General features: G+C 37.4%; 5 protein-coding genes across 7 annotated transcripts in view; all 5 read left to right on the forward strand.

Annotated features, from left to right (window-relative positions):
- The first annotated feature begins 8,665 nt into the window (after positions 1 to 8,665).
- On the forward strand, positions 8,666 to 10,171 carry LOC112164402. The gene has a single exon (XM_024300600.1). It carries the CDS (start codon positions 8,666 to 8,668, stop codon positions 10,169 to 10,171), a length of 1,506 nt encoding a protein of 501 aa, XP_024156368.1.
- Positions 10,172 to 26,253: 16,082 nt separating this feature from the next.
- LOC112194836 (glucosamine inositolphosphorylceramide transferase 1) lies at positions 26,254 to 32,244 on the forward strand. Of its 2 annotated transcripts, XM_040509832.1 has the most exons (5): positions 26,255 to 26,537; positions 26,623 to 26,863; positions 27,359 to 27,481; positions 30,036 to 30,203; positions 30,319 to 32,244. In XM_040509832.1, exons 2-5 carry the CDS (start codon positions 26,642 to 26,644, stop codon positions 31,999 to 32,001), a joined length of 2,196 nt encoding a protein of 731 aa, XP_040365766.1. In that variant the 5' UTR covers positions 26,255 to 26,537; positions 26,623 to 26,641; the 3' UTR covers positions 32,002 to 32,244. The 2 variants fall into 2 exon arrangements, with proteins under 2 accessions (XP_024190847.1, XP_040365766.1); XM_024335079.2 differs by having other exon boundaries at positions 26,254 to 26,863.
- A 17,215-nt stretch (positions 32,245 to 49,459) lies between these two features.
- Positions 49,460 to 53,598, forward strand: LOC112175968 (DEAD-box ATP-dependent RNA helicase 32). The gene is made up of 8 exons (XM_024313713.2): positions 49,460 to 49,973; positions 50,130 to 50,405; positions 50,663 to 50,986; positions 51,607 to 51,798; positions 51,890 to 52,045; positions 52,183 to 52,595; positions 52,809 to 52,972; positions 53,176 to 53,598. The coding sequence occupies exons 1-8, from the start codon at positions 49,599 to 49,601 to the stop codon at positions 53,412 to 53,414; spliced, it is 2,139 nt and encodes a 712-aa protein (XP_024169481.1). The 5' UTR covers positions 49,460 to 49,598; the 3' UTR covers positions 53,415 to 53,598.
- Positions 53,599 to 62,604: 9,006 nt separating this feature from the next.
- On the forward strand, positions 62,605 to 64,908 carry LOC112175998 (pentatricopeptide repeat-containing protein At1g08070, chloroplastic). The gene has a single exon (XM_024313797.2). The coding sequence runs from the start codon at positions 62,680 to 62,682 to the stop codon at positions 64,507 to 64,509; it is 1,830 nt and encodes a 609-aa protein (XP_024169565.1). The 5' UTR covers positions 62,605 to 62,679; the 3' UTR covers positions 64,510 to 64,908.
- A 6,803-nt stretch (positions 64,909 to 71,711) lies between these two features.
- Positions 71,712 to 72,089, forward strand: part of LOC112189498 (transcription factor bHLH91) — a 2,590-nt gene continuing 2,212 nt past the window's right edge. Inside the window, exons 1-2 of one of the 2 annotated variants that reach the window (XM_040507371.1) lie at positions 71,712 to 71,818; positions 71,927 to 72,089. The exon at positions 71,927 to 72,089 is cut by the window's right edge and continues 724 nt beyond it. In XM_040507371.1, the coding sequence (XP_040363305.1) occupies positions 71,977 to 72,089 (113 nt within the window). In that variant the 5' untranslated portion in view covers positions 71,712 to 71,818; positions 71,927 to 71,976. Of the gene's footprint in view, positions 71,819 to 71,921 lie in introns of both variants that reach the window. The other variant, XM_040507359.1, reaches the window with a different exon arrangement.

The raw sequence follows: 72,089 nt of genomic DNA on the forward strand, positions 1-72,089 counted from the left end.
CTGAGTTCATAGCAATATATGAGGGTGTATGTGAAGGCTTATGGTTGAAAAATTTTCTGGTGCAAACAAACATAGTGGACAGCATTGTTTCAAGGCCATTGAAAATTTACTGTGACAATTCAGCAGCTGTTTATTTTACCAGAAATAATAAGAGGTCAACTAACTCCAAGCATATTGATCTTAAATATTACAGTGTTAGGGAGAGAGTTAAGCATGGAGAGATTGAAGTGTTGAAGATTAACACTTTATCTCAACTAGCTGACCCCTTCACCAAGGCTTTGACAGTTGCAGCTTTCACTCAACATATCACTGAATTGGGAATTTTACCTGCTTTGGATTTTTGATTCTAGTGGGAGCAATCGCAGGTTTAGTGGGAGTAATATTGCCATGTTTTTTGGATTGTATGTTTATCTTTTCAGTTGTTTTCATTGTATTCTTGAACTGAAAATTGTTACTGAGATTTTCTTTTCTCAGTTTTGAAGTTAATAAAGCTGATTTTTTTATCCATCATTGCTGCAGCATATTGTTTTTGTTTTGAGCTCATGTTTTAAGTTATTCCTCCGTGAACAATCTGTGTTTGATAATTTTTTGGTTGATTGTTTTGAATTCAGAAGGAATAGTTCAGTCTAGAACTGAATGAACACATACGGAAGCTTTCGTATTGGAAGCTGTGTTGAGGCTCAGCATACAGAGCCATAAGGAGGACCAATTGTACATGCAAAATGTGAGTCCAGTTCGTATGTACTTACAGTTCGTATTACCAGAAGTGATATATAGTTTGATATCTACATTGTTAGTGATGCTAAATGAGCTGCATTTTATAATGCAGTTTTCTTTCACATTCTGCATTGTGGTTGTTGAACTTGAGTACCACTGGTTTACAAGTTATAAAATTGCATTGAAGTCTCATGTGCACTAAGGATAGTGACTACATCTGATCTAACATGATTTCTTGTCAAGTAATTAATAGTTGTCCAAGTGGGAGAATGTAAGAAGTAATTTGGACAAACAAATTAATTACCTCAAGCATTGACAGTAATTGTGACTAAGCAGAATAAGTTACTAAGAGATCGATTTGTAATTTTGAACCTTGACTAAGTCTTGTGTTATCTGGATAGAATGCAGGATAAGGTAACTTGAAATGGCCTTAATATCAGGTCAGTTATAGGTAATGTGGTTATGGGATAGAGTTAGAGTAGGACTCAAACACTTTTGATGGGTTAGTGGATTGACATACTCTAAGCACTATATAAAGGGGGTCCCTGCAGTAGCTACAGTATGTGAGTTAAGCACTCTTCCCATTGAGAGTTCACATAAAGCATTCTGCAGAAGATCTTCTTTCTTACTAGCTCCAGTCTTCATCCTAGTTAGCTGCCTCAGTTCATCATAATGGATCCTCAAGGTTTGCTTCTATTACCTTAGGCTTAAGCTTGGATATTTTGAGTTACTTTTGTATTGGTCGTAATGGCTGTTGTGTTTAAATGTTTTGTGGCTTAACTTGATTGTAATATAAGGTTTTAACAGTTCATCTTATTAAGAATTCTTTGCCATCATCAGACTGGACAGTGGTGCCTCTGATAGAACATATTCGAGATAGAACGGTTGCTCTCCCTTCTTATAGCTGGAGTTGGTCCAGCAAGGCTAACCAGGTTGCAGACTATTTGGCCTGTTTAGCACGCAGAAGGATGTGTCCAGCTGACTGGGTTTCACACCCACCTTCCTTCTTATCTATGTTACTTTGTAAGGATGCTGTTTCTGACTCACCTTAGTTTTGGTGGTCCGTTGTTTTTCTCTGTTTGCTAGCACTGCTTGTACTTCTTTTGGTTGTTTAATGCATTTTCTTTGTTCAAAAAAAAAAAAGTTTTTAGAGCAGGTGGATGGTCAACATACATTTTGACAGTGTCTTGTTTCACTATGGCCAAGACCCGATCAAAAGTTGCGTTGCATATGATTATTTTCTTCTCTACGTGTTACACAAAACTATACTAAGGCTACTATCATGTTCCTTTTTTTTTTTTTTTTTTTTTTTTTTTTTTTTTTTCAGGATGAGTCTAGTTAGACCTCTCAATTTGCTATTTGGACCTCATCTAATTTTTATAAAAATTTAATCACTATTTTGCCCCTCTTATAGAAAATACAAGATTTTGGCCCTCATATATCCAAAAAAAAAATTACAAGTGAATATTACAGCCACACAACAGAGAAGTTCCAATGCGATATGTTTACACTATTTATTTGCAGATCCAATATGTTTTCTCCGTCGTCTCTCTCTATCAAACTTAAGGAATTATGAATTAATTTATATTTAATCTTTCATTAAGCTATAACAAAGGCAATCCAATGTGACGCAGACAGATTGATAACTAGGTTTACCAGCAATAAACCTAAGCAAAGGATTCTGGAGTCCACCAGAGATAAAAGAGAATAATCTCAATTTTATTGATAAAAGATGATAAGATACATTATGCAACCTTAAGGCGGCTTATTTATAAGAAAATAAACCCTAGGGCGACTAACAATGGAACCCTAAAGCCCATGGGTAAAAACGAAAACAACCCGAAAATAACTAGAAAAACCAAAACGCCGAAAAATAGAAAAATGCAGTTTTGAGGCCCTAAACGACCCCGAAAACCCGAAAAAGGTCACAGGTCGTGGCAAAGCGACGAGTTTGATTTCTGGCGCGATTTCCTTTCTGAAAAGGTAAGGTGCGTCCCAATCGGACTCCGGAAGCCCATTTCACGTCTACTAGTCACTTTTCGTTTTCCACCTTTAGCACGATCCAATTGTTCTTGAAAATTGGACCGCCATCTGTTCTGCATCAGTCTCCTCCACCTTCGAAGAACTTGACCCCGAGTTCTCTTCAGGATAAAGAGCGTCATCTTCATGAAACTCATGCAGATCAGCAACATTGAAAGTGTTAGAAATGCCCATGGAATCTGGAAGTGCAACAACATAAGCATTATCATTGATCTTCTTCACCACCTTAAAAGGACCATATTTTCTGGGCTTCAACTTGTTATAGGTACCAACAGGAAATCTCTCCTTCCTCAGGAACACCATCACGTCATCACCCTCCTGGAACACTTTAACTCGCCGATGCTTGTCAGCTGCAGCTTTATACTTGGCATTAGTTTGTTCCAACTTGGCCTTAATTGATTCTCTAACAAACTACACATCCTTGGCCATGCTTTCAGCAGCAACACTAACACCAGGAACTTTAGGAAGCTTTACCAAATCCACCACATGTCGAGGAACAGCAGTATAAACTAAGGAGAATGGGGACTTCCCTGTTGCACTATGCACAGCACTGTTATAAGCAAACTCCACCTGTGGTAAAGCATAATCCCATTGTTTGGGCCTATCTCCACAAACACTCCGAACCATGTTACCCAAGATTCTATTAGTAACCTCTGTCTGTCCATCAGTTTGAGGATGAGCTGTGCTGCTACGGTTCAAGGTTGTGTCAAACATTCTTCACAACGTAAGCCAAAAGTGACTAAGGAATTTCGTGTCTCTATCAGAGGTGATGGACTTAGGCACTCCATGCAAACGAACCACCTCCCTGAAAAACAGTTTGGCTATATTGGACGCATCAGCAGTCTTCTTACAAGCTATAAAGTGCGCCATCTTAGAGAACCTGTCAACTACCACAAACACAGAATCCACACCTCTTTGGGTACGGGGTAATCCCAGCACAAAATTCATAGCAAGATCCTGCCAAATATCATCAGGAACAGGTAAAGGAAGATAAAGTCCTGTGTTTTGGGACTGACCCTTAGAAACCTGGCAGGTGTAGCACTTCCTCACGATAGTTCCTGCATCCTTTTTCAACTGTGGCCAGAAATACCTCTCCTCAAGGCTAGCAATAGTTTTGTCTCGGCCCAAGTGTCCACTCAAACCCCCTCCATGCAGATCTCTAATAAGTTTTTCTCGCAATGAAGAACTAGGGATACATAACCGATTGCCTTTGAATAAATATCCTTCATTCACATAAAAATCTGCAACTGCATTATTGCTACTGCATTTGGTCCAGATCTCCTTAAAATCAGTATCTTCCTCATACAACTCCTTCAAGAGCTCAAACCCCACAATCTCCTGAGCTAAGGTGACCAGCAAGGAAGCCCTCCTACTCAAAGCATCTGCCACCCTATTAAGAGTACTAGATTTATGTTGAATCACAAAAGGAAATTTCTGCAGAAAACTCACCCACCTGGCATGCATCTTATTCACAGTTTTCTGACTATTAAGGTACTTCAAGGCTTGATGATCCGTGAACAGTACAAATTCTCTCTGAATCAAGTAGTGCTCCCATTGCCTCAATGCTCGGAACACTGCATAAAATTCTTGATCATAAGTACTCCACTTCTGGCGAGCTTCACTCAGCTTTTCACTAAAGAATGCTACTGGTTTCTTCTCTTGTGACAATACAGCACCTACTCCCACGCCACTAGCATCACATTCAACCTCAAAAACCTTATCAAAATTAGGAAGAGCGAGAACTGGTGCAGTACAAAGCTTTTTCTTGATCAAGGCAAAACTCTTCTCTTATTCCTCTCCCCACTGGAATTTGCCTTTCTTCAAACATTTAGTAATAGGGGCAGTAATGGTACTGAAATTCTTCACAAACCTCCTATAGAAGGTAGCTAAACCATGAAAGCTGCGCACCTCAGAAGCTGTTTTTGGAGCTGGCCATTCTCTTATAGCTCGTACCTTCTCTTCATCAACCTGAATGCCTTCTTCTCCAACCACAAATCCCAGAAATAATAACTTGCTGGTGCAGAATGTACATTTTTTTAGGTTGATGTACAGTTTATTCTCCTGTAAAGCTACCAAAACCTGCTTCAAGTGCACCAGATGTTCTTCTTTGGTCCTGCTATATATCAGTATATCATCAAAATACACTACTACAAAGGAACCTATAAAAGGGCGAAGAACCTGGTTCATAAGCCTCATAAAAGTGCTGGGTGCATTAGACAATCCGAATGGCATAACCATCCACTCGTACAAGCCATCCTTGCTCTTAAAAGCTGTCTTCCATTCATCTCCTGGCTTGATTCAAATCTGGTGATATTCACTGCGAAGGTCTATCTTGGTAAACACTTTGGAACCCTCTAGCTCATCAAGCATGTCTTCCAAACGAGGAATAGGGAACCTGTACTTCACAGTTATCTTATTAATGACCCTGCTATCAACACACATCCGCCATTGATTGCCCTTCTTAGGAACAAGGAGGACTGGAATTGCACAAGGACTCATACTCTCTCGAATGAACCCCTTTTTCAACAAGTCTTCAATCTGCTCTCTCAAAATGTCATTCTCCTTGGGACTCATTCGGTAATGTGGCAGATTGGGCAAGCTAGCTCCAGGCACCAAATCAATCTGATGTTGAATGTCTCTCATAGGTGGCAGCTCGTTGGGCAACTCATCCGAGATCAGCTCTTCAAATTCCCCCAACATGTCCTGCACTTCCTTGGGGATCACCACTTCTTCCTTTTCTGCAGACAATAACCCCTTTATCACCACTGGGCAGAAAACCTCAGATTCTTTAAAGGCCCTCTCCATCTCAAGTTCACTGCTAGACAAGGTCAGGAAACTCTCCCCTTTCTTCACACCAGATTTCTCAAATTGACACACAGGAGCCATAGCAATTTTATGGTTATTCCACATAAACAACATCACATTGTCCTTGCCTTTATAAGTCACATCCACATCATATTGCCAAGGTCGTCCAAACAAAATATGACAAGCATCCGTATCAATAATGTCGCATAAAATTTCATCTTTATAATGCTTACCAATGGTTACCGGTACTTTGCAGGATTCAACAACTCGAACTTGTGGACCTTTCTTGACCCACCCGAGGGAATAAGGTGTCTCATGAGGTTGCGTAGGTAACTGCAAATACTCCACCAGTTTCTTGGCTACAAAATTTTCGCAGCTTCCATTATCCACAATTAAGTTGCACACTTTGTTATTAATGGAACAAAGTGACCTGAAAATATTGCGCCGCTGCCCCTCTTCTTTAGGACATAGTAGAACCCACTGCAACACAATATTAACCTTCTCGGGAGATTCCTCCTCCGCAAACTCAGCCCCATCATAATCGCCATCTCTTCCAACTTCTTCTTCATCCTCATCATAATCATCTATAAGGGCAGTTTGTCTCCGCTCAGGACACACATTAGACCTATGCCCCGGCTTGTTGCATCGATAACAGATATCTGTTGTAGGTTTAGCATAGGGATTATTAAACCTCTGATTCGGGGCCCTATTTTGAGCACCACTAGAACTATTAGAACTGCCCGCGCCTTTAAAAGGAGGATTAGAAGCTTTAAAAGGGTTTTCTGCTCTCTGCAGCGTGGTTGTACCCTTGGCAGTTGAGGCGTTAACCAAATCTGTACTCCTTTGGTAGTTATACCTTTGGAAGGAAGAAGCTCGTGAAGGCTTCTCCAACAACTCTGCCTTCAATGCTAGGTTTGTAACTTCGGCCATAGTATGAACAGTTTGTAACCCAATTCTCTCCTGAATGGAAGGCTTCAGCCCACTGATATAGCGAGCCACCTTCTGGCCTTCAGTTTCCCCTAATTCATTACGCTCCGAGTAGCGTAAGAACTCAGCCATATAATCAGCCACCGTCCTAGTTCCCTGGACACATTCTATATACAGCCTGTATAAAATCTGCTCATAATCATCTGGCAAGAACCTCTCCATCATCAACTGCTTCATTCTTCGCCATGTTCTAACACCCTGCTTCCTCTGCTTCTTTCGAGTGTTCTGCAACTTATCCCACCACACTGCAGCAGTACTCTTCAATCTCCAAGCAACATGCTTAACTTGCTTGTGTTCAGGCACTTCCATAATCTCAAAGAATCTGTCCACCTGAAGCTGCCAATCCAAATAATCTTCTACACCCAAATTGCCCGAAAAGAAAGGAATTTCGGCCTTGACTTTGTAATCCTGGTCAACTTGTCCCTATTGTTCATGTTGTAAAATTTCTTCTTCAGGCTCAGATCTTGATGTATTATCAACAACTTCACCACGTGGAGCCCTAACTCGCTGGCCTCCTTCCCCATCTATACGCCGATTATTGTTGTTGTTGTTGTTGTTCCTCTCACCCAACAATCCACGCATTTCTCCAATCTGATCGTTCATGGAATTGATGGCAACGGTAAACGCTGCTGTAAGAGCTTCAATATCTGATTTCGTGACTTCACCCATTGCTACTAAGGCAAATAAAAGAGACAGGGAAGACCTGCTCTGATACCACCTGACGCAGACGGATTGATAACTAGGTTTACCAGCAATAAACCTAAGCAAAGGATTCTGGAGTCCACCAGAGATAAAAGAGAATAATCTCAATTTTATTGATAAAAGATGATAAGATACGTTATGCAACCTTAAGGCGGCTTATTTATAAGAAAATAAACCCTAGGGCGACTAACAATGGAACCCTAAAGCCCATGGGTAAAAACGAAAACAACCCGAAAATAACTAGAAAAACCAAAACGCCGAAAAATAGAAAAATGCAGTTTTGAGGCCCTAAACGACCCCGAAAGCCCGAAAAAGGTCACAGGTCGTGGCAAAGCGACGAGTTTGATTTCTGGCGCGATTCCCTTTCCGGAAAGGTAAGGTGTGTCCCAATCGGACTCCGGAAGCCCATTTCACGTCTACTAGTCACTTTTCGTTTTCCACCTTTAGCACGATCCAATTGTTCTTGAAATTGGACCACCATCTGTTCTGCATCACAATGGGTTAATAAATCTGCTGAGCAACAGAGACAGCGAAAATCAGTATTCTACAATCCTTTATTAAAGAAATATAATTTCTATCATCATTATCAACCTGCAAGCTTTGTTCTGCAACCAAAAAATTAACTCAAACCAATTCCTGCTCATTTGTTTTTGGGCTGGCGCCGTCCACCAAATCGCGGAAGCTTTGCAGTCAGCCTTAATTGGTACCCGACAACCAACTCGAGCTGAAGATATATGGAATAGGAGGTTGATAAAATGGAATTCAAATATGCAAAATATAAATAAGGGTAAATTAGAAAATTAGATGAACAAAAATAAAGAAGGAGGTATAAAAAGCAAATTGGGAGGTCTGAATAGAACCACTTTTTTTTTTTTATCACACCTACTATCATGTTCTATTCATCTTTTTGATTTTATTTTTTCACTTTTCTTTTCTTTATTAAGAAATAAATACTAAAAAAATTATTCACACAGTCTAATGACAAAGGTCCTAAGTACGTATCATTCACACATTCAGCTTTAACTTCAAGAAAGAGAGCAGACAGATAATAAACATATATTCTCTTCAGGGAACAATACCAAACGTATGTAGTGTGAATTTGTGTTCACTTTATATCACTTCACATATGTAATGTAATACCTGACCCGATAAAGTACTTTACCCCTTCTAATAACTACGTGTTGTAAGCTCCTAAAAACTCATAGAGAGTTAATCAATAAAGAAAGCAGTAGCTTTGTTCTCTAGTAATTTTCTTTTGCTTTGTTATTCTTGTTTCTTGTGAGTGAGAGTGTGGTGTTATTGGTTTGTAAACTTATCACGCATTTGAGCTTGGTGTTAGCTTGTAAGCTTGAATACCAACAGACATCGATCAAATCCATTAACATTGATATTAGTGTGAGCCAAAATATACATCATGGCAGGGCTTCCAAGATTTGTAGTGCTAAAATCCTTGAACCACAAATGCTTGTGTTTAACAAAAAATGTTCCATATGAGCCAGCAGGGTTCATGAAGTGCATTAGAGAACAAGTTGTGAGTCCACAGGCAAAGTTTGAAGTGGAGATGGCAAAGACTGGGAATGGACTGGTGCACATAAGATGCTGCTACAACAACAAGTACTGGGTGACAAACCAGGCTGCCAGGGATGATACAGTTTGGATAGTTGCGTCCGCGGACAAACCAGAGGAAGACCAATCAAAAAGCTCCTGCACCTTGTTCAATCCTAGGTTTGCAGAAGGCCAAACACAAGTCCGATTTATCCACGTCCAACTCCGGATCTCCGTATCCTTGTGGAAGAGTGCTACTACATTCGAGAATGCCTTATATCTAGGAGGACGCGGCGATGTTTTCGAAGTTGTTGACTGGGAATCGCTGGTGATACTTCCCCCACGGGTGGCCTTCAAATCCTTAGAAGATGGCAGTTACCTCTGTTCCCGCTGGATCGAACGACACCCATATCAAAGGTTCGAGTCCAACTTGGATGTTGGAGATCCATTGGTGGCCAAGGAGTTATTCGTTACTGCTGATGGAAGCCTTCGTATAAAGGACGGGCACTACGGCAAATTCTGGAGGCGTAGCCCTAACTGGATCTGGGCTGATGCATCATCCGAAAACACGTCCGACGACACTTTGTTTTGGCCTGTCAAAATCCAAGACAATGTCATTGCTCTTCGCAACTTGGGTAACAAAAATTTTTGCGGTGGACTCACCACCGAATACAAAACCAACTGTCTCAACGCCGCCTACCCTAATATCTGTAAACAGTCAAAGCTGGTGGTGGAAGAGCTTGTTCTTTCAAGGAACATCTACAATATCAATTTCCGACTCTCCGACTCCAGGATCTACCACGAGCAGGTCATAGAAATGGACACAGCTCTCGCCGTTAATGACAGCCCAAACAGAGACTCCACTATCAGCCTCAAGTTTGCGGAAAAAGATTCCAGGACCCGTAGTTGGAATGGCAGCGTTTCATTGAAGTTGGGTGTCAAAACAACTCTCGAAGTCAAATCTGTTCCACTAATTCTTGACGGAAAGATCGAACTTTCGGCTGAGGTTACGACAGCATGCCAGTGGGGAGAAACTACCACAGTTGAACATACCAGGGAAGCCAATTATGCTGTTGTTGTGCCACCACTATCCAAGATGAAGGTGAGTCTCATAGCTTCAAGGGCTTCATGCGATGTGCCCTTCTCGTACAGTCAGCGTGACATTCTCACTGATGGCCGAACCGTTACCAAAACCATGGATGATGGCCTTTTCACTGGGATTAATGCCTACAAATTTGACTACCAAAACCAGGCATCCTACGATGGCCAGCCTCTCTCTGTCTCTAGCCCATGGAGGCTCCCGCGCGCTGTGTACTTTGGGATTTGTGTGATTCTGGTGTTTAGTGTGTTGCTGCCTTGGCTGCATTTGGTGTAATTCAGGTTTGCTCATAGAAATAATAAACACAAAATTTGCTTCCTAATGTAATTCAGCCAATTGATTGAAATTTGAATTTCATACCTTGAGAATTTATAGCACTTTTAATTTTCTCTCATCGCTGATAAAGTATGTAACAATTCAGATTAAATATGCAATCTCTAATCATACGTGTGTCAAATTTTATGCATACAAATACGACACCAACACTAAATTCGTACGAGACTTATATTATGTGTCAGTATTGAGTGATAGACCAACAAATTCACAAGCAATAATTTGTGCACAAAAAAACTTGTTTGAGACTTTTCTTCTCTATGCAAGAATCAAGATCGTTCCCTACACAGTATCTACTTGTTTCTCATCGATGATTAGTGTGATCTAGCTAGTTACTCTTAATTAATTCTAGAAATCAAGATGGACACTACTGCTTATCTATCAATAATTTTATACGTGTGACCGGTGGCCCAGTAGTGAATTAAGTAGTAAATCCCAATTGGGTTCTGGTTCACCTCGATTAGGTTCTGGTTCACCTGGATTAAGTAGTGGTCATCGGTATATGCGGGCGCGGGCGCGCGCACACACACGCACACATATGTATGTGTGTGTGTGTTTTTGAGTAGAGTCGCTAAACAAGTTGATCTCATCTTTACTCTTTAGAGGTTGCAGATTCATATCTTGTTGAAGTCGGATCCCTAGCCGACCTCGATTTCGTTGGTGACAGGGTCTGGTTTAATTAGGTAGCCTACTCGGCTTTATGGTATGGTAAAGGGGTTGATTGCTCGAGGGCAGACGACCATCATTGGGTTGAAATAACTCAATTAGCCGCTAAAGCAAACCTGTAATGGATTAAATTTAGAGTGAATTGATCTAAATCTGAATCTAACCCAATCTAATCTAATAGCCTTTGCCTTGGCCTCATTCTTGACGCAAACTAGTTTCCCATTCTTAAGAGCAAAAACTAGTATTTGAGCATCTTACTCCGCTACGTAAGAAAAAAATGACCTACTTCTAACACGCTTCTGAGTATATATGAATGAGATTGTTGTTGATGACTTCAAAAATAGTCTTTGAATCTTGGGTTTTGGGGTGTTTTTTTTTTTTGGGGGGGGGGGGGGGGGGGGAAGGGAAAAAAAAGAAGATAATTACAAAATGACAATAGTATAGCTTCTTCTTTTTCTTTATCTTTTTTTTTTTTTTTTTGGGTGAAGAAGGTACTAGCTTTTGGTTTGAGTTTTAATTATCTACACGTTATCCAAAAAAAAAAAAAAAAAACTCAATTTGAATCAACAAAGTTATAAAATGAAAGACTAGAAACTTGAAATTAAAGAAAAAAGTTCAAGATAAGTTATTATAACTGCAAGTTGGATTAACCTTCTGAATTGAAGCATTCCAAATTTGATTTGAACCAGACAACGTCAATGAAGCTAAATTCTTTTCTCAATTTGATCTGGCACTCTCCTTCGGGTGGGCAAAACCATTTCATGTTTTACATGGGGGCAAGAAATGTGCTTGTAACAATCAAATATATATTATTCGAATGCTGCCTTACATAAAGCCTTCCCCGGCTATGTTAATTAAGGTTAGTTAATGTGAAGATTTCTCTTCAAGGATACAGAATTCAATTCGGGGTAGACAATCTTAATTTTTTAAGATGACAGTATATATGGTGGTATGCCTCTGTGACACAAGTAAGAGTCAAGAAAATAAGGGTTTTCCTAGTTAGCCCCTCTCCTATAAACCCTAGCTTTCCAAGATCAGAACCTAAAAAATAAGTATATATACAAATCATAGATAGCCAAAATCAATTACTGTGAACGTACCCAAAATATATATACAAATATATATTTAAGATTATAACTTATCCCAGAATTTACAACTTCAGCAAACCCTGGAGCTCTAATTCACTAGGTAGCTGTGGCAAATCCCACCCGGGGTATCTCGTCGATTTATTAGCTACCTTCGTACGAGATCTGTGGTGGTCTTTGATCGTTTCATGGCTGTAGTGTTGCTTTGGTAGGGCTTCTGGGGTGTGTCATCGTGCAGGGTCCTAAATCGGTTCATTGGTCGAATGATCAATCTCGTTAGCAGCCGGCGCTCAACAAGCAAATTGGTGCCGGTGGTGATCCGATCTTAGAAGTCGAAGTCAGATCGCCTGCGTAGCGTAGTTGGCAAGCTACGTAGCTAGCTAGTATTGGGTACATTTTCAAACGCCAAAAATGATCATTTCTATCAGATAAATTGTACGTGTGTCTACTACAGGAACCAACGACTTAAAATTGGGGGTCTGTATATACATATACAGGCCCGATCAGAAGCGGGTGTCTACAACCTAGAAAAAGTGCGGACGTCCCTCCTCACAGCTGCATCAGGCGCCGACAGCGGCGCTGCTCTTGCCGGAAGGAGTCCAAGGGCATCCAGTGATCCCAGATGACGTCAGCATGAAGATGAAGGCCAAGATGATCGAGATCGAAGCGCTGGGGGGGGGGTGAAACTTCACGCACCATTAAGGCGACTGTAAACTCGTCGCTGACAAGTCCATAGGAAAGAAGAAGCACCAGATCGAGGTCTGGTCTCCATCCGGCAAGAGCAGCGATGCCGTCGATGCCTGATAAAGGCTAGATGATGGAAGACGGCGCCAAATCAGCACTTTTTCGGGTTTGTGGACATCCGTTTCTGAACGGCTTTGTATACATACATATATATGTATAGGCAAACCTCGACAAAAAAAGGACAATTTATTGAGTGAAAAAGTTAAAAAGAGTACATGACAATAGGAAGGGGATCGAAGACAACAACCTTATCCCTCGAAAAATTAAAGAGACATGCCTCGATCTTCAAGAGCAACTACGTACTACAAACTAACTAAATCAAAAATTAGAAAGACCTAAACGGTAAACACACAAAAAAAAAAAAAAAAAAAAGATTGCAAAGTGTGCGGTATCAAATCTCATCAAATCATATCAGATAATGAAGCACAAAAATTAGCTCAAGTATCAACAACTTGAGTACCCTCTCTTTAAATTAAATGTGTGGATAAAGAATGTGCATTTGAGAAATCCAATGAAGACAATTACCCCACTCCACTCAAAATTGCCAAGGCACCATATATATGAGGAGAGTGAAGGAACTGAAGGTCAGAACAATTAAGAGATGAATCAACTTCTAACCAAGCATGCTTCCAGTTGCGAAACCAAGTCAACTCAATAGCTTTGATTACCACCATTATTTCAGCCGCAATTGAGCCTGGGATATCTAAATTGGAGGAGAAAGTATCAAGACGTCACCCATATAGTCTCAAAAAACTTCACCATAATTAACCCGCACTTGGTGAGTAATTTTCCATGTCAACTCATCCGTATTAATTTTAACCTAACTAATTAAAGGAGGATGTCAATCTACCTTTATGGTACAAGGGGCACAATGAGGTTTACAAGGAATCCCGAAAATCTTCACTATACAAAGATCCTGAATAGAATTGAACATGCAACCCGTGGCTATGCGTCTAGAAGTATTTACATAACTTGAGATCATCCTGCTACAAGCATGCATAACATTGGGCACAATACCCTCAACCTTGCACATATTTCTTGTTCGCCAGATGAACCACAAAACTCAAGGAGCTAAAACAAGCTATCCATAGGTCCTTTAGTTGAGGGCTGCGACCAACTCTATGGCCCTCGAACAAAAACTCCAGTAATGTGCTAGGAAGACCACCCAATTCAAATATTTCCATCATGCAAGTCCATACTGACGCAACAAAAGAACAATTAAGAAATATGTGCCCTAATGACTCGCCATGCCTCCTACAAAGCAAGCAAACTGAACCAAGAATATATATATATATATATATATATATATAATAATAATAATAATAATAATAATTTATTATTATTATTATTATTATTATTATTATTATTATTAAGAGAAGATGATTTGTTAGCCAAAATTTAGAATTTTGACAGAATTGATCTTAGAAGATTAATAAACTTTGAGAATTAATTAAATCATAAGGATATATAAGACATTTACAAAATATATTTTTATTAAAAAAATTTAATAAAAAAGTACCCACAACCCACTTTTCTCTCTCTCATTTTCTCTTCTCTGCAATAACCAACTCTTTCCTTTTTTATTTTCTGGAAAAAAAAAAAAAAAAAACTTGCACATGCAAAGCATGTGTGAAGAAATGATAGTGTGTGTGTATTACCCCGCTGGGATTTGCTACAGCTAGTGAATTCGAGCTTTAGGGTTTGCTGAAGTTGTAAATGCTGGGATAAGAGATAAACTTAATTAAAAGTGAATTGGTTTCTTTCATATTTACTGTTCCAATATCTGCAGAGACACGGGAAAATAGTAAAAATGAAAGAACTCAAACTTTCTTACTTTTATTTTGATAGAACTAACATTACATTCATAGTCAAGAGTCAAGACTAGGGTCCTACGTACCATTAACAGATTCAAATTCTTAACTTTAAGAAAAAGGGCAGACAATACCGGCCAACGTACACATGTAATGTAAACTTCTTTTATGTTTTTTAAATGTATTCACTTTATATCACTTCACATATGTAGTGTGTTGTGCATGAACCAACAATAACGCACTTGCCTCATATTTTGCAGTTTGCATAAAAAAACAAGGAGATGGAATCAATATATATTGTGGGCTTCGGTCATGAAATGTGACATTATATATAGAGTATCATTATTTATAACATTCTGTGTTGATATCATGATTTTACCACTTTACGTTTCGGGTTTATTGTATTGATAAGATCGAATTAACAAACACTAAAATTTAAGTAACTCATCCACCTGTTTCCTACTACTAGCCCAGGACCAGATCAATCGATCAAAACATCAAATATGCGATTCATTTTAATTAATTAGTTGATAATTAAAGTTTGTGTTCTTATCTAAAATGCCTAACTTCCTATTGTAGCCTTTAATTGCTTCATAATAAATAATGTACGTAAGTGCATACTTCCTATTGGGTCAGCTACTCTAGTCTAGAAAGCTTATTCACTCCAATGAAATAAAGTCAAGCTGAGGAGTAGCCCAAATCAATAAGAGGCAAATAAATATTCCTATATTGCCCCTCATTATAATTTATATAAATATATTGGTTGTATATATATTGTACATTGATGGGCAATAATAGAGGGTCTCAAATGAGACTTAAGATTTGTGGCCTCAATGTTAGGTGTCATATACCATGTAAGTAAATTTAATTTTTATTTTCAATTCCACATAATATATATTGCCACATCATAATCTTGCAATACCACATGATGTTGATAATTAAGTTTTGGGAGCTTCTATGCATACCTCCAAAGTTGGCATTTGAACCTCCTAACTTAATAGACCTCCAACTTACTTTTATAAATAACCAATTTGCTATCTAAACCTCCCTAATTTTCCCACAACCCCCATCGTCCAATAAGATCAATAAAAACTTCTCCTTTTTTAGGTTCTATTCATATACCTCCAAAATCGATAGTTGAATCTCATTCAATTTTGAAGATTTCACAATTCTATTTTACCATTGATACAATTAAGATGCACAAAAAAAAAAAAAAAAAAAAAAAAATCTCCAATTGGTAGTCAATACAGTTTTTTTTTCATTAAATCAATTGAATATAGAAACACATTAATATACTACTATCTGAGATGTTTAGATATTACTCCCAATCTCAAATTTTTTAATTTAACTGAGTTTTTGAATACAAAATTTTCATCACTTAATTATGGATTATGTATTGCAGGTACCCATACTGAAAGTGGTCATGGTGTTCCAAAGCCGGTCCAACATAATGCTCCTTAGCTTGGAGAGAGACACATATTTACTGATTGCTTCGAGTTGGGTAAAAAGCGCAAGCAGCAATATAATAGGCAATGCACAACTTAGAATTTTGCAAATTGCCTCATCTAAACATATTGTTTGTAGAGATAAGAAGAGATTTTTTGTTTTTTTTTGTCAGTGAGCTGTGGCCTGTTGGTTATCTAGGATAAACGATATCGTGGAAGTCACAGATTCAAACCTCACTGACATCATGGAAGGGTAAGGGTGGGGTAGGGTTAAAAAAAATATTTTCAGAAAAAATCTCTCTTTTTCCTCTTTTGTGTCTTTATTGGTAATTTGACATAAGTTGACGAAGGCAACCATAAATTGGAAAAAGAGAGTTCCAAATACTAATTTTGGAGGTATGAATAGAATCTCCCTTAAGTTTTAGATAAAAAAAAATGAAATAGAAAAGTAAAAATGAAAATCATGCTCACAATAATTGGGTCCACATAATTTATATCCTTATTAGATAATAAAAGACACCTAGAAAGCTACCAAAGGAAAGAAAAGAAAAAGACATGCAAGAAAATTCCTGGGTGTGAAGCCATTGAAATGAATTGACAGTCAAGCAATTAAATTCCAACAACTTCATTTTCCTACGTCCTTATTTGAACCTTCCCACTCATGGCCGAATCTGCAGAGAAATTTCCCAGTTCCAAACCATACGTCACTCCAAACAGAGAGATTCGGGGCTTTATGAAATTTACCATCTCTTTTGGTCTTTTGGTAAGGGAAATCTTTATAAACTTAAAGACTGGGGTGCATCACTTCAGCTTAGCAAGTTTTATATTTGATGTCAAGCATATCTATACACAATTACACGCAACTTGCTTATAAAAGTTCTGGAATAAAGTGAGGAGATTTTTGACCAAAGAAAAAGCAGAATTGAAAAATTAACTTCGTATAATGCTAACTTAAATGGGTGGAGGAAGAATGCAATTTATTTAGAGCAAAAAAAAAAAAAAAAAACGATGGGAAGTGGCAAAAAGTTGGTTACTTTTGATTAAATCATCTTACACAAACGCCTCATTGTCTCAAGAAATGCTATACATTTTTTTTTTTTACACTAACGGAAAAAATACCGATTGCATGATGTTCACTCCAGCTCCGAGGTATTGTGTTGCTGATCCACTGCCCCAAGTTTCTACATTGAGACGACTGGAAGTCGGGCAGTAGTGATGGGTTAGGGAAATTAATAACCTAGATTCCAAGCCTGCCGCTAAGTTAACATGGTTGAAAAGGAGATATCATGAGGTAGGAACCATCATGTGTTCGTCGGAAGAGCCGCCTGGTCTTATGGTCGGAGAGAGAGGCCATCAAAGAAAAAACATAATGAGCCACCGCCACCTAGGAATGAACCTTCACGGCTGCATGCAGAATAGAGAGGAGGTGATAGCATTTTAGGAGTACGACGTTACTAATTCTTGCTCCTTTCTTTTAAAACTTGGAGTTAAATAAGATATATAGCAGGGAGTTAAATAAGATAGGGTTGTGAGTCGTATGAACTTCGTTAAGTAATTGAAATATTGTTGTACATCATATAAGTTAAAGTGTCAAACCCTAGCAAAGTGTTGACCCACGTTTATAAGACTTATTTTGAACAATCATTAAAAAATTGTAAGACAAACCTTCTTGGATTTGTAAGTACTAGTCAAATGTGCCCCAAATAAGCCTGCAGCATTCTTATATTCATTCGTTCATTCAACTCATGCGTGTACTATTGAATGCATATTTAGTAGACATTCAAAATTAATTAAACCAAACAGCCGAATCCAACGAAATTAATTAATTGATTGGGAAGAGTGTCTCTATCCTGTGTAAACCTTAACTGGAAACAAACTATTGCAACTGCGATCGAGATTTTTTTTTTAAAGGCTTTTATTCACTCTTTAAACAAACATGATAATGGTAATTGTTATTTATTTATCTATGGGTTTAGTTTCCAAACTCATCACTGTCCAGTGTCTACATCAAATATCATTGTACGTCAATAGAGTTTCATCCCATATTCCCATACCATTTCCGTTTATAGCGATTTCTAAAAAAATTGCTCACCCATGGCTTCTTTCCAAATAGCTAAACCTAAAGGATCACCTTTGGGTGGTTTTAGTTGGACATTTAAATTTGATATTTGGACCTCCCTTACTTATTAAACCTTTAATTCACTTTTTTAAATACTTAAAAAGCTAAGGATAGCTCCTTAATTTTACCAAAACACCCTTGAAGAATTAAATCTATATTTTCAACAATTTTTTGTTTTTGTTTTTCCTTAATCTTTATCAATTCAACCACTAAAAATTTTGTGAGGGGAGCTGCCTACTTTTTTTGTGTACTTTCAATGACGGAACCAGAAAGTGATTTTTGGAGGGGCCGAACAAGTAGACAGTTATAAATATTTTTCTTTTAATTCGGATCGTAGTTTTTTTTTTTTTTTTGCAATATGGATGGTTGTAGAAAAGACTTTGGTTCTCAAATAAATGAAAAATGCTTGGGATCCCAAATATTTTTACCAAAATTGAGTCCCAAATGATGTGGCAGTTGCCACATAATCATTTTCATCCCAATAGTTTCTGACATGTCCACTTTCTTTTTTATTAATTTCTTTTTATTTGAAAAAGAAAAAAGAAAAAAACTCCGGTATTTTTATCTTCAATGTTCAAATTTAGGGTTCTAGCTACCTGAACATTGATTCATGAATCCAACCTAAGAGCACGTTCATCTCTTCTCAATTTAATAACATTTATATATGCTGCACAAAAATGGAACCTAGCTCAACTAGAGATAAGCAAGTTCTTTTACTAGATGCTTGATCTTTGAAAAGGTAGTTTTGCATCTCCTGCCCATCAATTTTCTACCTAAAGATGTTTAGAATTTTTGAATGAGCATATTGGGAAGATAAGATCTATGGAACCAATTAGAATGTCTTTTTCAATATTAATTGCTACAAGAGAATGGTCTTTGATTTTAGGGTTTGAAAAGAGAGAAAAAAATGGCCTGCATATGAAAGAAATTTGCTGCGTTTATATCTTCAGTTTTTCCTGAAAATAGATGAAAATAATAGGCATAAAGTGAAACGGGTGCGGCTATTGCCACCCTACCATTTTCTTAGTTCACCCTGCAAACATTTGAATGATTGAAAGACTATATTATCCAACTGCAAAATGACTAATAAGTGCACTAATTTTCTAAAATCCAAATATGTAATTAATTAAATACAAAGACTACATAATTTCTCATTAGACAACATTAATCTTTATCTTCTCCACCCAAATTTGAATTTATTACTATTTTTTTTGTCTTTTTATTGCCTCCTCATCGTTAATTCGTTATTCGATTCACAAAACCATTACCTTTAACTTCATTAAAATCTTTGCAATATTCTTTATGAACACCGAAAGTACAAATTTAAAACACGAAGAAAAAAAAATCAATCTCTTCTTAATTGATCGTAGTTGTAAATTTACTAATTTTTTACATAGATTGAAATAGAGAACATTGAAATTGAAAGAAAAAATTAAAAAAATGGGAGTAAATCAGATTATGATTTTATTAGGAAACTTTAATAAATTTTAATTTTTTTATGAGTATAAATTAAATGAGAGATTTTCATTAAAAATATTTATTTTTTAATTGGATATATCATATAAGGATATTCTTGGAAAGAGAAATGGGTCAAATAAGTAAATTTAATAATTAAAATTAAAATGTAGGGTGTAATGAGCAAGTAGGGTGAACAAAGAAAATTGTAGTGTGACAATAGCCGCACTCAAATAATAAAGCAAGTTGGAAATTATCAAGTTAAGGTCATTATGTGGCAGTTGACACATCACTTGCCACATCATTTGGGATCAAATTTTGGTAAATATATTTGGGTATGTAGCATCACTCCAAATAAATTAGTAATAGCTACACCAAAATATTCAATAAATTTATTTGTTTAAGGAAAATCCAAATCAAATTGTTTTGAATTTACTTTTGTATTAAATGATAAGGCCATATATAAAAATTAATTATTTTAGGTAAATTATAAAGTTATATAAGCAACATAAGGAAATTCTAAAAAAAGTTTGAATGTTATATTAATGCAATTGTTCAAAAGAAAATTGAATGTTATATTAAGGAGGGAGGTAAGAAGAGTATTTGTTTTTTTTTTTTGCCTCTCTTTGCCCTTATTTGTCTTTTCATATGGTTGACAAAGTCTATTGAAAATTGAAAAAAATATGGGGGTTCAAATATCAAATTTGAAGGTCCAACTAGAACCACCCATTACTTTTTATGAATAATCATATCAAATACACCTTCATTAATTGAGGTTGCGGTTTTTGAATCAAGAAAATATATTAATAGAAAGGCAGATCACCCCATGTTCTTACAATCATAGTTGACCATGTCCAGAATAAAGTCGGGAGGATGATCAAGCCAATACCATGCCATGTTGGCGTCATAGGCAGTAGCTGCTAAACGGTGAGCTATTCTATTACAAATTCTAGGGGTGTGTTGCACTACCACTTTCGACAGCGACAATAGGTCTTGTCTGATGTCATCTAAGAGCCCTTCATTAGATGCATGAGTGAACTGTGTATCAGCTATCTCCCCAACCGCATTCATGCAATCTGTTTCGATGACCACATCATCAATCTGCAACCTGTGGATCAGTCTTAGTCCTTCCCTGATGGCATAGAGTTCATCTTGTTTAGCTGAGGTAACAGAGCTAACAGGAATTGCAAAAGTAGCTTTAAAACATCCTGTACTGTCCCGTAGAATACCTCCAGTTCCCCCATGAAAGAATTGAGGCAAAAAACTCCCATCAACATTAAGCTTCCACCTGTTTTGTGTTGCCGGCTGCCAGGTTCGCTTTCTCTGCTGTTGGGACGACGGTTCTACTTTGTGATCGTGGTTATACTCTTCCAACCATGATAAGGAACTAATAGTCAACTCCACTGCACACTGAGCTGTATTCTGCCAACGCATATTATTCCGGTTTTTCCATAATGCCCACAGAACCATCATGAGTTGTGCAAAGACATCTTGCTTAAGGTTCAAGGCATGATCAAGCATCCATTCCTTGAAGTTGATATTAGTAAGTAAACTTCTTCCAAAATGAAATGGCGGTGCAGTTAAAATTTGGACAGCAGTATGGCACTTACAAAAGATGTGGGCAGTGTCCTCGTAGGCCTGGGAACATAGAAGACAATGCATGTCATCCACATAACCCTTAGTAGAAAGTTTGGCCCTCGTAGGGAGCAGATTTGAGCAAGCTCTCCAAATACAAATTTGAACTTTCCCCGGGACTTTCGCCTTCCAAATTATGTTCCACAACTCTTGAAAAGGGTCACCTTGGGACGTGGACTCAAGCACCTTTTCTAACACCTTTGTCCGAGCAATCCAATATGCAGTTTTAACAGAATAGAAACCTTTTTTTTCCGGACTCCAAACCAATTTATCCTCTATAGTTCTACGGCTAAGAGTAATGCATAAGACCTGTTGAGCAACTGCAAATGGGAAGATAGCATGAATGGCCTCAGGTATCCACTGTCTCGTATGGGGATCTATCAAGTCTGAAACTTGCTCGAAAAAACAATCTGGTGGCTTGTGTACTAAGTATTGTGGGCAATTTGGTATCCATCTATCTTTCCAAATGTTGACTTGAGTACCATTACCAATACTCCACTGCACTCCTGCCTTCAAAATCGGTCTTCCATTTAGTATACTCCTCCAAGAAAAAGATGGAGAGTCACCTAGGTCTGCTTCCCAAAAGGAACAATTGGGATAATACTTGGCTTTGTACAGTTTAGCAATCAAAGAATGTGGACTGGAAATCAATCTCCAGCCTTGTTTACCAAGCATGGCAAGGTTGTAAGCATAAATATTCTTAAACCCCATTCCACCTTCAGCTTTGGTGAGACAGAGTTTCTCCCAGCTTCGCCAGTGAATTTTCTTTTTGTCATCTATGTCTCCCTAGAAGAATGAGGCACATAGTTGATGGCTCTCATCACAGAGTCCCTTGGGTAGCAAATAACAATTCATTGCATAAAGCGGCATGGTTTGAGCAACTGCCTTGATTAGAATTTCTTTTCCAGCTGCACTAAGAATTTTGGCTTTCCAACTAACCAATTTCTTAGTGAGTCTCTCCTTTATGTACGCAAAGATGGCAGACTTTGACCTACTCGCATAGGTAACCCCAGGTATTTGTCATGCTCCTTGACACATTGAACTTCCAGAATAGCAGCCAGTTCTTGTTGTTGCTCCTCACTAACATTATTGCTGAAGACAACACTACTTTTCTGAAAATTCACCTTCTGTCCCGATGCTCTCTCATAGGTATTCAGAATTCTCCTATATTGCATACACTCTGTAGTTGTAGTCGAGCCAAAAAGGATACTGTCATCTGCAAAGAAAAGATGGTGCAGAGTAGGGGCCTGTGGGCACATGGTGAGGCCTTGAATGTTATGTTGGTGAACTGCCTGTGAGATCAAAGCTGACAAACCTTCACTGCATAATATAAACAGATAGGGTGATAGTGGATCCCCTATCTGATACCTCTAGTAGGTGTGATCAAAGGAGAAGGCTCCCCATGCAATAGAATAGAATAAGCCACGGATGAAACACATTTCATAACGATTTGTATCCATTGAGGTTGCGGTTTGATTTGTGTATGAGAGATATATATTCCTTCATGTATCTTTTTTCCTTGTTTTTTCTTTCCGGCCGGCTTAACTATTTGTTTTATCGCTCTCTACTTTTCTGTTTTAGTATTAGGTAAAGAAAATCAATGATAAAACCAGATCTTAGCATGTTATCAAAATTGAAGCTGAATAAATTAAATGAATGCATGTCGTAGGGTTAATTACCTAGGTAATGATGTAGTGTTCCTAATGACGTACAAATGTTGTCTGCAAAAAAATAGCTTCTCTATACGTATATCTATACTATTATTAAGAGAAGAGGTTTTGTTAGCCAAAAAAAAGAAAAAGTACCATAATGACCCTGAATTATTAAAAAACTTTAACACTCATAAAACAGATAGGGGTAAACTAGTCGATTTATAAAATAAACAAAAAATAGAAAAAAGAAAAAGAAAATGTAGAGTTGGGAAGTAGATAAGTACGTGAAAAAAAAAACCATAAACTACCAACTCCGGTAAAAAAAACTACCCACTCTCTGTTCTAAAAAAAAATATCAATTTTCACACACCTTGTGGGGCCTGTCTAGTATTATCAAAACACATGAGTAAATGACTAGAAAATGATAAGGAAAAAAAAAAAACAAACTCTTACCGAATAATTACTCTAATTCAATAGAAAAGACTGATCGAACACAATTACATATATATCGGCTGGAGCTAGTCATTAATATTTGCATATTAAGTCACTCTCCTATCCCATGCACGTAAAATCACGTAGCAAACGTTGTAGCAGCATCTTAAATTTTTTTTTTAATCAGATAAACAACTCATATGCAACAATTAGTCTTTTGTAAGTCGAACTCACGACCTCTCACTTATGAAAGGGAAGACGTATACCACTAGACCAAATGGTACTGGGCAGCAACATCTTAATTGATACTTTTTTTTTTTAAACATTTTTTTTTAAAAGAGTATAACCGTTTAAAATATAATAGTTGCTGCTTGGGAATAAGAACTTTGATTATTGGTATTTTTACTATTTTATATCAACTTAAGTTGTTTTAATATAGACCAAGTGCGCTCGTTCTGGAAGTATATATAATCGAGTTTGTATAGAATTTTATTTTGGTGGAGGTTTGTAGAGAACTAATAATTAAAGAATCTAGGGTTAGCAACAAGCACTTAATAAAGTATATATTATCCTTTCCTAAATTCATTAGTTCTTAGTTATAGTCCAATCTCATTATTAGTTTGATGATCACTTTATGCTTTGCAAACGTAGATTCTATGGATAAACCAATTAGAGAAGAAGCAACTTGACCATTCATTTCTAGAGAGATCGACATCAACTTCCACTTTGTTAATTAGGTCGTAGGTACCAATTTATATCAATCCATATCTCAAACTTTGATACCTATGTACGTTTTTTTCTTTTTGGTTTTGATTCTGCTATAGTTAAAAAACTTAAAGCCTCCCAACTTTTGATACCTGCTTGTTGGTATCTTATTTACATTTCAAATTAATGTTGATTAATTAGCTGCTGTTTTATTTGTGGGGAAGTCATATTTGAGTTTTATGACATACGATCAAATAGGGGGATATGAAACCTAACCCAACTCATCGACTCAATGTTCAAGCGCATGGAAAAAAAAAAAAAACCGCTCATTAATATTGCCTGATAACTCTAGAAACAATTATGAGAAATGACCAAGAAACATTACAAACCAGATTGACACACTTTTGATCTAGAAGGTGAAGGAAGGTCCAATAGTTTGGCATAGAACCTAGATCACGATCATGCTAAGGGGCTACAAATCAGGGGACCATATTGATGTATAGATGAAAGTATATCAGAATACTTTAAGAAGACAAAAAAGAAAAATTAGCGTTTATATATGACATTGTAATACGATTTTTACTGCTGCAACTTAACTGATATTATCTTTGATGAAATATATTTACTTATGCTGCAAGAAACTTAACTTATATTATCTTTGATGAAATATATTTACTTATGCTGCAAGAAACTTAATTTATATTATCCATGCTGCAAGAAAATTTCATCAAGAAGATGGTACTTTTACTTTTTTTCCCCTTCCTTTCCTTTTATTGGGTCAAGTCGATAGCAACTTTTGGTTTATCCTTTTATAAAGCCATTTGCTATAGGAAAAGTGCAAGACATCAGTTGTAGTCTATTATTCTAGACAAGGTGGATTAAACTTTCCAAATTTGATTTGAACTAGACAGTCAAATTAAACACAAATTTGAAATCCATTCCCTCGCTCTCTCCGGTGGGCAAAACCGTTGAAGAAATACGTATGCACGTACCCCGCCCCAGTTGATATTACAATGCTGCCTTCAATAAGCCCTCCCCATGTTATTTACTATAATTCTTAGCCAACATTTATCTCCCTTGAGCCATGTGATAAGGCTCTTCATGGATATACAAATTATTTCAAGGTCGACATACTTCTTTGTTGAGACGACCAACTTATAATCTATTGCCTCTTGCCTCTAGCCATATGATTACAAATAAGAAAAAAAAAAAATAATAACAAAGAGGTTAATGCTCCCTAGTTAGCACCTCTCCGATGAACCTTAGATTTGCAAGAACCTAAACTTTATATCAATTCGTATTATATTTTGAGATTTGTGGACTTAAACACATTATTTTTATTTTTTATTTTTTGAGCAAAAGACGATCATTATATCTACAGAGAGAGGATCAGAAAAGGACGTTTGCAGTGCAGCAAAGTGCGGACATTCATCCTCTCGCCTTGATCAAGGGCTGACAACAGTGTTGTTCTTGCTGGCAAAATTTATAAATAAGCCCCACAAAAATTTGTAACCCCATTAAAAAAAACAAATTAACCTAACTTGAGCTCGACACCTCTCTGAAATGTGAAGGCAACATGTGAAAGCATTTCACCTCATGGTGTAGAAAAACCTACCATAAACAAATGAAAGATTTTGCCATTTCTAATTTCTTTCAGCCAAAAAAAAAAAACTCTCTAGAATGTGCCTTTTACACAATTAAGTTGGTACTACGAATAAAGTAGAGCCTTATTAAAATTTTCCTATTGAATCTCAATCAAGAGTTTAAATTCATTGAAACTATCAAAATTTATGTAATTTGACCGAATTCAATAACACGTTTGAAAACCATACTGACCTATATATCTCTAAGAATTTAAGTCATCAACCAAATCTTCTATCAAAACCCGAAATCCCATAAAAAGTTTAAAAACAAAACTCTCCGAACCGAGCAAAGGGTAGAACCCGTCAAACACTCAAACAACCCTACATCTACATAGTAGAGACTTTGCAAAATGGGAAGACGCGCATCGCAATCAACTTCTTTGGGTACAACTATACTAACCCAAAAAACCAAACCAAGTCCGGCACCCCCACCGGGGCCCACCGTGTATTTAAGAACTAACGGGTAAAGTGAGAGACTAGCCGAACCACTCCTCTATGAGTATTCACCAGCCCGGTTACACTTGGACAGATTAATACAATACACACGTACGCACGCGCTCTCGTAGTTGCATTCCTATGTAAAGAATAATTTAATTTGTATAATATATAGTTCTAAAGTTCGTATAATATCGTAACGCTCTCTCCCCCATCACCTTTCCTCTCTTTTGTTTCTTTCTTTCTTTCTTTCTTTCCTTGTTTCCATCTCCCCCACAACCGCGTCTCCCCCCAAACCTAAATTCCCCCCGAAAACAGAATTCGATTGGTTCGGAATGCCGGTGGCCATACGGCGCCGTTTCAGCCGCGGTGACACGTCGGCTTGAGGTGGGGGGACGGTCTTTCTTTTTTCTTTCTTTTCTTTCTGATGGGTTTCAGTCCTGCGGGCGGCGGCGGTGGCGGTGGCGGTGGTACGAGCAATGGTACCGGGAATAATAGCACCAGTAATAATAATAATAATAATAATAGTAATAATAGTAGCTGCTGTAACATGAGCCTCAAGTGTAGGTGTAAATGGAGGTGCCTGATGTCGTCGGGGTTCGTTTTCTTCTTCGGCTGTTTTGTGTTGTTCGGATCAGTCGCTACGATTTATGTGTGGTTTGCTTTCACGCCGTATTATTATGCTCGCGGCACAGCGGAGTCGTCGTCGTCGGCCGCCGTGCTTGGGTGTCAGGAGGACAATGAAGGTTCTTGGTCCGTTGGTGTTTTCTTCGGTGACTCTCCCTTTAATCTCAAGCCCATTGAAGCTGTAAGGATCATTTCCTCCCTTCTTTTTAAACTGTAGCGCTGTCTCCTTTGTTCTTGTGATTATGACTATTTTTTATTTTTTTTTATTAAATTTTTTTTTTTTGGGGGTCAGTTTTGTTTAGGGGTTTGGTGTTTTGACTGATAGTGGGTTCGGATTGGATTGTTGATTCTTGTTTTTTTTTTTTTTTGTTTAGTTTTTGACTTATTGGATGTTGAGTTGCTATGCTGGAAGTGTGGTCTTGAAATTGTCAATTTCTTGTATTAAAGTATTAAAATCCTTTCTTTAAGCACACTTTCTTTTCCTTGGATATGGGTATGTTCTTCTATTTGTTTAATGATTGATTTTGGGGATTATAATTTTCATTTTATATGGGAGGTGGGTGTCTGTTAATTGTGGATTTTGGGTTCGGTAATTTTTTGTTTTGAGGTGGGGTGTCTGTTAAATATTGATTTTGGGTGATAATAGTTTTGTAAATTAGTTCGAATTTTGGTGCAGGTGAATGTATGGAGAGACAAGAGTGCCGCCTGGCCTGTGGCAAACCCTGTTGTGACTTGTGCATCAGTTTCTGAATCTGGTTTCCCAAGTAATTTTGTTGCTGATCCTTTCCTTTATGTCCAGGTAATTGCTCTGCTTTTTGCTGAAATTTTTTGGCTGTTGCAATTCTGATAAAACAACTAGTTGTGTGTCGATTTAAGTTCCGCACTGATTTTCAGAGCGTAAAAGAAGATTTTACTGTAGCAAGTAACGTGGTCTTTCAGGCGCTTGTATGTTTATAATCTTGAGGACTAGATGGTTGTAAATTGAATTTATTGTTATGGCTCCCTTAAAACCTTGGGGACTAAATGGTTACAGCTGAAAAGGACAGGTTTTGATTGTTTTGCTATTTTTATGTGTAGCAGCAGTAGTAATATGCTTAAGTGAGTTCAGGCAAGAAAATGATAAACAGCTATGCATAATCTAGTTGGTACCTAATTTAATTGGACTTATGTTCTTCTATACGTTAGGGCCTATAGACTATTCCAATGTTGTCTTCAGCACTCTGTTTTTTTTTTTGCTGACTGTTAGGTTATCCATAATTTTGACCATTTGCATTAAATTTACTAGGCTTTGTAGAAGCCAATGTTTGTGAAAGAGGGTTAATCTGAGTGACATCCTACTTCATTGTTCTGATGATCAGTCGCATGGCTTCTAATTTGTAATGCAGCTATACAAATTTTGGGGGGAGGTCTTAATAGTAGCCTTGGACATTATGCGTGCCGTTTGGCGGTAAATGATACTGTTGTGTTGGTTTTATAGTGTAGCTCTAGGAATGGATTTGTTTTCAGTGTAGATATTACACGCCATGTCGAGAATGGTATCAGGGCACAACCTATATAAATATTTTGACATGGGATAATATGTAATGCGGTAGTAAACTTTCTTGTATTGTACCTTGTAATTTGTATTGAATGAATTGTTCTACCTCATAACTAACTGCTATAATTGTCCTTATCCCACATATTAACCAGAGTAAGCGTCATTAACCTTTCTCATGTTTAAACTCTATATTGATTTGAATACAATGAATAGTTCTCAGATCTTTCTATTAATTAATTATTCTACCTCATGACTACTTTCAATATAATCTTTGTTAGGATAACACAGATGAAATTGTAATGTTGGGAAAGTTTCCGTTTCTATGAAATAACTAGAAGAGTAGAAATTTAGATTCTTGAAAATTTTTTGAAATAGTGGATTCTTACATGTAGTTTTAGGGAGGAGCTTTTAAGCTTATCTTATTGTCTACACAAATTATCTTTTACAATCTGAGGTTTGCCGGTGTGTATGTAGTAGGCACTGCCCCTTTCCATGCCCTGTCAGTTACAGTTTTAGTGAAATTTCTGCATAGTTAAAAATTAACGAATTGGCAGTTCAAATCATTGGATTGCATTAAGAGTTGCACAAACGGGCGATCCCATTCTTTTCGTACCATAAGGGATACCCCCGTATAAGATCCTCTATCTACAGTTTGCTGGAGAGTTGCGATATAGGAGATGTAGCTCATTTTATAGTGATGTCTCCTGTGTATAAGTGCATGGTGGATTTGGTTTGTCATTGGTAATCCAGTGTCAAACTTCATTCATGTTCCATTTGATTTTCCCAGTTGGTATATATGATTCTGATGTATTCCCATAAGATAGTGGGAATAATACTTGTTGCTAATTCGTATCCCTTTTATTTGATGATGGCTGTTGTTGTAAAAAGTTGGCTTAGGTTTTGCTGAATAGGTTGTTCTGATCGTGGCATTACATGACTTTGTGGTTGCTGTAACATATGGTACATAGATTCATTCATAGAACTTCATATTTTGATATTATAAAAGCCCTATGTGGATTCTAATAGTTCTTAGTCGGGGACCACCACCGTTGCTAAGATTATCAGCCTAGTGTTGTTATTATCATATAGCAATGCAGTTTTCATGTACCCAAAAAGAAGTAACCATTATACGTTGTCAAATTGTTTATCATTATAGGTGGCTTGTGATTTATCATTTCTATTTCAAACTTCAATCAATGTCATTTCATAAGTGGAAGTCTTTATTCATTTTTGTTTTGGCGTTTGTTTTGGAGAGAACTATCTTTTCTGGAATATGGTTTGGACGAAAGTCAATAACTCATTTTTAACTGACCTGATAAAAGGATAATGGGATTATTGTGTTTGCCACATGGTTTAGAAAATGACACGAAGGACATTAAATATAATGAAAATGAATGCAGAGTTGGGACGGTATGACAGCTTATATCATTATTTTTTATAAAACAATTGCTTGAAAAGAACTCAGAAGATACTGATGCCTAATTGGAAGCCCAAAAACGAACTGTATCCCACAAGAGATTGAACTCTTCATCCCTTGCTCACTTATATATCCCAGTTGGTGAACTTTTGGAGACTGCCAGCACTGTTTTGGCCCTCGACATGTGTCTATAAGTGCATGCACAGTTGGAGTGTTAACTTGTGTTTCTGTGTGTCCGCACGCATGGATACATGTCGTTACATATATGCTCTTATGCATGCATATGATGCTTTATTGTCCGTCTGCAGCTCTTCATTGCATATCTTTAGGTGTTGACTGTTGTTATTTTGCTTAGAATTGTATAAACATGTATTCAGTTAGTTTGATCTTGTGTTTCAGGGAGATACTTTGTACATGTTCTATGAAACCAAAAATTCAATCACCATGCAAGGAGATATTGGGGTTTCAAAAAGCTCTGATAAAGGAGCAACATGGCAGCAATTAGGCATTGCCTTGGATGAAGAGTGGCATCTCTCTTATCCATATGTCTTTCACTACCTTGGCCATGTAAGATCTAACTTCTTTTACATCCACATCAATTGATTTGACTTAATCAACATGGCACCTATCATCCAAACTTTATATGCTAATGCATAACCTCATCCTTTACTATCTCTTACAGATATATATGATGCCTGAAAGCAGCACGAATGGCGAAGTTCGTCTCTATCGAGCCCTCAGTTTTCCCATGCAATGGACTCTAGAAAAGGTGATCTTGAAAAAGCCTCTTGTCGACTCATTCCTTATCAATTATGATGGAGCCTATTGGCTTTTCGGTTCAGACCACAGTGGATTTGGCACCACAAAGAATGGACAGTTGGAAATCTGGTACAGTAGCTCGCCTTTGGGTCCTTGGAAACCACACAAGAAGAACCCTATATATAATGGTGACAAGAGCTTTGGGGCTCGAAATGGAGGCAGACCATTTTTTTACAACGGGAATCTCTATCGCTTTGGTCAAGACTGTGCTGAAACGTATGGGAGACGTGTGCGCACCTTTAAGGTGGAAGTTCTTACCAAAGATGAATATAAGGAAGTTGAAGTCCCGTTGGGCCTTCCTGAGCCAAATAAGGGTCGCAATGCTTGGAATGGTGTTCGCTTCCATCATCTCGATGTGCAACAACTAAATACTGGAGGGTGGATTGCAGTAATGGATGGAGACCGTGTACCTTCTGGAGATTCTGTACACAGGTTTATTGTTGGTAGTGCTTCAGTTGCCATTGTCGCTATACTTGTTATATTACTAGGTGTACTACTTGGAGCTGTGAAGTGCATGATTCCCCCCAATTGGTGCACTCACAACTCGGGTAAGAGAAGTGATGCATTCATGGCTTGTGAAAGGTCATATCTGTGTTCGTCCAAACTGAGACGTTTTTGCAGCCGCTTGAACAGAGCAGTTTCATCCCTCAGAGGTAGGATTAAGCCTAATACCTGTGCTGGAAGACTAGTTCTTGCTATATATTTGGCATTTGGAGTGGCAGCTATGTGCACAGGGGTTAAATATATCTATGGCGGCAGTGGTGCAGAAGAAGCTTACCCATTAAAAGGTCATTACTCACAGTTCACGTTATTAACAATGACTTATGATGCTCGTCTCTGGAATTTGAAAATGTATGTTAAACACTATTCTAGATGTTCATCGGTAAGAGAAATTGTTGTGGTGTGGAACAAGGGTATACCTCCTGAAGCGAGTGATTTTGACTCTGCAGTGCCAGTTAGGATCAGAGTAGAGAAACAGAACTCCCTGAATAACCGGTTCAAGTTGGATTCTTTGATAAAGACTCGAGCTGTTCTGGAGCTTGATGACGACATTATGATGACCTGCAATGATATTGAGAGAGGATTCAGGATATGGCGTCAACACCCGGATCGTATTGTGGGTTTCTACCCCCGGCTCATTGATGGAAGTCCATTGAAGTACAGAGGTGAGAAACATGCTCGGAGTCATAGAGGCTATAATATGATTCTCACTGGGGCAGCATTCCTTGATAGCCAAGTAGCTTTTAAGAGGTATTGGAGTGAAGAAGCTAGCCCAGGGAGGGACTTTGTGGACAAGTCTTTCAATTGTGAGGACGTGCTTATGAATTACCTGTATGCAAATGCTAGCTCATCTCAGAATGTAGAGTATGTGAGGCCAGCATGGGCGATAGATACGTCGAAGTTATCTGGTGCTGCTATTAGCCGAAATACCCAAGTTCACTACAACAAGAGGAGCAACTGCCTGGTGAAATTTTCTGAGATGTATGGAACTTTGGCTGGGCGCAAGTGGGAATTTGATGGGCGGAAGGATGGGTGGGATGTATAGCAGGGGAAGTAAATTAGCTAGTGGCTTGCCAGCCCTTAGGGTTTGTTGATCCTTCTCTTTGTTTCAGTAAATCTTAAATGATTTCAATTTATACTCCTTGCCCCTCCCCCTTGTGAATTCCGTGTGGGGAATTAGTTTTATCAATAGATTTCTGTTTTGATTAGTAAGATGTACATTGTTTTGGCGTTTCTTTTTTTGCTGGAAATTGATGAAAAGTGGGTTTTTGTTTATGATTTTGCACCAGTGATTATCTAGGCTTTGGCTATGTAGTGTTTCCAAATTCTGTACAGTTTCTTTTGCTGGAAATTCTTGGTCACAATTTGAATTCAGGACGTCCTACTAGCGCCGGCAATTCTTGAGAAACTGATTGAATTGGTCGAATTGGACCGTTTGTTTTGGTTCCTTTTCTTAAAAATCAACTTTCAAACCAAAACTGAGGGTAAGGATATGTCCTCGTGAAAGTAGACTGGGTTCTCCCAAGTTCAGTAATGAAAGGTCATGGACACATAAACTTAACCAATGCAACAACTCACAAGATATTGCATAAGAACTTAAAACATACTTGGGCCAACACTCCTCTACTTTGGAGAATCTGTCTTGTAAAAGGGCAATCACGAGTAATATGTAATGTAGTCTCCAATGCACTATCACACAAAACACATACCTGTGATTCCAACACCACCCTTTTAGAACCGAGTCTCTCCATGGATGGAAGAATATTATGGCACATTTTCCACATGTGAATCTTTGCCGAATTAGGAATCTTCACTTTCCACAATTTTTTTTTTCTTCCAAAAATCAGTGTTAACTGATAGCTCAAAGGGTACACAAGTAGGAGAATGAGAGAAGGAGAACCTGTACACCGTTTTAACATAATATTTCCCATCCCGTTCCAATTTCCAGACCAATCTATCATCAACCCTTCTCAAACTTAGAGGCACACTTAAAATGGCCTCCACTTCCTCTGAAGAAAACAATCTAACAATCATATCATAATTCCAAGCACCATTAGTAGTGCGCAAATCAGAAACCTGAGCCACTTCAGCAAGACCTGCTGCATTCTCATGAGGCCTACCACTAGTCAAATTGGCAACCAATTATCATTCCAAATATTGACCTCTGTCCCAGAACCAATTTGTCAATATGTGCTTTGCTTCAATAGATCCCTTGTAGAGAAAATACTCCTCCAAGAATATGATGGAAAAGAATGATTATCTGCCAACCAAAATGAGCTTATAGGGTAATATTTTGCCTTAAAAATTCGAGCCACCAAGGAATTAGGGTTAGAAATAAACCTCCAAGCTTGTTTAGCAAGCATCGCCGAATTAAAGCTAGCCAAGCCACAAAACCCTAGTCCCCCTTCTTCTTTCGGTTTACACAACGCATTCCATGTTTTCCAATGAATCTTTCTTTTATCCATTGTAGATCCTCGCCAAAACCGAGCACAAAGCTGTTCCAAATCTTCACAAAAACTCTTTATCAATTGGAAGACACTCATAACATAGGTAGGTAATGCTTGAGCTACTACCCTGATCAAAATGTCCTTTCCAACACCACTAAGTAACTTCCCTTGCCAATTAGGAAGCTTCTTAGCCAAATTTTCCTTAATGTACTGAAAGGTTGCAGTTTTCTTTCTCCCTACATAAGTAGGTAATCCCAAGTATTTTTCATGGGAGTCAACAACTTCTACTCCCAACAAACTGGATATTTCTTCTTGCATAGCAAAGTCCACATTTTTACTGAACACCACTGAACTTTTGTCAAAATTAACCAATTGTCCTGAGGTCCTCCCGTAGGTATCAATAACTTCCTGAATCTGGTAACAATCTTCCAAAGAAGCATGAGCATATAACATACTATCGTCAGCGAATAAAAGATGATTGACAGAAAGGGCTCCATCACAAACCTTAATACCTTGAAGCAAACCTAACTCTTGTTTCCGACACAATAAAGCAGAGAAACCTTCTGCTCCAATTAAGAATAAATATGGAGACAAAGGATCCCCTTGTCTTAGTCCTCTGCTAGGAATCACAAGCCCCCAAGGCCTTCTACAGACTAAAAATGAATACCGAACGGTACTAATACATTGCATCACCAACTCAATCCATGAAGAAGCAAAACCAAATCTATCGAGAACTTTTTTCAAAAAGCTCCATTCCATGCGATCATAAGCATTGCTTGGATTCAACTTCAAAGCCATAAAACCTTTATCACCCTACCTCTTGTTATGAACAAAGTGAGCAGTTTCATTGGCCACAAGGATATTGTCAGTAATCAATCTCCCCGGAACAAAAGCACTTTGATATGGAGAAATCACCTCAGGAAAGATCAACTTTAATCTGTTAGCTATTACCTTAGAGAAAATCTTGTAGATAACATTGCATAACGCAATAGGCCTCAACTCCGACATATTTTTTGGATTATCGACTTTGGGAATTAAGCAGATATGAGTAAAATTAATTTCACAAAGAAGTTGACATGAATGGAGAAAACATATGAACTGCTTCAGTAATGTCTGCACCAATAGTGTCCCAATAATGTTGGAAAAAGAGCGGAGACATACCATCCGGTCTCGGGGATTTGGTGGGATACATTTGAAACAAAGCAGTCCTTACCTCCTCCTGTGTATAAGTAGCACACAATTGTACATTCATTGCCTGTGTTACACACGGTTGTATAGTTGCTAAAGTGTCGTTCATTGCCTCAAAATCTATTTTGGAAGCAGTAAACATCTTTTGAAAATAAGTAGAGAAAACTCTTCCAGACCTGCGTCATTATCACACCGATTCCCATTTTCATCATAAAGACCAAGAATGAAGTTTTTCCTCTTTTTATTGGCAGGCTTTCGATGAAAAAAGATTGTGTTTCTATCCCCCTCCTTCAACTATGTCACTTTGGATCGTTGCTTCCAGAAAGATTCTTCTTGTGAAAGAAGATTCTGCAATTTGCTCATCAGCTCTTTCTTTTCATTCTGCACCTCCACCGACACAGGAACATCTAGTAACTCCTCAAGATGAGCATGCACCCCCAACATCTGTTGCTTCCTAGTCCTGAAAGCTCTCTTCTACCAATCATCAAGCTGTATCCTTTTGAACTCAATCTTCTTGGCTGCACAATACATAGGATTTCCAGTCACGTCTGTCGCCCATGCTTGCTTCACAACCTCATCATAATCATTATGTTGAAGCCAGTAAGCTTCAAATTTTAACCGGTGTACTCTTGGTCTTTTGGCCAAGGGAACAGAGCTGGCTTGTAAGAGTATCGGAACATGGTCAGAATCACTGGGAGCAAGATGACGCACTCGTGCATGCCCGTGGATATCCCACCAACAGGGTGTACAAACTGCACGATCTAACCAGAGTTGTGTGTCAGAATTCCACCATGTAGACATAGCACCCTGAAACCCAAATCAAGAAGGTCACCATATCCAAGAGCTTCACAAAATCCACGCATCTGACGTTCCAAACGAAGTGGCCCCACAATCTTTTCTCCATTATTCAGGATTTCATTGAAATCCCCAATAACAACCCAGGGTAAAGAATCAAGATCACGCAAATTCCATAACAGTTGCCATGACCGATCTCTTTTTGTCGTCCTAGCATATCCATAGAATCCTGTTAACCTCCAACGTGGATCTCCAGGACCTCATACAATCTCCAAGTAGATGTGATGCGTAGAGAAAGTCAAAACTGTTGCTTGTACATCATCAGTCAAGAACATCGCCAAACCTCTTGATAAACAATCACTCAACACCTCCTTTGAATGCGGAAATCCAACAGCCCAATGCAACTCAAGGAAGTCAGCAAGAGTGCTGATCTTCGTCTCACAAAGAAAAATGATTTGAGGATGATTCTTGAAAACTAAATCCTTCAGCGCCCTCTTTGTTGTGTCATTGCAGATCCCTCGGCAATTCCAAGTAAGTATCTCCATATCCATGGTAGATCAGATCTTGCTTTCTAGAGCCCTAGAAAGTAAACCCTAGCAGAGGAGGCTAGGTCAAAAATTTAGACAGAATAACAATCCATAAATATGATTTCAAAGGAAATTATAAACTTCCTCATTGCAGAAAGTGAAACCCTCGATTCTAACCACATTAGTTGGATCATGGACAACCCATTTTGAAACTCAATTATTGTCCAACTCTTATCTAGAATCTGATTGTCTGTATTAGTTGGTGATTACATCAACACAAAATAATGATGTGACAAATGCCACATTATTTGGGTTCAGAACTTGGTAAAAAAAAAAATTTGTGTCTCTATTGACATTGCTGTAACTAATGCTGAGCATATTTAACTGTGACGTTGCTATAAATTCTTCATTTTTTATTAAGATTTAATAATGAGAAAGAGTCCTCTAAAAAGAAAAAATCCTCTTGAAAAATAGTGGGAAAGAGTATCCGGGGAATGTGACTACATCATATGCTAGCATGCTAAATGCATATGTAATGTTGAATGCATACAATTTTAGAAGATCAGTGAGTCTTTTGATGTTAGTGATTGACTTAAATATGTCTTTAGTTGAATGTTCTGTTCTGATTTTATTATGGTTATTTGTTTCCTTAGAACTTGTTTGGAATGCTTTAGTTTCTAAATTCTCATCTTACGACTTTGGTGTAGGCTTTAAATGTGATTGTGTGTTGGCTCTCAAAACCTAACATTTGATAGCAGTATATAGATTGTTTGTGTGTGTATTAGGTTTGGAGAGATGTGTGAATAAATATTTAAATATGAAGTCATGGATGACACGATGATTAGTAAATGCTAAAAGTATGAGGTGATGTAGTAATTTGTTTAATACAAGCATTGACAATGGTTCTTTTGGTTTTAGGATTGCATGATTTATTGGATGGAACATCCCATATGTGCTTGTAGTGTGTCGTGCTACTTCATGTAAGAAGTCAAGATTAACAAACGAGGATATTTAGTAAAATTTTGAATATAGAAAAATTGAGACCATATTGGTGTACCACAGAGTTACCAAGTCACTTTGGAAGAAGTTGAGTTCTTGAAAAATTTTGTTTTCTTTGTAGGATAAAGCAAGGGTGAGGTAGGAAGTTTAGAATCTATAAGAAATAGGTTATTTGAGAAGAACAATAACGTAAAAAACTATGTCGCATTTGTAAGTCTAGGTATCATTGTAATAATTATGAAATTTTAAGTACCTTAATTCTCAGTGGGTAATAGTTTAGATATTGTTCTTAAAAAATTTTCATTGTAAAAATGGAAGTTTTGGGCAAAACCTAATATTTAAACCAAGCAATGGACATTCTAACCAATGTTGTTGTTGTTGTTGTTGTTTTTTTTTTTTTTTTTTTTTAACAATACAGAGAAAGATTCAAACCGAAAAGTTGAAAGATTACTGTAGATAACTAATTATTCATACTAGACATCAAGACATATATTCATACAAAGCAAGGAACGACACAAAGAAAAAATTTCAAACTGAAACAATTATATGAGTTGAAAGATCGATTGCTACTGATTTAAACTAGATACAAGGGCATATATTCATATTGGGGCTAGCCTGCCTAAAGTATCAAAACCATAACCGAAAAGGGTAGGCGGAGGTAGGATGACAATCTGAGGCTGAACCATAACCTCAAATTTTAGAAACGCTGGAAATCCCCACTGGAAAAAACTTGAACCCATTCGGAAAGGAAGAGAGATATTAGATAGGATGAGCGGCGAGAGGGGAATAAGATTTCAGTGTGAAGAACTATATCTCTTGAGAGTTCATCCACTACCATTTCAAAATAAGAACTTTTATGAATCCAAGCACGGATGTCTCTAATCTTCCACAATTGTTTTTCATTCATTGATGATTGAACAATATCATTTGTAAGGCTTAGTTGCAGATGATTAATCGAATAATTGTAGTCGGGATCAAATCTGCAAAAATTGAAACTAGATCACTGATGTAGGACAACCTAGGCTTTTTGTGGTTTCTGTAACGCAGACAACCCTCCCAGAACCCTGAAGGTGTGATGCTAGCCAAACCTTAATCCAGACACAAAAATCCTAGTTCTAAAAGATTAGGACATCTGTCCTGCATCAATATAGAATATTTCAGCAATGAAAGACTCCAACAAAATAAAAGCTCTAAGAAATAAAACTAAGAATATAAATTTTATTTTATTTTATGTTATTGCGTCTTTTCTTCTCCAAATCTGACCCCAAATCCCCATCAGTCACTTGAATATTTTTTGCAAGAAAACAGAGAAAAATATTTAGAAACTTACTCTACTACTTCCCCATCATCAATGGAACGAAACACCATCAATTCTCGGCACATAATACCTAAGCTCTTCAAATGACATTTAAATGATTCTAGGAAAGAAATATACATCAAAAACGAATATCATATCGCATTCTACCAATGAACATAAATTTAAACATTAAAACCATGAATCTTCAAAGAGAATAGCATATTACCTTCATGGAACTTCAATATCAACTCTTCCTCGGTCATTTCTGAATGCCGAAACTCATCAATTTTCTCCATGATCTCCAAGCATGTCTGTAATTTAGCACCCCATTCTGAAGCCATTGGTGACGCACTTACCTATGATAATAGCTTACATCAAAAACCTTAACAAAACCCCAATTTTGGAATTGCTAATCTAAAACCCTAAATAGAAATTGGAGATAAACCCTAAACTCTAAGTTGATTGGGATTATAACATATGAACTCTTCATATACCAAGAATTATAGCTTTGTTACCATAGTAATTGAAACTCATGTAAGAAATAATTCTTGAAACTTTAATATTAAAACAACGAATTTGAAGAAAGTAATACACCGTACTGGAATTCAAGGGTGCCAATGTTGAGATGAAGGGTGCCTTGATGCCATAGCCTCACTACAACAGAGAAAGTTGTAATAAAAACATGAACTGAAACTCTAGGAAATGGTATGATTTCGAATTATATACTACATTTTTGCTAATGTAGAAACTAAACTCATGTAACTCGAAACCTTGAATTTTTTTTAAATTAATAAAGTGTTTGTTAGTAGGATTTCGTGGTTCAAGGGTGGAACGAAATTGTTTCGGATGAATAATTACTTGAAACGTTGTGCTTTTGAGGGGTCAAAGGGCTGACTTTTTAGTCGTTGAGTTTTTCAATAAACTTCATGTACGAAAGTTGTGCGTCAATACAATTTCGTAGACATATGGAACGCGAAAATCGGAGTTTGTATGATAAAATTACGGCCATAAAAAAAGTTTATATTTTGGTTAAATAGAAAAATTTGGGAAAAGAACCCTAAATTTCATTTCTTAAAGGAAACGCCGATATGGATTTCTCTCCTAAGCTGCCGATCCGACCCAAATTTGTTTTCCTGCCATATCTTTGTGACTTGCACAAATTAGTGCTCAATTTAAAACCCTATCAATTTAGTAAGAATAAGTAGAGATCGTTCTCAACCAGGGATTAAAGCCTAATTAATTCCTGAAAAATAAAATATTAGAAAACAAATTAAAGAATATATATACATTATTATTCACGAAAATTACATGTAAAGGGGATTTAAGGTTTTTATTTTAATTTAACAACTAAGTAAATATATACATGTGTGACACATCAAAACCAGAGTCAAAAATTACATGTAAAGGGGATTTAAGGTTTTTATTTTAATTTAACAACTAAGTAAATATATACATGTGTGACACATCAAAACCAGAGTCAAGTAGAATTATATGAATGAAACAAATTTAGATAGAATTGACTACTACTAACACGTTGGCCAGGTTTCAAACATCAAATCATGAATAAAAATATGTTTAAGTATAGAATCAATCAAGAACAAAGATGAACACATGCATACAAAGTTCTTCTTACTTCCTTTAATTAAATTAACTAGATGAACTCACCATAGTTAACCCTATTAATCATGCAATCACTAGTGGTGGCTAATCACTAACAAAAACACTTTCAAAGCATTAAGAATTATAGAAGTTTGATCAATTTAAGTCAAGAACACAAGTTAGAATGCTAATCAAGCATGCAAGACTCATTGTTAATTTACTCAAGTAATTTTAGGTTTTCCACCGAAATAATTAAAGCCTAGAACGCTAGCACGTACCTTAATATGGATCCAATTACATGTTTATCAACCTAAGTATGCATCCAAAGATCAATTAACACATAAAAGATGAGATTGAAGCTTGAAATTAACAATCATGCAAGAACATCATGAATTCGCAATTTATCAACTTGAAAACCTAAAACCTAAAACATGCTTCATAGTATTCGAAAATCACATATCTAAAATCAACATTTCATCCACATAGAAATTGAAAAACATAAAACGAAAACAAAAAATTAAATAAAAAATTCATAGAAACCCGAAATAACTTTCTTATACAAAACTGAAAACATAGAGTTGTGTTCATGGTTACACTTTTTGATCTTCAAGGACACAAGAAGCTTCAAAAGGTGGTGGAATAGATGAGGATCACGGCAAGGATGTTTGAATGGATGAATGGATGCTTCACGACCGAACTTGAAATTCTTATGAATTGCCGAAACTTGGAAGAGAAAGGGAAGTGTTTGTGGCTTTTGATTCTGAATTTTGTGGTGCGTACAAGAGCTTCACAAACCTCCTTTATATAGTGAACGGCAAGGGCTAGGGTTCCCTTGAATTTCTCTTAAATTACATCACTTCGGCCAATAAGAAAATTGTATGAAAATTGGAGAGCAAGTAACCTTCTTTTGCCGAAATCTTCCATGTATGTAGACTAGAATTCGGCCTCCTTTGTATATAGAGTCATAATTCAATACTTATTCCTCTATTTTCTTCTAAAAAATTCCTTAGAAATCCACGAATATATTTTGCCGAAAATCCTTGAATATCTCTTGTATATGTCACGGCAAAAAGCAATTAAAATGGTCCAATGACTCCTCAAAATGTCAAGAAGGATCTAGAGCATCATGTACAAGTCAAATGCTTCAAACTTCGGGCCAAACTCTCCCAAAATGGGCCAATTCGAAATCCATTATCATCATTGCCGAAATTCTTCATTATTCTAGAACAATCTTGAACTATCTTGAGTCCACTTCAAGACACAGCATCTCCTAGTCTCACTAGGTCTCCTAGCAGCATCAGGACTCCTAGTGTCATCAGGTTTCCTAGTCCAACTGGAACTCTGTCATTTCTTCATTTCCGAACATCATTTTTCCGAGCTCACTCCTAGTTGCATTAGGATTCCTACTTCAACTAGGATTCCTGTTCCTGGTAGAACTGGAAAAACTTCATTTCTCCATTTCTTCTAATTTCTACGCAAATAACTCCTTGCCTTCCATTTCCAGACTCAAAACTACCTAAAAACATAAAACAAGTTAGAAATGATATTGTTAAGAAAATAACTAAGCAAAATGTAGAGTGAAATGCTCTAAAAATATAGTAGAATTTAGTCTCAACACTTTGTCGTCTGGCCTCCAATTCGGCTGCCACCGGTCCCATTCGAATCGCCTCTTCATCCTCTTCAAGTCTGTGGTGGTGGCGCACACGATGATTCGCCACCTGGACGATGTAGCATGGTGGCGGCGCCCTTTCTAATCAGCCGTGATTTCTCCACTTTCGAGCCACCTCAGACAGCGCCATCGGTCATTTCTGGAGGCCCCGGAGACGCTGAGCATTCTTTCCAAGTGGCTTGAAGCAATTTGCAGCGAGGAAGGAGAATCAAGCAAATCAGATTCTTTCGTTTTTGGACTTCATGGTAGTTATGAAAGTTGTTGGGCTTGTTGTTGTGAACATTTTGGCATATGTCTCTTCACCTAATTTAGGGGTTGCTGGCAGTGCGTAGAAGCCACGTGGAGCCATTGCCAGAGGCGCATGGCGGCGTGTATGACCAGTTTTTGGGTGTCTATTTTCATGGTTGTCATCTCCTTGTCTATACGAGCATGTTGATATATCATGAGATCAAGTTGTGGCCATTTCAAGCATGCCAGGTTTTTGTATTTTGGATTTTTGCGGTTTACGAACCATGAGGATCCGACTGTTGGGTTTTCGTATATTTTTGATAAATTGATCCTAAAAGTATTTAGGAGACCTTGGGAGGTCTCGGATGAAGTTTTGTCTCGATTGACGAAATCCTCAGTTTTTGATTCAAGTGCTCGGTTCGAACCATAACCGTTTTCGTTTTAATCGTACACTAAGTTGAGACCTTATTTTACTTAGGTGCTTGACAGAGAGAGTTCTATATTTTATCTCGGCTGTGAGAGAAGACGACGTAGGTGAGTAATCTCACCAGGTTCATTTATGAATGGAGTTCACTCATTAATTTGAATTATTCATTGAATTGTGCAATTGTTTTCTGGAAATAAATATTTGTTTTAAATCATTTGAACTTGATTGACTACGGTTCATAGGTAAGTCAAAATGAGGTTTTAATTATAAAAATGATTTTCATGGGTTTCGTATTGTGAACTATAGTTTGTATTAGTGGCATATATATATATATATATATATATATATATATATACACACACACACACTCAGTACAGTAAGTTCTAAAATATAAACTTTGGTACATCAAATATGAAGCATGACTCAATATACATACACGACGTAAATGATTCCATCAACTGCATGCCATTACTTACATACTGAAGGGTAAAATTGGTTTTTCATATATATATATATATATATATATATATATATCTCTCTCTCTCTCTCTCTCTCTCTCCCCCCCCCCCCCCCCCAGCTTATCCTCATCTCATACATTATCCTTGGGCTTCATTTATTCATCACCATCCAAACTCTAAGTCTCTCTCTCTCAAAGAAGATCATATGGCTTTGTGTGTCCACATATATCCATGCATCTTTTCTGATTTACATCTTTTTACATTGAGCTTTGGGATAGGGAAAGAAGGAAGAAGATTGAAGAAGATTAATTGATGAAAAGGAAAGGTTTTACTCTAATACTCAATCATCAACATAGCCATGAAATGAGTTTCTGCTATCAGAGCCATGAAGCAACAAAAAACGGTTCAGCAGCAAGATGAGCTCGAAGAAATGCAGCATGTCCCTATTCCTGTCGAAGCTTCAGGTAAATCCAACTGAAATTACAATCAATTTCGAACAATTGAGGGGCTTCTCGATTTGGGTTATTAGTCAATTTGGTTATAATGGGGTTTCTTGTTGGGATTCGTATGTTTGATTCAATATTGAAGAAAGGGGTTTTCTTTTTCTTTCAATTGGGGGTTTTGTTCACAGCATCATGATATTCCCGACAGACCTGACATTCACGGCGGAGCTAACAACTGGCGGTCATGTCCTAGATCGGTTGTAAAGGTCGAGCTATGGTCAGCGGTTAAAGGTGTAGGTTAAGTTCTGTTAGGGGTTGGAGAAATTGATGATGGAGAAACTGATGATGAAAGGGTGGTGGTGTTGCATTGTGCAAGCAGGTGAGAGAGAGAGAGAGAGAGAGAGAGAGAGAGAGAGAGAGAGAGAGAGAGAAGAGATAGAAGACTAAATGGGTCCCCACAGTAAGAGAAGAGAGAGAAATGGGTGCTCTGAGCAAAAAGTTTGAAGAGACCAAATTACCCTTTAAATTATGACACCTATCACTGCAACTAACAACGTCATTGACGTCGTGTATGTATATTAGGTCGAGCTTCATATTTGATGTACCAAAGTTCATATTTTGGAACTTGTTGTATTGAAATGCATAGTGGTTCTTACTTCGGGTACTATTCATGAAATTTTCCCTTATATTTATGTGAAATATATATGTATTGGTGGAATTGTTGTGATGCAAACACTATTTGTGAGTGAGTTTATATTATTGTTTTGGGATATGACTTTTCGGGAAAATATATGTTATTGGAAATGATATTTTCTATTGTTTTGAAAAGTGTTGAAGATTTAGGAGTCACAGGTTGTGATTTCTTCTTTTTAAAGATTTGAGTAACATTTTTGGTCTAGTGTGATTTGTTTAAATGTTTTGATCTAAGGGTCAGGTTGGCCTAAGGATCCGAGGTTGCAGGTTGTAACCTCAGTGCAGGAATATCAGCATACCAAGCCTTTGGCTGGGTGATTGGTTACGAGTCAGTTAGAGCTCTAGTCTGTCTGCCAACGTAATATCATAGGGCGTAAGTTTGTGTTATGACACTTGTGGGTATATGTTTTTAAAAGAGAGTTTCGGGTGTGTATTTTCTTTTATTGTCCAGGTTGGACGAGAGTTTCATATTGAATTTTTAGATTAACGATTTATATGATTTTGTCACTGAGTTGACTTTTATTGTCCAGGTTGGACCAGATTTTCTTAATGATTTGTTAGGTTAACATTATATATGATTTTGTCACGGTATGACTTGTGTTGTTTCTTTTGGGAAAAGAATATTGGGTTTTTAAGGAATCATGTTTTGTGTTTTCTTTACCTTGAGTTGAAAGGTTTTCCTCATTATTCGTGTGAGTCATATGGTTTTAGTATTTGAGTTATTCATACAGGCTTTCAAAAGCTTGCCAGGTTTATTGTGTGGCAACCCGGTGCACTATTCAATGATGTAGGGGTTAATCCTACAGGTCAGGGTAATTACGGGTGAAGCTGAGTTCTAGTAGCAGCTGTATAGGTAGGAAGCTATTTTTGAGGCTTTATTGTTGTTAAGACTTTCGCTGTGTAGTGAGCTCTGAGGAGCATTTACTTATTATTTGTTGTGCAACTTAATTTGTAAACTTGTGTAATGTAATATATGACTCTAGTGATTGAGTCTGTATTGACATGTGTGGACTCAGTTTATTTTGTTGCTTCGTTAAAATGAAAAAAAATTCTAAGCATTTGGGCAAATTGTTGAGTTATCGCGTTTCAGATTTGAATATCTTTTATTAGAAATTAGGGGCTTGATAGCCGCACTCGAGGCGAGAAATTTAGAGAAACTGTGAGTGAGCAAAAGTGATGGATGTGAGTGGAATTGAATGGTAAGGCTATAGTATGTTAATATTTCTCATACATATTCTAAAATAGGGCTTTGAACACTCATTTTATCACTTTAAAAACTCATGTGGTAATTAGAATAAAGCTCGTGTTAAGGGAATAAAGTTGTCATTAAAGTATAAATCTTTGCGAAAATGTCAATTTACCCAAATTTGAGCTACAATAACCCTACTTACCCAACATCTTATGAGATTGCCCATTTACACAATAAATTACATATCTTTTGCTCTAATATCCAATGAAGTATTTTTTTTTTGGGGACAATTGCGCCCTCTCTCTCTCTCTCACTTAGAGAGAGAGAAGTCATTAGAAACTTCACCGGAATCTGGTGACCAGTGATCACAGTCCGACGACTAGATTTATTGCCCCCCAATAATACCAAATAAACGTTATTGCCCCCCAATAAAAATTTATTTAGTTTTATTAGGGGGTAATAAAAGTCTCCGGTGACCTCTTTGAGGACCTCCGACAACCTCGGGATCGGTGACTGAAGTCCCACTTCTGGTTTTATTGCCCCCCAATAAAAATTTATTGGGTTCTATTGGACAGTAATGAAAGTCCGCCAATCTCTTTAAGGACCTCCGGATCGATGACTGAAGTCCCGCATTTGGTTTTATTGCCCCCAATAAAACCAATAAATTATTATTGCTCCCTAATAAAACCCAATAAACTACTATTACTTCGTAATAAAAAAATATGTGATTTGATTGGGGAATTATAAAAGTCTCCAGCAACCTCTAGTGACCTATTAGATCTCCAATGACCTCTTTGGAGACCTCTGGCAACCGGTGACCAATGATCAGAGTTCGGGGTCTGATTTTAATACCCGATAAACTTTTATTACCCCTAATAAAACTTCTATTAGGGGTAATAAAAGTCTCCGATGACGTATAAGATCTCGGACAACTCCGTGACCGAAGTCTGGCATGTGGTTTTATTGCCCCCTAATAAAAGCCAATACACTTTTGTTGCCCCCCAAATAAAAATTATTAGGTTTTATTTGGGGGGGGGGGGGGGGGGGTTTAATAAAAATCCCTGGTGACTTATAACATTTCTGACGACTTCTTTGGGGACCTCCGACAACCTCAGGCCGGTGATAAGATTTCGTGCGAAGTGTCTAATGAGTTTTTAATTATCAGAGGGCAAACTTGTCTTCTTACATTTAAATGGGATATGTGGGCACACAAATCTTTTAGTGGAGTAAGTGAGTAGTTGCTAGACCCAAATTGGATAAATGGTCAAGTGCCCAAAAGCTTTTATGGCTCCAAAAATTCGAAAACTTTATGCGTGGGTCACATTATTAGTAGACATCTAAGAATGAGGGCTATAAATATTAATTCTTATGTAAATGTCCACATCATTAATTAGGGAATGACGTATAATATTTTAATAGTTTGTGTAGTTAATATCTAAAGTCTACTCTTTAAGCAAGTTCACCGGGATACTTCTTGCCCGGTCTAACAGAGACTAGTGTCTTCGTGAACTAGTTTACTCATTCAGTTAGTTTCCTGACCCAAGTTGTGGCCTAGACAAAACGGTCTTCAGCATGGAGGAGGTAGCACGTGTAGGGGCTTCGCTTGTCATTTAGTGTGGAGGAGAACAGCGCTTGCTGAACAGTAATTCCAACAAAGTCCGCCGATACCCCAAAACACCAATTGATCAAAGCCCAATAAAAAAAAACAAAAAAAAACTAATTACATGCAGATTTAGAGCTGGATGGGACGATTATTTTCCATACCTCAAGGATCTCAGATGTTGATCAGGGTAGCCGGAAAATATAGGAACATTGACAGAAGTACCGAGAGTTTGCCGACTTCGATTTTCATTCCTTGTTCGGATTTTGGATGAATTGACCCCAGAGCTAGGTCACAATAAGAAGAGGAATCGAACGCGAATATTGCGCCACCAAGAAGTGGTCGGACGGAAGAGTTATAGGGTCCTGTTGCTGGTCATGGGGTCACGACAAAGGGTCACATGCTTTGGTTTTTTGTGGAGAGTTCTGAGATGTTCGATTTGAATTTAATGATTGTGATTTCACTATGTAAATTTCCTTTTTCTTTAAATGGTTTTTACATAATTCTAAAAATTTTAAATTCGTAATAAATAACTCGGGATTCCAAAATTTTTTCTGAAAATTCCCACTAGCTCGTCGCGTCACGTAATTTATTAATAATTTTATCGGTAGGTTTTCCAAAATATTTATTGCTACTATTTATGAATTTATCTACATGATTATTTCTAATTTACAACAAATAAATTAATACAATATTAAATGAACAGTGTATTAACCCAATGACCCAGTCCCAACGAGTGAAAAAAAAAAAACATTAAAAAAAAAAGACAGTGAACATTGTTCTAACCTAGTGACCCAATGACCATGACCTAATCACCAAGCATATGAACTTACTTTTCATCTTCAGATTCTCTCCTATATTTCTCCATAAGCATAATTGCCAAATTACTACGTACCCTAGATTTCACCTTAGTGTCAATTTGCTACCTTAAGTTTTATTTTAGCCAATTTGCTATCCTAGTTTTTCAAAATTAGCCAATTTGCTAGTCTAGATTTCACCTTAGTGTCAATTTTCTACCTTAAGTTTTATTTTAGCCAATTTGCTATCCTAGGTTTTTAAAATTAGCCAATTTGCTACTCTAGATTTTATTTTAGCCAATTTCCTAACCTTCCATCAAATTTGCTACTCTAAGCTTTCAAGATTAACCAATATACATTCATAAAGTTTCAAAATTTGCTATTTGCTACCTTGGATTTTCAAAATTAATCCATGTTTGGATGAAAAATAGACAAATTAATATGACAAAAAATGTAGCAAATTGGCTAATTTTGGAAACATAAAATAGTAAATTGGCATAAATAATACTTAGGATAGCAAATTGGCTAATTTTGAAAACCTAAGATAACAAATTGGCTGAAATAAAACGTAGGGTAACAAATTGACACTAAAGTGAAATTTAGGGTAGCAAATTTGCTATTAAGCCTTTTCCATATGATGTTTTTTTTTTTTTTATCAAAGAAGAACTTCATTAATAATGAACTGCTTACAACGAGTTTTAGGCGACATCTCTGAATCAGAAATTGCCTCTAGACTTCACACTGGAACTCTATATTGACTGACTCTAAACTTGCACTACAACTATATGACAAAGACAAAAGCGCAGGAGCAGTGAATCCTTGACATCTCATCTCTCGTCCAGCCGGTAAGAACTTCTAAAACTGGACAACTCACTGGTGTCGACACTAAACTCACCAACCAGAGTCCTCCTAACCAGTTTTGGATCGACCAAGCCAACACTCATTGTGACCTAAACTCGACCAAAAGGATTGCCGGATATTCAGACCTGGGACTAACGAAAACACCATCACCACCCTATTGTCAACACCATCCATCCACCACTGCTCCAAATCGCCATTGCCTCCGACCCGATCCCAGATAGGAAGGACCCACTAGAAGGCCAAGGATGATTGTCTATGCCATAGCCAGACATTTTTGCCACCTCTGCTGACCCAACTCCAGAACAGGAATGTCCCACTAGGAGGTCGAAGAGAAGATTGTCTCTGCCACAACCTGCAGTGGCTTATTTCTAAGAAAGCCTTAAAATAAAACCAAACCCTAAAGCACTAGTAACAACCAAGCCCTAAAGGTAGAAACTTATTACCCCAACTAACAAAATAACCTAAAAACCATAAAAATAACATAATATGGGTCCAAGGCCAAAGGCCCGGCCCAATAAACACCAAACCCAGCCCGCAATTGAAAGCTGCAGATGCAGCACCTCCACCGTCGAGCAAGCCTGACTCTTGCCGTCCTACCACCAACTGCAGCTCCGTCGCCCCCTATTCCGATCGCCGGCCATCTCTCCTGCCCTCCATCATCCCTGTTGCCGCAACAAGTAACGCAACCCCTCCAGACCCTCCCCCTCCTCAGAAAGGCGTCAAACAAACCAAATCGGATCAGAAAAATCGATCTGATATGCTCACAACCAATCCAAATCTTGCCGTCAACCACTCCTTACCATCAGACGACCACCCTACTCGCTGACCAAGCTTCGATCTAAGGCGGAGCGATCCCGACGTCACCATCCATCCCTTAAGCCGATGCTGTCTTACCCCGACAAGGCCTGCAAGCACTCGGAACAGCAAAGCCACCACCGCACTGCCTTTAATCCGACTGGGCTTCATACAGTACCACTCAACTACATCATCATCCCATCCGGCCGCACTCGACGCACGCCGGCGAGGCCAGTAGCCTACACCCACGCCGCGGCGCAGCCGGACGAGAACAAGGAAAAACCGAGACAAAGTTTTCTAGAGTTAGGGCGCGTGGAGCGCGTTCTTTTTTCAATCTTCTGCCTTTTCCATATGATGTTAGGACATGGTTTTTAGTTAATAACAAATTTTAAATAATTAAAAAATTTTCTGATTTGTAGTTGTTTATTTTATTGGATCTTTGGGGCCATCTATTCCCCAAAAAAAAGAAGGAAAAAAAAAAAAAAATTTGCGAACGACCATAGTTATCATGGGTGACATGAGCGTATCGCCTTATAATCATCAGTCCTAGTCCTACGCGGCTACACCCACTCTGGTCTGGAAAAGAAACCTACCTAGCGGCGTCCTCCGTCTCTCCGCCGCTTCCTCAGGATGAGAAAACCACCGAAATCTAAGAAGGCCCGAAAGCAGAAGCGGGAATCGGAGGTTGAAGAAATCAAGGTTCTAAATTCATGGATCGAATCCCAGAAACCCGACTGCGGGTCCAATCCCATGTCTCTCCCACCTTTACCCACAAAATCACCCATTGGCCGCCTGGACTCCACACCCACCTTTTCTCGCTATGCTGGCACCACCAGCTTCCATCAGTTGCCGATTTCCAAGAGGACCAAGGACGCCTTGCGCCGAGCTAACTTCACCCACATGACCGATATCCAGAGGGCGTCTTTGCCTCACGCGCTCTGCGGCAGAGATATTCTCGGTGCCGCCAAGACTGGCTCCGGCAAGACTCTGGCTTTTGTGATACCGGTAGGTTATGCATGGGTGTGCATGTCTTTTTCATGGGTGTTTGATTTGGATTATTTAATTGTTAACATATATTTAACTATAGTAATAGAAACAACAATTTTATTATTTAGATTTGGTTGGTCAGAGTGAGTATATTATAATATTGTTTGATTTCAGGTTGTAGAAAAATTACATAGGGAGAGATGGAATCCTGAGGATGGGGTAGGCAGCATCATAATATCCCCGACAAGGGAGTTAGCTGCTCAAACTTTTGATGTACTAAAATGGGTTGGCAAGTACCATAATTTTAGTGCTGGCCTCTTAATTGGTGGTCGCAAAGATGTTCAAGTGGAAAAGGAGAGAGTTAATGGTCTCAACATACTAGTCTGTACTCCTGGCCGGCTTCTCCAGCACATGGATGAGACACCAAATTTTGATTGTTCCCAGCTACAGGTCCAGCTTTCTTCCTTTTTCATCTTTAATTTTGGTTGCTATTAGTTAAACCAGCTAGTGTCTGTAATGTCATTCATATCATTTCAGTTCTTCTTTTGCTGATTGTCTAGTTTCAGTTTAGTATTATTGGTTGTCAGACCGTTAGTTACTCTCCTTGTTTTATTTATTTTTAAGGGGGCTGGTTTATTTATTAGTAGTGATATATTCTGTTGTTTAGTTAATGATTTGGCTGACAACTTTCCTGGCAAAGGGAACAGGTTTTGGTCCTTGATGAGGCAGATCGTATTCTTGATGTGGGATTTAAAAAGACACTGAATGCAATCATCTCACAGCTACCAAAGAGAAGACAAACTCTTCTCTTCTCAGCAACTCAAACAAAGTCGGTTCAAGATCTTGCAAGACTAAGTTTGAAGGACCCAGAGTACCTCAGTGTGCATGAGAAGTCTACTAGAGCCACTCCCAATCATTTACAGCAAACAGCAGTCATTGTTCCACTGGATCAGAAAATAGACATGTTGTGGAGCTTCATAAAGGCACATCTAAATTCTAGGATTCTAGTGTTTCTATCAACCCGCAAGCAGGTAACTTCTGTTTATAAATTATGAATATCACATCTTTTAGTAGATCAGATGTTGATTATGTCATGCCTGAAAATTTCTGCACAGTATTTGCATAATTGTCAGTTGCCTGACTAAGCCTTTTCTTTAACTGAAGAACCAGTCTATTTCCAGCTTTCACCTTGGGTTACCCCTAACTTTGGACAGACACAGCATGATATATTTTTCTTTCTTTCTTTTGGTCATGCTGATAAGTGAAGAACAATATTTGAATGTGCATTGCTATGTAAAGTTGATCTTCCTGTGCCCAAATGAATCAATTAGTTCAGTTGGATTGAGCTGATATCAAAAGATGCACGCTTCAGTGTACCGTTGTATTTTGGAAGACAGTAGACTGTTCTTGTAGCTTATTAAGAACAGCATTATATGTTTCTGAGATGGAAGAGTCCTGTATTATACGAGTACGTGTACAATATTAAAAGTATATTGCTTTTACTAAGTTGCTGAAGCTAGTAAGAGTAAATGAGTCTCGTCTCTTCCCTGATGGTATTTGTGTCTCCACAACTTGACAGAGAATCGCATAGCAACTACAAATTTTACCTTCATTTAGTGTCGCTGATCTTGTCAAATTGCTGTTTTAATAGGTAAAATTTGTCTTTGAAGCATTTAAAAAGCTGCGTCCTGGAATACCCTTGAAGTGTCTTCATGGTAAGATGAAGCAAGAGGGAAGAATGGGAACATACTCACAGTTTCATGAAAAACCTTCAGTTCTCTTCTCGACTGATGTGGCATCAAGAGGCCTTGACTTCAACAAGGCAGTTGACTGGGTTGTTCAGGTGAGTTGCTGCCTGCTCCAGTACTTTATTATGGTGCATATGTGATGAAAAATTCTTCGTACTTAGTTTGTAATTCGTTTCACATGTGCAGGTGGATTGTCCAGAAGATGTTGCATCGTACATACACAGAGTTGGCCGAACTGCCCGCTATCATTCTGAAGGGCGATCTGTTTTATTTCTGATGCCCTCAGAACAGAAAATGCTTGAGAAATTAGATGCTGCAAGAATACCCATTCAGTGCATCAAGGTAAACTGTTTTTTTTTTTTTTTTTTTTTGGCTGGATGGGAAACATGCCCACGATGTGCTTGTATTTTTATTATTCCATCACTGTTTTTTATATTTTGCTTTTACATGCTATGTTTGCTGTGTAATTGATTACTCAGGCTAACAACAAAAGGCTTCAACCAGTGTCTTCATTGTTGTCATCTTTGCTAGTCAAGTATCCTGATACACTCCTGGGTCTGGCAAAAAGGGCCTTTATCACTTACTTGAAGTCCATTCAAAATCACAAGGACAAAGAAATTTTTGATGTGTCGAAACTGCCACTTAATGAATTTTCAGCATCTATGGGTCTACCAATGACCCCCAGAATCCGTTCTTCAAATCAGAAAATGAAGTCCAAGACAGCGGGAGAACTATATCCTATTGGTGAACCAGAAAGTTCTGACATGGAGAACGGATTAGAGATTCCCAAAGAGGAACTTGATATTGGTGATTTGAATGACGAGGAAGTGGATAACGATGTTCTTCTAACAAATGAGGGAACAGAGGAAGGAACAAAAATTGGAGATTATGTGTATGTTCTTTGTCCATTACGTTTTATGCATATTTTTGAAAATTAAGATTAATCCTGCACAATTTTGTTGAATCAGAACCAAATCACACGCAAGTAGGTTGGAAAATTTTATCCAAATGTGTTACTTATTACCAAGGTCTTGCTTTTCACTTTTTTATTGTGCGTATCTGTTATTTATTGTAGTTTCAGTTGATTATACTTATTCCGCTGCAGGCCAGCGACTCGACTCATGGAGAAAAGGAAGTTGAAGTTGACTATCAAGAAACCTGTGGGAACTAGGACAGTCTTTGATGATTCATGCAACCCGATATCGCCCTTTGCAAAGATGGCTGGTACCATACATGCTAGTGATCCCATATTGCTTGATGAACTTAAAGGTATGCATTAACTCTGAAAATTTCCACTAGATAATAGGCCAGATGCAGTGCTACTCTATCTGTGAATTGTATAGAGTTGAAGAGTTTTATGATTTTTGTTTCACCGAAGAATGTGATGTCATGGCTAAACATGCTATTCATTGATGGAATGTAATTGCTGATGCTTTAGTTCAGTGTCCTGATATTTCTTATATTTGCCGCAGACAAGAAACAAAAATATTATGATAAGGTTAGGGAAGAGTTGAAGAGATCAGAACCAGAAGACAAGATTCTAGACCACCAGCGTTGCAATGAAAAACGAAGGAAAGAGAAGATGAAGAGGAGTAGAGTGAATGAAGGAGAAGAGGAACAGGATGATCTTTCTGATTCCAAAGATGAGTATCGACCCTGCAAAAGGGTAAAGAACGAAAAATGCAAGGGAAAAGAAGGGGTTCGCTGCTGACTTCTCCTTTAAAGTAGTTTTGGCTCAAGATTTGTTATAATTCCAGCCACCTGTAATTGTAGAAAGTAATCCCTAAATTTTACGTTAACAAGATATTTATAGGGGAGAAATTCACACTATCTTTTGCAATCTGCACTCACTCTCGTATTTTCAATATTTTTGACGAGTTGGTGTTATAATTTATCCCAAAATGTCCAATCCTCATCTCTTTATTCCCAGTTGAGTCATGAGATACCGTGTGCGTCTTGCACATAAGTACGTAGTTTCTTTGTTGCATGTGAGTTCTTTGTTGGTTATAATTTCTACACTTCAGACATGAATGAATGGGTTTATGAGTTACTGGAAGTAATGACTAGATCGACTGCTGTATGATGTTTGTATCAAGATTAGAAATAATGAAGCTGGTTTACTTTGAATGTTCGCAAAAATTTAAATTTTGCCTGAGGTTTTCTTTGGGTTTTCTGGGTTAGAACGCTATTCATTCAATTTTCTATTAATAATTTATTTATTATAATGTAAAAAATATATTGTGATATGCATTCAATTTTCTATTAATAAGTTACTTTTTATAAATGTCAAAAATATAATATTGAGGATGAAGATTTTGGAAAATGGTTTGATTCTCACGGAAGAATCTAACTAGCTAGTTAATCTCGATTTCCCTTTGAAGTAATTATTTTTCAGATTGATTAAGTGATTTTTGAATAGATGTAATGTATCATCAATTTCAATATTATAGAAGGGAATTGAAAAATTATTTTGCTATTTGTGTAAAGAGAAAATTAGACAGCAATTCTTCTCAGATAAGTTGGTTGAGGCATATATTCACTTTGCTTTGGATAGGTCGTGGGTTCTAATCTCTTCTGCAGCAACAAGGAATGAGGTTTTGTGACAAATATCCCCTAATGACCACAGGAATGAAATTTTGTGATAAGATGCAACAGTTTTTGTTCCCCCAAACGAGACACATTATCTCCAAGTCTCGCTTCTCAACATGTTAGGAGGTATGAAGCTAGCTACATATGGGTTGACCAAACCTCCTTCTGCACTTTTCCAATTTCCACAGCTCCAGGCCTTCTTTTGCTTTGCATGTCATCTATATACCTCCTCTAATTCACGTATTTCACAATGACAAAACAAATGGAGGACTTTGAGATTTCAAACCACTGAGCTTCTCTCTATTTTTGCTTCAATACCAGAAATCTACTTTCTTTTGGTAAGAACTTCTACTTTCCGTTAAATTCCTATTCTTAAATCTATTCAAGGTTCTTGTGGAATGCACTTTTGATAATTACCCAACTTTGGTGACCCCATTAGGATGGATAGGACTGGAAAAGATCAAAGCTCAATTACTGCACTCCCAAGTGTTTCATGTTATGCCTCAAAGACAACACCCAAGCTGAACCAGTGGGCTATTCTATGATTTTCGAAAAACCTATACTTCTTGTTTTACTCTCATTTTTTAACAGCTTAAAATAGACTCTTCAATAATCATTTTGGAACTTGGTTTCGTGAAAAACAGAGTTAAAGTGAGATACTTATGCTATTTTGAAGTTACTGCACTATTTCAGGATTTCTGCAGAATCCAACTTTTCCGTAACTTCAGATTCTTGTTTGACCCTTCATTTGAACTTCGATTAGCATGAAACTTTGCAAAATAGTAGCTTTGCATGTATACTTCAAATCTGCAAAGTTGTGCTTGAAATCACTGAAGGACTAATTGTTGGTGAAATTTTCTTGCTTGTTACCAGTTTTCTGAAATTTTCTCAAACTTGCAGCTTATTGTTGCAAACAATTGATTTGAGAACCTTTACACTTATTTTTCTGTCCTCGATCTTTAGTAAGTTAGATTAGACATGCAAAGCATGCCTTGAAACTTAACTTCAGTTCAAAAGGCTTAGAAAAGGTTGTCTTTGTTTGAAAGTAACTACAAACCAGTGTTTTCTATGCATTCTGTTCAGAACATTCTGATCAATGTTTTCTTCTCAGAATAAGCCCACACATTGTGAAGCTCTAGCTATTGCTCAGTCTCTAATTGAGTGATTTAGTCTAAGGGAGAAATGTTATTAGGACTGATGGTGGTTTACATGTTCATAATAGGATCAAGGACTCAAGTGAATTGAAGAGTGGTTATGTGGTACTTGCTGGGAGTTACACATCAAGGATTCCAGGTAGGGGGTCTTCACTAGTTAGAGCTTTTCTTGAAAAGATGTCTATGTTTTTGTGCATACACATTGCATTGTTTTTAAGTGGTGACCTGAGAGTGAAGGGAGCAAAGCGACTACCTTGGGTTTCGATCCCCCTAAACCTCCGGAGGGGCTATACGAACTGGAGGACGTCTAACACCCTTTGAGGTGTGGCGTTACTCCTAGGTGTTATGGCGTAAATGGCCACTCTCGCTACTTCTTGCTGGTTTTTTGTGCATTTACTTTAGCAAGTAAGTAGTTGGCATTAAGACCGGTCATCGGTTTGTAGAAAAATGGGTACCCCTTCATGCATACTTTTCACTGGAAACTCTCATACAAAACTTTAGTTTTCTGCCATTGTTGTTTAGAGTTTATTGGTACCGACTTTCAATTAGTTTTCAAACCTAGCTAGCGTTACTTCCTACTGAGCATATGAACGTAAGTGATGCTCACCCCTACTCATTTCAGGTACTGTGCACGAAGTTGAAAGGGAGCAGAACTGAAGTGATGGCTTTTGGCATTTTGCTGCTTGTCAACTCCTGCCTTTTGAGATCTTTATCCTATTTTGAAATCCTAATGTTCTTTGGTGTATTGAGCCTTTATTTTGCTGGAACTATTGTTGTGGAAGTTGAACTTAGCTTATTGTAAATCTGTTGAAAGGTTCACTTTTGCCTTGTGTAAACGTCTAGGCTAGTCATCTATTGAATCACTCTCAGTGATATGTTTTGAGCCATGCATATATTAAAGGCCATGTTTCTCAGCTCTAATATGTGAACCAGATTTGCACCCTTCTGCTATCTCCTGTTTTTACGTTTCTAACTACTCTTGCTAGGCTTGTTACTTCAGTTGGATAAATCCTATTTGCTGTTGTCATTGCTTGAAATTTTTCCACAAATTGTAGTGCGAAGCCTCAGATTTCAAACCTTTTTGAAGTCTATTTAGTTTGGCTAACTCGAGTTTATTTAACATCAGACTTCACTTGAGTTTATGTAGTTTCTTTTTTTTTCATCACCAAAGGTTGAGACACGTTGATTCCAAATATCAAGTTTCAGCTGCCCAAAAACTTAGTTTTGTTATCCTTAGCCTTGCGCATCTTAAGAAGTTTGAGGATTACTTTGACAATACTTAAGCTTCGTAAGAGTCGCAACGCTGTGACGTCAACTATTTTGGGGCGTTACAGAACATCATTCACAAACAAAAATAGAAAAGGTGACAAAGGGTCTCCTTGTTGAAGGCCTCGAGTAGGTTTGAAAAAAGGTCCTGGTTTACCATTTATCAAAACTGACAGAGAGGAAGTACAAACGCAGCTCATAACCAACTTCACCCATTCCCCTGCAAAACCCATCTTTAGAAGCACAGCTTGTAGAAAGTTCCACTTAATACGATCGTATGCTTTATTCATGTCGAATTTCAAAGCAAAGGCCAAATTATTAGCATTTCTGCTGAGCTTTAAGTGATGATAAATTTCATGCGCAACAATAATGTTGTCCTGGAATCTGTCTCTCTGAAAAGAAAACTGGCTAATTCTCAGAAATCAAACTTGAGATGAAAGGTTTCAGGCATTTCACAATGATTTTGGTTAGGATCTTATAGGAGAAATTGCACAATGCTATTGCCCGAACATGGTAGCAGTAACTGGAGCTTTGATCTTAGGAATTAAAGCTAGGTGAGAGCGATTCATGAATTCTAGTAACAGAGTTGAATTATGATGTTGGAGGGCTAATTCATGGATCAAATTTCGAACTAGGTCCCATTGGTGCTGATAAAAAACGTCGGAGAAGCCATCAGAACCTGAAGCTTTAGTAGCACCTAACTCAAAAACAGCGTCCTTTACCTCTTGGAGAGTAACTGGGTAAGTAATTAAGCTTAACATTAATCATGTCAGCAGTAACAATGATGTCCACAAAATTCAGGACTCTTGAGAGCCATTAGAAGTGAACAAATCCTGAAAATGAGAGGAAAAAAAGCTAGTAATCTCTTTTTCAGTTTCCAATCAACTCCCATTTGAATCTTTAATTATGAGAATCTTGTTAAATTGTCTTCTTTGGAGGGTAGAATGGTGGAAGAAACTAGTATTCTGATCACCTAGTTTCAACCAATTAACTCTGGATCTTTGGTGCCAATACATCTCTTCTTAAGTCTAAAGTTTGGTAATTCGGGCTGTTAAGTTATTGATTTCCTACAAAACATTTGGTTGTGTGGACACATAGAGCTTTTCAAGAGAGGATATCAACTTAGTCACTTGAATACTGGGGTGAAAGAAAGATTTTTTACTCCAAGCTCAAAACTTTGCCACATCTGGAAAGGTTGGAATTCCAAACTGTCATTGCTTGATCTTGAACATTCTGCTGCCAAGTGTCTTGGACAAGAGCAGGGAAGTCCTCATGAGTTGTCTTGTGTTGTTCAAACCGAAAGCGGGATGGAGTCTTTACCTCAACGTGGTGAGTGTCTAGCATAATCGGACGATGGTCCGAGCCAATTTTGGGCAAATGAAAGACCTGAGAATGAGTCTGAGAGGTACATCATTCCAAGTTTCCCAGAGCCCTATCCAGTCTTTCTTTTATGAACACTTGATCATGCTGAATAGAAAACCAAGTCAATTCAGGACCATGGTAATGCAAATCTCTAAGCTGTCTGCCACTTAGAAAAACACGAAACAGATTAACTCTCCACTGAGCAGGGGTGTCACCTCACCATTTTTTCAAAATTCTATAGAATTTCATTAAAATCACCTAAAACTAACCAAGGTTGAGCTTCAATCCCAAACTTAAGGTGCACAAGAAGCCAAAAAGCTGCATTTTCATTCTCATGAGGGTTGCCATAGAACCATGTGATTTTGTGTGCAAGAAAACAAACAATAGTATATATATAGTTTGAAGTCGAGACAAGAACAATAACCTGGACAGAGTCATTCCAGAAAAGTGCTAAACCTCATCCGGTTCAAAGGGGACTTACAGCATGGTAATTGGTATACTTCAGTTGCTTCTTCCAGTCCTTAATGGTACCCTCTTGTTGTCTCGTCTCCATTAGAAATAGGATCTCCGATTTTTGTCGATAACATAGCTTCCTCAAAGCTTTACCCATGAAAGGGGTTCCAATGCCCTGACAATTCCAAGAAATAAGCCTTATGGCTGGTTGTGGTCACCACTAATAATAATTGTGGGTGAAGCAATTTCCAATCCGGGGGGTGTCCAACTCCGCTTCAGAGAACTGAAATCTTAAAAATTGTGTAGCGTGGTGAAGTGGTGATGGGTGAGTCAAATTTGGTGGAATTAATGGTGGGCGTTTGGTGATGGCGGTGAAATTGGATTGGAAAATTGGATCTCTATGTTGTTAAAAGGGTTTGATGGGTAATGGATAAGGTTGAATGGGTAATGGAGTTGAAACAGTGATGAAAGTGGAATTATGGATAGAGTGGTGATGGGTGAGAAAACGGTGATGGCGGTGGAAGTGAACCGTGAAAAATTGATCTCTCTTTAGTTAAAAGGGTTTGATTGTGGACGAAGAGGTTGTTTGAGTGATGGATTTGAAATAGTTGGATTGGGGACGAAAAGGTTGAAACGACAATGAAGGTTGAATTATGGGTAGAGTGGTGATGGGTGAGAAAACAGTGGTGGGCGGTGGAGGTAGAACCGTACACGACGGTGGAAATTAGGAATATCCTAAAGGCAACACTAACCTAGTCTAGTGGGTTTGCTCTAGAGAGAGAGTCTCTAAGGTCTGTCTCATATTCACAGAAAAAGAAACGGCGTATTTATACGACGATTTTACGATAGTCTGAATTTATAGGATGAAAAAAGCAAGAGGGAAGTAGCCTGGCCGGTACATTAACAACGCCGTACTAGACCAAATTAGAGACCTGTAACACACAAACCCTAGGAAAGAAATTGAGCGGGAGAAATTTTGAAAAGTAATCTAAATTTAAGGACATGAACCCTAAAAGTCCAATTTCTTATCAAGGCGGCAACGAAATAAAAAAAAATAAAAAACTTTTATTGATCTTTATGCATTAAATATATTTTGTTAGTGATTAGTGTTTTATGACTAGCACGTACTGCCTGTTTAATAGGGTTAACTATAGAATGTTCATCTTGTTAATTTAAGTAAGAAAAGTAATAAGAATTTTGTATGCGTTCATCTCTGTTCTTGATTGATTACTTTCATCTACATGTTTTAATCCATGATTTATGTTTAGATTATTTGTTTTCATGTTAATGGTTGTTAATTCATCCCTTCATCTCCTTCGTTTCCTAAATCTATCTTGATTTATGGTTTGATTGATCACTTAGGTTAAATAGTTAGATTATAATACAAACTCTTATAACCGCTCTTATCTTGTAATTTTCATAAATCCTTATATTTTTTTTTGTTTTATACTTTGTGAATAATACTTATTTGTTTAACGTTTTTAACAAAAAATGTACCCCAATCTCCAGCTTAAAATGACCCATACTTATTCTAACTAAAATTTGATGCAGGGTTAATTTTGAGCACTTATTTTGAGCGCATCATTGACGAAAGCAATGCGGCATTGGTCATCATTGAACTCGGTCATAGCTTTCCAAGTCTCTGATACCTCAAAAAATTCCTTTTCAGCCCTGTTGTGAAAATTCACAACAAGGGGTTCGATCACGATAGAGGTATAATTTTTTATATGTTTCTAGAGATCAAAGGTAACGACATTTCTTTCCACATAAGGCTGTGAGTGCAATTCTCTAAATTTGTTGATGAGAATGGAATGGACTTGCTGGAGAAAATGCTTTTAGGGGTGAGCATTTTAGCCCGAAAACCTGAAAGCCTGGCTAGGCCCGTCCGAGCTCCACTATATCATTTCCGTCAGGAGTTTCCTGAAATTTTATGAATTTTTCCGTTTATTTCCATGAAATTCTTAATTTCTAAAATATCTACAAACAAAAAATATATTAAAAAATTCACGACAAAATTTTGTTTGAAACTTCCACAAAATTTCACATGTCACCGACAATGTGTTTTCTACTTCATACTCCATAGAAAAAATACAAATTTTTTATTTGCAATCAAGTATGGGGGATACACAAGGAAAACGCGATAACCATTTGTCTCTAAATGAGTTTGAATCACTTTTTTTGAGTCTTGACTAATTAGACATTCTAGAAAATGGACGTTTTTTTTTTTTTTTTTTGTTAATTGCATAAATTTGTTCTTTGTTAATAGCCAAAAATGAAGTTACATTGAGTTCTTCTATATAATAGAGTTAACCTTTATTCAATCTCAAAAAAAAAAAGGTTAACCTTTGTTCTTTGCGATATGTTATTAAAAAAAGTTCTTTTAAAAAGTTCTATGTTCTTTGAATCTGTTCTTTATTCTTCGAGTCTTGACTCAACATATCACAATTCTATTATAAATGTACAATTTACAGAGGTTATATTGTAAATAGGTTTATTATAGGTTAGTTCAGTCTGTGTAAAAATTTCATTCAAAAATATCAATATCTATCTTTACCTTAGAAGAAAACGCTGATTTTGGGATCAAGTTATCAATATCAATCATTCTCATAGGACAAACCATTGACTTTGGACTCAAACTTACTCTCTACCTTAACAAGTTTGCTTGGCTAACATATTTGAGCATAATTGGATCTAATTTTCTCGTCTTATAAGAAAATGGGTTATTATCATTTATCACAAATGGTACCTGAACTATACCTCAATCTTATCGATGGTACCTGAACTTCAATTTTGATCACAATCAGTACCCGAACTTTTCGATTTCATTTTAAATAGTACCTAGAGCCACCTCCGGTCACTATTCCGACTAAAAACGGCATGGGAGGCAATCATAGTGATGATTTTTGATGATCTCAATGGTTGCAATCATATATAGTGATGATTTTTTGGTAATAGAATTGTCTTAAACTTGTTTTTTTTTTCTTTTCTTTTTTAGATTTGGCTTTTTTTGCCGGAATAGTGACCGAATGTGGCCTTAGGTACCATTTAAAATGAAATTGAAAAGTTCGGGTACTGGTTGTGATCAAAATTGAAGTTCAGGTACCATCGATAAAATAGAAGATAAGTTCAGGTACCATTTGTGATAATAACCCTAAGAAAATCGTTTTGCATACTAGGGCTTAATTAGCTCTAATTTACATAGGTCATACTTTTCAAAGCATAGTAATTTGTTGTGAACTAATTTTTGGATAGGTGAAACGATTTGGAAAGATTAAGCTCTTGAGCTTATGGCATAAAACCTGAACCCCGTGCTACAATAGAAGCATTACAATAATCCTCTTAGAGAACATCCTGAATAATAGCAGGAGTCTCATCTAACCAAACATCATCAATCAACAAATAGCTAGCAAGGTGTGCAAGTCTATGTGCAACACCATTTGCTTCACGGTAGATATGTCGAATTTCAACAGACTGAAAATCAGATAGTAATCTTTACAATCGTCAAAAACCTGACTTACCTCTGAGAAATTATCCTCTTCACTCTTGAGAGCAGCAATCAGAAGGGCAGAGTTGCTTTCAATAACTACATCCGACCAACCTTGATGAATACCAAGCAGAAGACCCGCTCTGCACGCCTCAGCTTCCATATTAATCGCCGAGTGAGCATGCAAAAAAGGCCTAGCAATAGCGGCAATACCCGTGCCCAAGTCATCTCTGACCACTACCCCAATACCTCCAACACCACTGTCCACTTGAAAAGATTAATGGAGATTAATTTTAAGTATATCCCGAGGGGGACCTGCCATTTTGTTAACGGCCTCTTCTTTTTAGAAGCAACTTTCTGATGATATTTCTGGAACTCTTCCAGATTGCTAGTACACCACTGTATCATGTGCATAGGTTGGAAGCAACCATCATTCCACACTATTATTGCTTTTATTAAAATGAAACAAAATTATATCTCTGTTTGTTGTGCACAAAAAAAATATAACCCTCGTGTGTAATCTTTAAATTATTACATTGTATTATTTCTATAAAAATAAAATAAAAAGAAACACATTCATCTCAAGACCAAAAAAGTCATCAACTTGCCATGTATAGGCCATCCAATTCAAGTTGTTTATGTTTGGCTAATTATCCAAAGCAAATGACATGAACTCACAAGAGTTATGGGTGCATGCTTATAGCAGACTCAGATCATGCAAATCAATAAGCATAACTCATCTCAAACAAACCCACACATTTCTCATCAAAACAAGGCCTCTTCCTCTTCCTCTCCCAACCCAACACCTCATCTACCCTAAACTCATTTCTTCTCCTCATCACAACAACAACCTGACCTACATTCTCTCCTTCTTAAACCACTTGGGCAAGCCAGACCTCTGCCTCTACAATGCCATCATCCAAGGCCTCCCTTCCAATCCCACAAACAAAACCACGTCCCTTCTTCAAGTGCTTGAACTACTTCGGCACATGCTCCTCAATGGCCTCCTTCCTGACCACTACACTGTCCCCTCTGTGCTCAAAGCGTGTGCACAGTGCCGTGCGCTGAGAGAAGGCCAGCAAATCCACGCCTATGCAATCAAATCCGGACTCGTTTTGTCCAATGTGTACGTCAAGAACACAATCATGAGGCTCTACGCAGTTTGTGGGATTGTAAATTACGTCCGGAAGGTGTTCGACGAAACTCCCCAGAGGGACTTGGTATCTTGGACTACTCTTATTCAGGGATATGTTAAAATGGGCCTGGCCAGGGAAGGCGTGGAGGCCTTCTTTGATATGTGTGATGCGAAAATGAGGCCGGATGAGATGACATTGGTCATTGTGCTCTCTGCTTGCTCTAAATTGGGAGACTTGAGCTTGGGTAGGAAGATAAGTAGGTACATTGATGACAACGGGGTTTACCCAGACGTTTTTGTAGGCAATGCATTGGTTAATATGTACTTGGAGTGTGGCGATGCTGAACTTGCACGTGGAGTGTTTGATGGGATGCCTGTGAGAAATGTGGTTTCTTGGAATTCCATGATATCTGGCTTGGCGCATCAAGGGAAGTATAAGGAGGCGTTGGATGTGTTCCAGGAGATGCAAAGAATCGGTCTTGAACCGGATGATGTTACTTTAGTTGGTGTTTTGAATTCATGCGCGAATCTTGGAGTGCTCGAGTTGGGGAAGTGGGTGCATGCTTATGTTGATAGGAATCAGATTGAGGCTGATGGGTATATAGGGAATGCGCTTGTGGATATGTATGCTAAGTGTGGAAGCATAGACCGGGCATTCAGGGTGTTTCAAGGCATGAAACGGAGAGATGTGTATTCGTATACTGCGATGATTGTTGGATTAGCCATGCATGGGGAAGTGGAGGTGGCATTGGATATATTTTCTGAGATGCCTAGAATGGGCATTCAACCTGATGAGGTTACATTTGTAGGTGTCCTTGCAGCTTGTAGTCATGGAGGACTAGTGGCAGAGGGTCAGAAGTATTTCAGGGATATGTCAACTGTGTACAATCTTAGACCTCAGACAGAGCATTACGGATGCATGGTTGACCTTTTAGGTCGTGCTGGGTTAATAAATGAGGCAGAGGAGTTTGTTAATAACATGCCAATTGAGCCTGATGCCTTTGTCTGGGGGGCACTATTGGGAGCTTGCAGGATACATGGGAAAGTAGAGCTTGCTGAAACTGTGATGAAGAAGCTATTGAAGATAGAGCCAGAGAGAGATGGTGCATACGTACTCATGTCCAATATATATTCTTCTGCAAATAAATGGAGGAATGCAGTGCAGTTGAGAAGGGAAATGAAAGAAAAGAACATGACGAAAACTCCTGGCTGTAGTTCAATTGAACTTGAAGGTGTTGTTCATGAATTCAGAAAGGGTGACAAATCACATAAAAGAAGTAAACACATATACAAATTGCTAGACGAGATCATGAGCCACGTAAAGGATTATGGGGTTTTGGCTCACAGAAGTACATTCTTTTGATACTTGGAGGCATATCTTTTGATAGTTGGAGGCATATCAACAGACAATTGTTCCGCTAGATAGAGGCAAATTGTAGCTGGAATGATATGATGTAATGATCACTGCAGTTCTCTTGGATTTGAGGATTTATTGCAGTTTCTGAGGGGTAAGCAAAACATTTTACTTAATTATTCATTTCTGTGAACCTACTGAGTATCATCGTGAACCAACCTCGTTCCTCCACCAAGGGATCATTGTAGCTGCTACACTCGGTACCACCTAGTGCAGATCGAAATGCAAAGATTTCCCAACTTTCTATGTCTTGACGATTAATTCCATCCAACCCTGCAAGTGTTTTCTTTATCATATCTGTACTATATATTGAATAATTAAATAGGCTTTATAGTCTTTAAATAGGCTTTATCATATTTGATATTTCCTTTATCATAGTCTTTAAACCAAACAGTTCATAGGCTTCTTTCTAGTACAAATATGATAAAGGAAACACTTGCAAGGTTGGATGGAAATAAGAGTAAAAAGGAAAGCTGAGTATAGTTGGCATTATTGTTTGCGTTCCAGAGTTTTCCATGAACAAAATTTTACACATTGTTTGAGGGACACACATGCATGTCTACTTCGATAATTCGATTCAAAACTTCTTTATCTCCAACCCCAACAGGCTACGATAGCTGAGAATCCTCTGATAATTAAGCACTGTATATAAGCTGGTGATACTAGTGTAGTCACACTATATATAAGCCTCTACCATTTCATGAAAATGCACTAGTTCTTAATAGGTGCGCAGATTGTGTTTTCCTTTCTAGCTTGAATTTTGTGTGAAAGCAGATGTGTCAACTCTCACATGATAACAAACTATAAATGCATGCACTAATTGAATTGTTGCGTTTAAAAGTTTGCATGTACAATATTTTTACACATAATATGTTTAGTCAACTCATTTTAAGATGTTGGAGGAGATTAAAAGATCAACGATGTTTGCCACGTAATTCTTTAGATTGATACAAATGGTGTGCCACAAAAGTTGGATATGAAAAATATATCCCCTAAATTAAAGTTCATGTTTGGAGTGCCACAAAATATAGTAGTTATTGTCTCCAAAAATCCTAAATTTATTTTTAATTTTCAACCCGGCAACCGTTTAAACTCACTATACTTTCTGTTTTAACTAGTGAGTTGCATAAACCATTCCATTGGGAGTAAATGTAATTACGGTACAACTTCAATAAAGCAACACAGAAATAAGGGTAATTATTAGGTGGTCTCGGACTACCACGTGACACTGTCATGTGGTGGTTCAAGTCAGACCATGCAGGAGGTGAAAAAATAAAAGATCAATAAGAAACAAACACAAATCATATGAGTCAATAACATCAATCTCATAATGTTCAAACTATAATCCGTAGTCCACCACAATAGTTTTATGGTAGAAGCTTTCTCTTGTAGTTCTGAAAATAAAGCTCGCTCCTTATTTAAGTTAGTTAGTCTACTACTGTGCCATATTACGATCTAAGTTTGAGAAGCTTCTCTTTTGTATTTAATGTACATAATCAAATAACAAACGTCATGCCAATTTTGTCTTGTCATTAGTCTGGAAGTCTTGAATTTGCAAGAGGGTGTTCCAATTTAGTTCCCTTCTTGACTTAAATTATCCTAAATTTTAACAGGAAATTATCTTATCTTCTCGTAATGGACTATATATTCAAATCCTTCCACACACACACATCTCATAAATGTTTTCTGTATCCTTTGAACATATGAAGACCTTCTTGTTTCATAATCTAGAGTTGAGGCTGCAAGAATATTGCTAGAGTCAATTTGGAGTTCTATGGTTGGTATACTCTACCAGAAATACCATTAAGTTGATTGATTAAGCTTCAGGCCGGGTTGACCAATTACAGAAAGCTAGCCAGAAAAGGTAGAAGTCCTTCTATTTTTTGGATGAGTTGATTCTATATGTCGACAAGAGTGATCTCTAGCAAACCTTAAATGTTTAGTCCAAACTTGTATTCCTTCCTAGTTAGGTTTATCTAGTTGGATGACGTAAACGTATGCCTGCTAGTTGTTAAGACAGAGGACAAAGACAAGAAGGCAATTATAGAACCACACAATTAGCTTGCCTCCTTGAAAGTGTATAGTTTGATGTCTACAAACTTGGCTTTGGACGATATTATTAGCTTGAAAGTGTATAGTTTGATTCCTACAAACATGACGAAAACTCCTGGCTGCATTTCAATTGAACTTGTAAGGTGTTGTTCATAAATTCACAAAAGGGAAACAAATCACATAAAAGAAGCACATATACAAATTGCTGGATGATCAGATCATGAGCCACATAAAGGATTACGGGGCTTTGTCTCACAGAAGTACATTATTTTGATAGTTTGAGGCATATCAACAGAAATTGTTTCGCTGGATTGAGGCAAATTGTGGCTAGAATGATCAACATCACATCACTAAAGTTCACTTGGATTTGAGGATTTATTTCCTGCTTCTGAGGTGTAAGCAAAACATTGTACTTAATTATTCATTTCTGTGAACCTACTGAGTAATTTCAATGTATAAATTTCACTTTATAATGTACAAACTATAGTCCATGCTTCAGTCTTCTTCAATATTTATATGCTAGCTAGTAGCATTCTCTTCTAGTTGTGAAACTAAAAACTCCTCATTTAAGTTAGTTAGTCTACTACCGTGCAGTTTTACAATCTAGGTTTGAGAAGTTTCTCCTATGTTTTCAATATCCATAATCAAATAACACACTTTATGCCAATTTTACGTCATTGGTCAGGACGCCTTTAATTTGGAAGATGGTGTCCCATCCCTTCTTTTGAAGTTGGTCACTTATGTGAAGTTTAAAAAACATTTAGTATTGATACCATCTGTAGTCTATAGGTACACTATCTAGGTCAATTGATAAGTGGTTGCCTCAACTTATTTTCAAGTTTTGAAAATAGGATTGCTGAAATTATAATAGGAAATGTATCTTCTCTACTAGTAATGGACTATATATTCAAATTCTACATATGTGTGTGTGTGTGTTTTGAACATATGAAATCCTTGTCTCATCTAGAGTTTAGACTACAAGAATATTGCTAGATCAATCTGAAGTTCTATGGTTGATATAATCTACGAACAATACCATTAAGTTGATTGATCAAGTTAACCCAATTGCAGAAAGCTAGCCTGAAAAGGTACAAGTCCTTGTATTTCTGGATGAGTGATTCTCTATGGCTACACAAGAGTGATCTCTAGCAGACCCCAAATGTTTTGTCCAAACTTGTATTCCTATCTAGTTAGTTGTTAAGACAGAGGACAAGGGAAGAAGGCAATTATAGAACCACATAACTATCTTGCCTCCTTGAAAGTGTATAGTTTGATGCCTACAAACTTGGCTTTATACGATATTATTAGCTTATCCGACATTGTCAAAGAAACGTATTTTGATGCCATAAGCTTTGGAAACTAATACTTAATAGTTAATACTATTATTATAAGATAATTCTCTACTACTACAACAACCAAATATCTGCTTATTTCATTCCTCTTCGCTAACAAACACTGATCCACTCATTGACAAATGTTTCTCTTCTAATTGAGACAAGCCATTCTGTTTGCCACCTACAACTCTAATTCTCTATATTCAGTTTTCTTCGTTCTTCTTTCTTGTTTGTTTGGGTTGTTTGGATTTGTTTGCCCTGTTATTCGAATCCGTCTCAAATGAAACAGTTTTTTCACTGCAGGGTCTTCACATTAGCAATATATCCTTCCTATTTGCTGTAGATGTGAAACCGGATACCTCCTATATAGTTTTGTCCTTATTTGCTATATTCAAATAGAAAACCCCAATTAGGGAAAGGTCTAGTGTTGAACTCTTTTCATGATTCTGTGGTTAACTATTTTAGAAGTTGAGTTAGGGAAGGATCTAACTGAAGTTTATATCTAACTATTTTAGAAGTTGAGTTAGGGAATGATCTAACTGAAGTTTATATTATATGTTTATCATGTTTAACTGAAGTATGTTTTGTACTCTTGGGATTCCATGACATAGGTGACTGGAGGAATAAATTGAACAGTTGGGAAATAATTGAATAGGGGGAGACTGAGTCATAAGTACTCTCCTGCTCTGTAACATTTGCTTTTGCAATTGTACCTTAAGCTATACTGCTATTCTCAGGATGGTACAGTCAGACTCTCCAGCACGAAATTAATCTCTCTTGGCTTTTTTTGTTTTTAAATTTTATAGAGCAGAAAATTAACACGTCATTCTAATCATGAATAAGAAAATTAACCAGCATTATGTTCACATTTATTGTTACTACGCTCACTGTTGTCACACTACGATAGAGCCTAAAACAAGGACGAGTTGGTAAGAGCCTCCAGGTGTGGAACCCCCACACCCGGGTTCGAATCCCGCCGACGCTTATTGGAGTTAAATCCCAATATATTCTTGGTGGCCAGGGGGGAGGAAGCGTTCTGACAATATTCCCCGAGCACGGATTAGTCTCTGGGCCTCGAAAGCCTTTGAGGACACCGTGTGATTGACAAATAAAAAAAAAAGTACGGTTAACAAAATAAATATGTAAGGATAAAATTTCACTAATTAATAGATGGAGAGTTAATATATAATTTAGGATTAACAAGTGTACTGTAGTCCAAACTAGTGTGATTGATCCAAATAGTAAAGACATGCTTTAATTCCCTTGATATTCACTTTTGCAGACATATTAATATACTCCAGAACGATAGAACTATTGCTCTAGTAAATTAAATTTTTTATACAATGTCCTTATCTATTAATTGTGCTTTAACTTGTTAAGTATAATATATAACGTACTTTAAACAAAAAAAATAAAAATAAAATAAAAAATTGTCGAGCGTGGCTTGATGGATGTGGACATGTGGTGATCTTAGTTTGTTAACTTTTATAGTTTTATGAAGTCGCACTAAATAAATTTGGATATTTCTAAATGTATCCAGCAATATCTAACTACACCCAGCAATAGAAATTATGATTATTATTTTCAGTACTACCCCTTATATTAATTTTAGGGGAAAAAAAAGAGAAAAAAAAACAAACAATAAAAAATGCACTTGCTATACATCGATGGCGGTTTTCTTCCTCTTCCGTTATTTATTTGTTTTCCTCTTTGATCTTCCCTCTGTCTATCTTCCTCTCACGTATTGGAGCCAGCAACTTGAATTGCTCCTCTTCCATCTCAGTTTTACTTTCATATGATATATATGTTGATTAACTTTTCAAACTGGTAATCATTCATACTGATATAATTTACATGTCCAACTAATGAACAACGGGATTTATGCTTTCAGTACTAAAAAAAAAAAAAAAAAAGCAGTTTCAGCCAAAAGAAAAAGGAGGAAGAAGAAATTCTAGAATGTAAATAGGGAACCACAAATATATATGTTTTTCATTATGCAGGGTATTATATGACCGTCAAAACTCAAAAGGCTTGGGCAGAAAAATAGAGGAGAGGAGATGGAGTTTGGGGGTCACCAATGTTTTTTTCTTTTTTGATAAGAAGGAGGTCACTCTTTATTGAAATGATGAGAAAAAAATTACATAATGCCAAGACTGCAGCTAGTAAAGAAGGAGTAGATGAAAACCAAAATTCCTGACAAGTAGATGAAGCATAGGCTGCCATCAAATGTGCAACAGAATTTGCACTTCTTCTAACATGTACAACTTTCAAGGCCTGACCATAAACTAAAGTCTCCACCAAGTCATCGTATAAACGACCCAAAATAGAGGAATTAATACTAGAAGGTTGGAGCGGTCTAGGGATATTCAGGCGAGTTTGAGTTTTTTTTTTTTTTCAAAATAAAGGATAATATTGGAAATATAAAGCAAAATATTGAAATGCTAGATATATTAAGAAATTTGCTGGGTACATGTAGCAACACCCAATAAATTTTTAGACCATAAAAACCTTTCCCATTTCTTCTGTAAATTGTGATTTTCCCTGGTAAAATAAAAGTTTGATAATTGTGATTTTCCCTAGTAAAATAAAAGTTTGATCTTGTCGTGGAACTCTAAAGCAAAGCTGTTGAATGGGTAGTTTGGGCTGGCGGTTTGCATGGAGAGGTGAGAGGAGGTGGGGTCCACACAAAAACTGTAACTACCTGCTGTTTAAAAATGCAGCTCCCTACCTAAATTCACTCCATGAGAATAATCACCATTCGCGTGAGTGAATTCCCAAAGCCAATACTAGTCTTACCGCTGCCTCACACAAATTTTGGTACACCCATCCATTGAACTCAAGGCTACTAGGTTACACTATCACAATTCTTGGTGTGGTTTCATTAATAGAAAAGAAACTAATAACAAAAGAATACTGGTATAGAACTATTATGTGTGTATAGTCTAGATTACTACCGTGGAGACATTTATATACAGAGGAGTGGCAGAAGGAAAAAAAAATCAATCATCATCTAAATAAGTAAAGAATGTCATAAAAATCAATTAAGTTGTCCTCGACTAAAGACATATTTAGTCCATAACTGAATAATTATTTTAATAATAGCTTCATAATGAGCATGGTCGAGTTTGTTTAAGTATTTTTACACTTAGTTACTTCTCGATTCATACTTTTACCTACTCTAAGTGCTCAAATTCATAAATCACATCCATATCATGAGCTTCTGATTATGATAGGAATCACCACATTTAGGTTATAAGAGTTTTCTTAGTTCTTACTACTATGTTTAGAATGTGATGGCCGCTTTAAGAGATTGGAAAAACAAAATGAAATCAGAATTGGAGAATTTTTTTTAATATTTTTTTTAGTTTCACAGTTCAATTTAGTTATTTAAGACGTATTAGAGATTGTAATTACAAGATTAGTTTATGATGTGGTAGACAACAACCAATGTCCATTTCACCTTTCTTTCTCTTTGTAATAAAACCCTAAATCAATTTAACCTTACTACTCATATCTTGTATAATCGTTCACATGTGCTACTCACCTCTTGATCTCACTCACCCTTGAATTTACATAGAATCAGGTGAATTTCTATCATCCTCTAAGAACTACCAAGTAGATACAGAAATGGAATAATGAAAAATGAAGGGAGGAAGGTGCAAACTTCACGCAGGGAGGGCCAGAATCAAGAATTTCGGAATGAGGAGATTGTGAGCGGGCCCCAGTGATGGGAATCTCTGTAACAAACTCCCCAGCTCTGCCTCTCTCTCTCTCTCTCTCTCTCTCTCTCTCTCTCACTCTCCACCACCCACTTGTTTATTTTGTGAACCAACCTCCTCTGATTCTTGGGTTCTAGCTAATTTCATCTAAAGGTTAGCTTCTTTTTCACAATCCTCATGATCTTTTTGGACCCCAACTCTCTTCCTGCTTTTGTTTCCGTCCCCTTTATTGCTTAATCTCTTTTGGTATCTGTAGCACAGAGAGACAAATCAACAAGAGTACAAGACCCATCAACTCCATTAAGCCAAAAATGTACGTGGACAGTACTAGTGCTGCAGCTGCCTGCAACTTTGATCCCAGTACTAATAACCCCATGTCAGAATCAGCCCCAGAAGTTGTCCTCCACAGCCACAACACCACCAC

This window comes from Rosa chinensis, chromosome 1 (assembly GCF_002994745.2).
Source record: "Rosa chinensis cultivar Old Blush chromosome 1, RchiOBHm-V2, whole genome shotgun sequence".
Lineage (NCBI taxonomy): Eukaryota > Viridiplantae > Streptophyta > Magnoliopsida > Rosales > Rosaceae > Rosa > Rosa chinensis.

Bases quoted from the DNA above. Each gene is read 5' to 3' on its own strand.
- LOC112164402 (XM_024300600.1), top strand. From the start codon at position 8,666: ATGGCAGGGCTTCCAAGATTTGTAGTGCTAAAATCCTTGAACCACAAA.
- LOC112194836 (XM_024335079.2), top strand. From the start codon at position 26,483: ATGGGTTTCAGTCCTGCGGGCGGCGGCGGTGGCGGTGGCGGTGGTACG. The intron at 27,482-30,035 runs GTAATTGCTCTG...CTTGTGTTTCAG, and splicing joins ATCCTTTCCTTTATGTCCAG to GGAGATACTTTGTACATGTT. The intron at 30,204-30,318 runs GTAAGATCTAAC...TATCTCTTACAG, and splicing joins TCTTTCACTACCTTGGCCAT to ATATATATGATGCCTGAAAG.
- LOC112175968 (XM_024313713.2), top strand. From the start codon at position 49,599: ATGAGAAAACCACCGAAATCTAAGAAGGCCCGAAAGCAGAAGCGGGAA. The intron at 50,406-50,662 runs GTCCAGCTTTCT...CAAAGGGAACAG, and splicing joins TTGATTGTTCCCAGCTACAG to GTTTTGGTCCTTGATGAGGC. The intron at 51,799-51,889 runs GTGAGTTGCTGC...TCACATGTGCAG, and splicing joins CAGTTGACTGGGTTGTTCAG to GTGGATTGTCCAGAAGATGT.
- LOC112175998 (XM_024313797.2), top strand. From the start codon at position 62,680: ATGAACTCACAAGAGTTATGGGTGCATGCTTATAGCAGACTCAGATCA.